The sequence below is a fragment of the Hyaena hyaena genome, unplaced genomic scaffold (assembly GCF_003009895.1).
Source record: "Hyaena hyaena isolate Hyena2069 unplaced genomic scaffold, ASM300989v1 scaffold_194, whole genome shotgun sequence".
NCBI lineage: Eukaryota > Metazoa > Chordata > Mammalia > Carnivora > Hyaenidae > Hyaena > Hyaena hyaena.
In genome coordinates, this window is record NW_024080826.1 from 1,324,453 (window position 1) to 1,396,541 (window position 72,089).

The following is a 72,089-nucleotide window of genomic DNA, read 5'->3' on the forward strand; positions in this document are numbered from 1 at the left end:
TGACTGTTCAGCAAGATTTTAATTCTGTCGTTAAGTATATTGTTTTGCAGTTATCTGATGGCAATGAACTCAAAGAAATTAAAGCTCATGTTTGATTGAATAATACCCAGTAATTGTATTTCTCAAGATGATGATGATGAGTTGCACAAACTCTTGGCTTATTGACCATCCACCATGGGGACCTTAGTGACCCCAGGGGAATGGTGAGTGGTAACATGGAGATCAGAAGGGTAGGAGTTATTACAAGGTTATGCCTGGAAGAGATGGCCAAACACATCTGCAGAAAATGAGTGTACGTGGCGCGCTGTGAAGGAAGACTTCGTTTAGATCAAATAACTATTTTCACTTTGAGTTTCAACTGTTTTTGCCATGTATGAGAAGTGAGGCTAGGGTGCCCGGGGGGCTCAGTCAGTTAAGCGTCTGACATTCGCTCAGGTCATGACCTCACAGTTGCTAAGTTTGGGACCCGCATGGGGCTCTGCTGACAGCTCCGAGCTCGGAGCCTGCTTCGGGTTCTGTGTCTCCCTCTCGCTCTCTGCCTGCCCCCTGCTCACCCTCTTGCCTCTCTCTCAAAAATAAATAAATAGTAAAAAAAATAAAAATAAAAAAAGAAGTGAGGCTAAAGTTAGTTGACAAAAGTTTGGCTTCAGTTAGCCAAGGAAAGTGGTTGATAATTAAGTGAAAACAGATTTATTTTTCAGTGCACCAAATCTTTTAAGCAGAAAATTACTTAATTCCAATACTGATGTCATCTTTTCATCTAATCCACGTAATCAAAGTAGAGATTTGGAAGTTGATTGTGTTGAAAGTGAGGCATTTAATATGATGTGGATGTTCTAGGATCTGAGTTTAAGAGGTCAACCGTGAGGATAAAACTATTTGTATTTGTGATAATAATAAGGAAAAATTTGGTGGCGACAAGTTTCGTGGCAAAAACAATGTCTCAAGTTAAAACGGCTGCAAGGGGAAGTAAGTATACCAGAATTTGATTGTGGGGCACATGTAAGTCATGATTTGGGAATTAAAATATAGCTCACAAAATTAAATATTTTACACATAGATAGCTGAGTAACTGAAGTATAAAATTTTGTGAAGAGCTTGTTTAAATTTGTAAAATTGCACAACAGAGTATTTTTCACTCCTTTTCCTCCATCTCAGATCATGTTTTAGATGTTGGAACTTCTGAAGGAAAAACCCATGAGAAGTAACTCGGGTAATCAACAATGACATTGATATTTTAGGAGTCTTTCAATACAGCTTTGCATTTTACTCCAAGTAAATGAGAAGTCTTAGAAACATGGGAATATCTAAAAAATGCTAAAAAAAGAAAAGTGATGGCAACTTTGCAGCATCTAAATTTAGCAAAACATTCCCAAAATTATAGAGACTGATAATTTGACAAGTTCTGTCTAGTTAAAATACAACAACAACATGTATTCTGAATGAAGGCAAAAAGGTGGTACCTGTGAAAATATTTTGGCTAAAATATTTATGATTTCTATGCAAAAAAATTAATATTGAAAACCATTTCTATCAAGCTTGGCACTTTCCAGGTACTTCAGCTCTAAAGAATTTTCTCACAATAAAAAAAATCATGATGTGAAGATTTATTGATTTATTTATTGTTACCATTTATATAAATTTAGTAATCATAAAATGCAAATTTGGGGGTGCCTGAGTGGCTCAGTCAGTTAAGCGGCTGACTCTTGATTTCGGCTCAGGTCATGAGTTCGAGCCCCAAGTCCTGTTCTGTGCTGACAGAACATGCTTGGGATTCTCTCTCTCTCCCTCTCTCTCTGCCCCTCCCCAGCTCTCGCTCTCCAGCTTTCTCAAAATAAATAAACTTTAAAAAATGCAACTTTGAAGAAGACTGGGAATCTTTAAATTGATAATAATAAGATCATATAAAGGTAAATTATCCCAAAAATTTTCTTAGAAAAATTTACACTTAAGAAGCTGAAGTAAGTAAACATTTACTGAGAATAATTATCCTTGCAATTTTAATGTTGGATGTTTATTTCTAACTATCTTTGTTTCTAAATTTGCTTTAGCAATTGTGTATATTTTTTCCGAAAAAAAAATCTTTTCAAGAGTTTTTAACCAATTATCCTGGTAAAAAACAAGATAATTAATTTTTAACATTTTGCTTGTCATATGTATCATGTCAACCATTTATTATACATTTTTTATCTCTCTATAATTGACTTTTGACTGTAAATTAAGCAGTCTAACCACTGTGATAGTTTATAGTCACAGATGCTTTGGGGGATTAATGTGATATCATGCTGTGCATCAAGTTCCTTGGGGAAAAAAATCTATTAAGAAATCATTGAATATTATTAATGGATAAATTTTGCAACTGGGTCTAGCACACTGTTCGTATACCAGTAAATAATAAAAAATAAACTAGTGCATCACAGTAATGTTTGCAAAGGTGTTTGAGAGGAAGTATGTAATAGATGAGTTTGGGAGCCTGGAGCTCATGAATGGGACTGGTGCCCTTGTAAGACAGGCCCTCAGCTGTCCACCACGGGCGGCAGAATACAATGAAACATGTGCACAGTGCGGTCTGGAAGAGGGCCCTCACCAGATCTCAACCACACTGGCCCCCTGACCTCAAGCTTCCAGCCTCCAAGACTCTGAGAAATGGGGTTTCATTGTTTCTAAGCCATTCAGTCTACGGTATGTCTGGTATTGCAGGCAGAAAAGACTAAGACCTTATATACCAACATTACAATTGTAAAGACATGTCTATTTATCTATATGTTTATTTTTCACAGGAAACTTTATATTTTTATATGCTTTCATGATGCTTACAAGCATGTTTTCCTTTCAACTGGAATGCCTCTCTGTAGCATTTCTTGTAAGGTAAGGCAAGTTTCATGGTGATGAACTCACTCAGCTTTTATATGGGAAAATGTTTATTTCTCCTTTAGTTTTGAAGAACATTTTTATCAAATACAATATTTTGGATTGGCAGGTTTTTTTTTTTAAATTAGCACTGAAATATATCATCTTAGTCCCTTCTGGCTGATGAAGTTTCTGCTGAGAAATTTACTCAGGATCTTAGTGTATTTGATGAACTTTGTACTTGAGATCCCTTGTATTTGATGACCTGCTTTTCACTTGCTGTGAAAAGATTTTGTCTTTGTCTGGGGCTTTTCACAGTTTTGTGATTCTCTGAGTTCTCCTAGATGGAGTACATTAAATGTGTACCTCCATTTCACTCCATGGATTTCAGAAATTTATGGTCATTATTTCTTCAAATAGTTTCTCTGATCCTCTAGGATTTCCATAAAGCACTATCAATCTTTTTAATGGTGTCCCAGAAATCCATTAGGCTTTCTGCATTTTTTTTTTCTTCTCAGATTTGGTTATTTCAGATGACCTGTCTTCAGGTTTTCTGATTGTTTCTTCTGATTGATCAGGTCTGTTGATAAATCTCTCTAGTGAGTTTTTCAGTTTGATTATTGTGCTCTTTAGTTCTTGATGTTTTGTTTTGTTCTTTCTTATAATTTCTATCTTTTTGTTGATATTCTCATGTTGTTTGTACATTGTTTTCATGATTTCATTTAGTTATCTATCTCTATTCTTTTTTTTTTTTAGCTCATCGATCAGCTTGAAGACAGATATTTAAATTCTTTGTTAGATAATTAATTTGTGTATCTCTATTTCTTTAATATCAGTTTCCAGAGATTTATTTTGTTCCTTTATTTATGTCTTGTTTGTTTGTTTGTATGACTTTTGAGATTTGGGCATTTGAAAAAATAGACATCTCTCCCTATCCTTACAGACTGGCCTCATACAGGAGAAGACCCCACCAATCAGCATGGCTAGAGATTCGGGAGCCTTCTTTAGCCTTTCCTGGGGATGTATCTTCTCGTTGTTAGTGCATATAAATCTCAGCTAAAGAGGTTTTCCTTAGTCTCAAGATCCTATAATCTCTTACTCCACCTGGTGTCTGTCTTTGGTACTGCAGTTTCTCTGGTATAGCTCAGGGCTACCTTTATTCTCAGAGTACCCCAACGTGGCACCTGAATGATACCTCTGTTCCCTTTGGTACTGCAAGTCAAGTGATGTGGAAACCAGTGCCTGTGCCAGGGCCCAAATATTCCTAATAATGGTGCACAGTCTAGTCTTCTCTCTTTCCCTCCCCACGTTGAAGCTAGGGTTTGGGGGTTTTCTCCAAATTCACCAAACTGGGTTAATACAATAAACTTTCTTACTCCAATGGGACTCTTCTTTGCCTTGTGCTTGCCTGGGATGCTGCAACCTCTTATCAGGTGTTTGAAGCTCTCACAAAGGAAATTTAGTCCATGCATGTTTTTTAAATTGGTGTATCCATGGAAGAATAGGGTTTCTTATGCCACCATCTTGCTGATGTCCAACTGCAAGATTTTATCTAGTTAATGTCTTTATATTTATTTTTAGTATACACTTTAATTTTTAATATTTCCTTTAAAGTAAATGTACTTTATATTTATTATAACTATTTATACTGGGACTTTTTGCCATCTTAGTTTATTCATTTTTTTAAGTTTATTTTCTCTCTTTCCTATTTGGCACTAGATATATCCATTGTCTTACACTTATGAAAACTATACATTCTAGTTTTGTTTTTCTGATAAATATCTAACTTACTCAGCTGGACTTATTTTTTTCCTAATTACTTCAAATGCTTATCAATATCTATAGTTTGACTTTAAATGAAATGATTACTTCGTTATGTCCATATTTCTTTTCTCTCTCCTGTCACCACCAGACTATTGCATTGCTATTTTTCAAGATTTTTAGCTCTAGATTGCTACAGATATATTTTTGAGTTTAGGATGACCTTTCCATTTTAGAATAATCATCTGTATCCATAAATCTGTTTGATTATAAACACCTAAAAATCATATTCATTGATTTTTAAATGTAAGCCATTGTCTTTAATATCATAATATGTAATATAATAATGCATTCACACAAAAAGTAGAATTAAAAATCAGACTATAATTATGAATTAAATATTTTTTTTCTAAATTCTATGGCTTTTTCTGTGTCACCCTAAGATGAATTGACACTACTTTAGAAAGCACTGTAAACTTCTTTAGGTTATTTATGTATCCTTATTCTTAATCATATTGTTCCTATCTACTATCTTTGAAAATGTATTTATCTTCTTCCTGAACTATTTCTCCCAAAGGTGTTTTAAATGACAGTCTATTTTCTCTTCATAAGCCATAACTGTTGAAAATTCTGAAGTCAATCTGAATCTTTCTCTCTATTCTTTTCCTTTATCTCAGGAAGCTTTCTGAATTCTGTTCATATTTCTACTAAAAAATGTTTCTGTATGTGTATTATTTTTTCATACTAATCTTATTTTAACAATCAAAGGTCTTGGAAAAAGTTAAAGAGAAGGCACAGAGGGAACAAAATATTAATATTCTGGTAGAAGTATGGGTAGAAGCTATCAATACAGAATCCTCAGAAAACTAAAAGGAAATGTCTAAAACAGTTGAAAATGTCTGACTCCTCTGTAATTAGCAAAATGCAAATTAAAACTAGACAAATTTTCTCACTCATCATGTTGGAATAATCTTTGAAGGAGAAATCGTCACACTGTAGACTGGGATGTGGTGGAACTTTTACTCTCATGCTTACGCTCTGTGATGATAAACTGATACAATTGCACTGAGAGATTACTTAGCAATATATTTCAAAATGGAAAAAAATCCACATGACCTTTGAGCCAGCAATTGTCCTTTCAGGAATCCAACCTAAAGAAACACTAAATTACACCAATTTCACTCAAAAATCTATATACATATTCTCACACTAACTCAAATGGACCATAGACCTACAGCTATAAAACTCATAGAAAAAAGTACAGGAGTGAATCTCCATAACCTTAGGTCAGGCAAAGCTTTCTTAGACATGACACCAAATGCACAAGCAAGAAAATGAAATATAAATTGGGCTCCATCAGAATTATTAAAAATTTAGTTCTGTAAAGGTTTCCATAAAGAAAATGAAAAGACAACCAAGAAAATGAAGAAAATATTTCAAAGTCATTTGTCTGCTAAGAGTTTCTAGAATTTTTTGTGTCTGGCATTTATAAATACCTCTTACAACTCCATAATATAAAAACATGTAGCCTAAATAAAAACAGAAAAAGAATCTGAATAGATGTTTCTCTGAAAAAAAGACACAAATGGCTAATAAGCCTGTGAAAATTTGTTTAACTGCATCCTAGAATGGCTATGGGATGGGAAGGGGAGGGGAGGGGAGGGGAGGGGAGGAGAGGAGAGAGGAGAGGAGAGGGAAGGGGAGGGAAGGGGAGAAGAGGAGAGGAGAGGAGAGACAACTGCCAGAAGAGAATGCAGTCGTGAGGGGAGGGGAGAAGAGGAGAGGAGAGGAGAGAAAAGGAGAGGAAAGGAAAGGAAAGGAAAGGAAAGGAAAGGAAAGGAAAGGAAAGGAAAGGAAAGGAAAGGAAAGGAAAGGAAAGGAAAAGGTAGGGTCAGTGTTGATGAGAATACTGAAAAATGAGAATTCTCATGCATTGGTGGTGGGAATACAAAATAGTTCAGCCATGTTAGAAAAACAGTTCAGGATTTCTTCAATAAATTAAACACAAGGTTACCATAAGACTCAGCAATCCCATCCCTTGGTTTGTACATAAGAGATTTGAAAACATAGGCGCTCACAAACACTTGTAATATATATGTTCATAGTACCGTGATTCATAGTAGTCAAAAAGTAGAAGCAAGCCAAATACCCATCACTGGATGAATCGATAAAATGTGGTCTCAGCATATGTTGGATTATCCAGCAATAGAAAGCAAGTACTGATACTTGCCCCACCACAAATGAACCTTGTAAGCATTATTCTAAGTGAAAGAATGCAGAGTAAAGAACGTGACATAGTATTTGATTCCATGTATATGAAATGTGCAAAGTAGGCAAATCTATAGAGAAATGGGATTAATGGTTGCTTAAGTCTGAAGGGCTTGAGGAAATAATGAGTGACTGCTAATTGGTTCATAGGTTTATTTGGGGGATGATTAAAATGTTCTATAATGTATTCCAGTGTTGATTCATAACTCTGTGCATATACTAAAAACTATTGAATTGATCCCTTTAAATGTGAAAATTACATTAATTATATATCAATACAATTATATGAAAAATTATGTACAAGAATATTCATAGAGGCATTGAGAAGAAAAGGGAAAAAAACTACGAATGTCGATCAGAGCACCTGGGTTAAACAGTGTCCTTCTAACGGCCTACTATGTGATCTTCCAAGAGCACTTGGTAGAGATCTCTGTGTCTTACAGATAAGAAGCAAACTCCAAAACACAATAGTTATGTGAACATTCAATTTTACATAAACATATGCATACCGTACTCCAATGTTACATTTAAAGTGTATATCGTTTTTTATTATTAACGGAAGAGCATTAAATATGTTACAGACATACTGAGCTGCTAAAGTTGTATTTGGAGAACACATGAGGGTTCTACTTCATGTCCCTGGCATTGCTGGAGTCTTCTAGAAAGAGAAAGTCCTTCTGTATTATTGAAGAATGAAAAAGAAATAAATAGGTAAACACATGGTTAATTTGAAGCACTAGGTGCCTGAGAATGAAGAGTTTTATAAAGAGACCTGACCTGTCTCCATCCAGAGCCCTCTTATCCAAAGAAGCATGAGCCCCTGATGTCTGGACAGTGGCTCCCACAGAAAACCTTACTGGCCTCGGTTGAACGTGTGGCTTCTGGGCAGAACGGTCAATTTAAGAAAGGGGAAAAAAGGGGGTAGATTCCAAGTCTTTCTATCCTTTCTCTTTGCTTTCTATTCAATTATTTTCCTCTTCTCTTTCATTCCTTTCTTGTGATTCATTTCTTTTTACCATTTTAATGACAAGTGATTTCTGTTTTTGTAATTCATTTCTATTTTTAACTATGTATACCTATTGGAAAAGATAACATACCGGCGCGTGTCAGTCAGGTCCCAAGGTAGGACTGAGGAGAGTTGGTCTGTGAAGAGACTCTGCCTGGTAATATACAGGATGCTTGCAGGGTTGCCATGGGGACAGCATTGCAGGCCGCCATTACCACCCTTCAGAAGCGCAGGCGATGCTGAGGACAGGTGTCCCATGGAGGGGCTGAGCCCTCCCAAGGTTGCCTCCCCTCGTGAATCCCAGTGAAGAAACACCCTCCCTCTGATCTCCCATCACGGCTCCCCTGCCGGAAAACCCACTGGGAAGCCCCTGGACAAGAGGCCTGGTTGGGGTGGCCTCTTAGGGCAGAGAGCCAAGGCAGAACATGGAATTTGGAATTTGGAAAATGGAGTAAAGAGCTGGAGAGAACAATTGTGACCCTATTTACTGTATAAAGTGCTAAACTGTCAAGTGAACTTGACACTTTCTTACAATTCTTCGGGCCTTTTATCTACTCTGATTGGCATTTTGTCATTTTTTTTTTTTCTGATTTGCTGTTACTGAAGTATCAAGAATAGCCTTAAAATGTGTTCAGCACAGTTGCTAAACAACAGAGTTCAGGGTCGAGTTTAGCCAAGATGCCTGGTGATTACAACTGGCGCAGCACTCTCTCGTCCAAAATGGCTTCTGACAGAGTGCTCGCAGGTTGCAGTTAACCTTTACCTCCACGGCTTTAGACATAGAGCCCCGCCCACGATTCATTTTTAATTGCTCTCTAAAAAGCAATACTTGAAAATCTTCCCGCAGCAAGAAACAAGTTATCTTTTGTTTTTGTTTAATTTCTGAGAGGGAGAGAGAGAGAGACAGAGAGACAGAGACAGTGTGAGCAGGGGAGGGGCAGAGAGAGGGAGACACAGAATCTGAAGCAGCTCCAGGCTCTGAGCTGTCAGCACAGAGCCCGACGTGGGGCTCGAACCCACGAACTGTGAGATCATGACCTGAGCTGAAGTCGGACGCTTAACCGACTGAGCCACCCAGGCGCCCCCTTTTTTTTTTCTTTTCATGGAAGAAAATGGGGCAACAGAAGAGATGTGGGGGCTGGGGGAGGAACACGTACTGGGTTTCGCTACATGACCTTGAGGATGTGGGGAGACGACCCAGTGGCCTGCTTCTCCCTGACGAGCAGGCTGTTTCTGGCTGGGGAACTGGGGCTGCCCTTCATCCCACACAGAAAAGAAACCTCGTCCTCACTGCGTGGCAACACTCCGGGCGGGAGCTGCCTATGATCCCTACTTCCTGCCACTCTAGAAAACACGTGCAGTTCTACCGGAACGAGAGTAAGCCCAGTTTTGTGCAGATTTGGGAAACCGCTTTAGTTACCCCCATTCACCAGTACCAACCGCACCTAAGTGACGGGAGCAAAGTTGCCTCACCCCAGAGACAATCTGGGGAAAATGCTGATCTTCCGGAACCAGCACCTTGATCTTCTGATCCGGACAAGCCATGCCTGAGATTCGAACCCCATGAGTCCCACACGATGAGCTCATGCTGACCCTAAGACGGTTTTCTTCCAAACGCAGAGTGCACGTCAGAACCACGCGAGAACCGCCCTTTGTTCCGGGAAGATGGAGTCAGATTGAACCCAGACTCTGTCTTTCTAACGACTTCCTCTTTTGATTCCAGTACCCCACCGTGTCTGGAAACTTGCGGTACCAAGTGATTTTTTTTTTAATTTTTTTTTTAATGTTTTATTTATTTCTGGGAAAGAGACAGGCAGCGTGAGCAGGGGAGGGGCAGAGAGAGAGGGAAACACAGAATCTGAAGCAGCTCCAGGCTCTGAGCTGTCAGCACAGAGCCCGACGTGCGGCTCGAACCCACGAACCGTGAGATCATGACCTGAGCCGAAGTCGGACGCTTAACCGACTGAGCCACCCAGGCGCCCCCCAAGTAATTTTTTTAAGTGTAAAAGTTTTATGGTTTCTAAGTAGCTAGTGAAGGAAGAGAGGGCGTGCGTGCGTGTACACATGCTGTGCATATGTTATGTTGGGGCAGGAGATCGAGGGACTTCTGTTGGGAAAACTTTTGAGGGTAATTGTCTAATATTTTTGGTGTTTCCTCACATCACGGTGGTGTCCTTTGTTATAGGACTAACTTTAATTCCAGGAAACGAAAGAAAATGTGTGGACCTGGGTTAGTCATTCCAAGTTCTCTCTGGGAGCTACTTTTCGGAACTTCCAATCTCACCGGAAAGCAATTTCCAACTTTGCCCTAGGATGGAGAGGACAGTGCCCAGAGAACATAGAACTGGCAGAGGGCAGGATGCCCGGTGACCTCAAGGTGTCACTAATTTCATTGGCTTTCAAGAGCGTAACTCGTTATGTGACAATGAGACACTCTACTTAAAACTGCAGTTAAAAGATTGTTCGTCTGGATGAAAAGTGCCTAATTATGTATAGCTGACGAAACGCATGAGGACGCCACACTGATATAATTAAGGACCATCTCTACACTCGCAGTAAAAGGATGGAAATGGGGCACCTGGGTGGCTCAGCCCCTTAAGTGTCTGACTCTTGATTTCTGCTCAGGTCACGAGCTCATGGTGTGTGGGTTCAAGCCCTGCTTTGGGCTCTGCACTGACTGTCCGGAGCCCACTTGGAATTTTCTAAATAAAGAAAGAAACTTAACAATTTTTTAAATGATGAAAATCAACATGCATTAGAGATAAGTTCTCTTAACCAAGTGGACGTCAGAGGAAACTTTCCCAGCCCACGAAGGAGACCTGAACCACAAACGACATGTAAAGCAAGCAGCATATACAAGGGCTTATTGAAAACTTTTCCTCTGAGATCAGAAACAAGATGAGATTGTCCGTGGTGTCCACCTATATTCAGGTCTGTAGTGGAGATTCCAGTCCCCACAAGAAGACATGGGGGGGGGGGGGGGGGGTGAAAGAAAATAAAAGTGAAAAGGGAAGAGGGAGAATAGTTATTATTCTGTATGTCCATGACTCTGTCTATTATAATTAATAAGCACATTTGCCAATGTAATTGGTTATAGTATCAATACATAAGAACCAATTGTATTTCCATGTGTTAGCCAAAAAAAAAAAAAAGATAGAAACAAAATTAATGGAAAGAGACCATTCATACGAGCATCGAAAATTCAAACGTGGGAGTAAGTCTCAACAAGGCTGTGATGGTGAACTCAACCGTGACAGCAGAACTCTGGGCTTCGAGCTCGGTCTGCACTGCCTCCAGAAACGGACGGCCCCACGCAGCCGGCCACCACACCGCCTCCGTGGTGGCTTCCTCGCTAGCACAGATTACTAACGCCCCTGGCACTTGGAATAGAGCCACCAGCCTGGTGAACCCATCCTCTTCCCGACTGCTATGCCCAAAACACCAGAGCCGATCGATTTTGCCAAGCCAGCCCCCTGCCCTTACCACATCGTCCTACATATGGATGGACATGTCTGTCGCCAGGCTGAGCCCTGACAGGAAATCACGGTGGGACCCCCAGAATGCCTAAACAGAACCTATTCGGTTTTGACTGTCTCCCTCTTGAGAAACAGTTCCTCGCTGTGGACTGAGCACTTAGCCATGAGATGCCAGGTGACCAAGGGACCCAGGGGACCGTGCACGTGTGGCTTTCTGTCTGATGTCCAGCGGCATTAAACCATCAGGTGGGGTGTGGGACACGGGCCCTGTCTCCTGGCGGCCCTAAAGCACTAGCAAGGTGCCCCACCCGCTGCCCCTCACACCCCGCCCAGATGTCATGAGGACTCCTCCTTGGCAGAGAAGTGTCAGCTTCAGGTCCCTGTTACAGCTGGCTCTGGTCACCGTCCTGGGGTGGGGGTGTGGGGGCCTGCGGGCCGCTGGCTCTCCCCCCCATTGGAAACCCAGCAGCACCTCCTCAGAGAGGACTTCATCCCTCAACCGTCTGTGCCTCTCTCCACCACACCACAGCAGGCCGCTCCCACTAGACCACTTAACAGTAGAGAAAATGGTCTTGCTTGTAGATGTTCCTTCGTCTTGGTCTGCTTCTTTCTTTGTCCCGGGATGTACGGAAGTACTTGGATCCTCGCGTTCAACCAAAATATAATGCTAGCCAGATGTGTAAATTTAATGTTTCTCCTAGACACATGACAAAAGTTAAAAAAAAAAAGATGAAATTTATTTTAATGATGTATTTTATTTAACTTAATATATTCAAGTACTGTCACTTAACATGTAATCAACATTACACTGTGTTTGCATTTCTCAGTTTGTGCAGCCCAGGACCGATACATTGTGTGTGATCAGTAAATACTAGCTGAATAAATGAATGCGTAAAGCCTGCAGTACTGTTTAAAGACAGAAGACCAATCAGAAGTCTTTAAAGACAGAAAACCGATACCCTAGATATTATTCGTTCCAAATGATTTATTATAACAATGTTATATTTTGTTTTTGTTTCCTTTTGTTCTTCTATTCTGTATCTCTCCTGCTTTCATCATCTTTCTGTTCCCTCCTCCTTTACACCTCAAGTCTGACCCTGCTTTTCAGTTCTAAAAATAGCTGTCTCCACTTTTAACAGTCAATTTCTTTATCGCCATGTGAAAATTAAATAATTATTAGGCGACTCACTAAGATGACAGATTACTCAATTCCCTCCTCACCAGAAAGTAGTATTTTGAACCCTGTTACGTTTTCTACTCTTCCCCACCCAGAGGAAATCCGATTATGACAACCCCCTTCTCCCACCACACACATTTGTAAATCTTGAGATTGACTGGAGAGATCTTTGCTGCCAAGCTGCTATGAAAGTTACCTTACAGTGTGCAATTGACCCTTGAACAACGCAGCGGTTAAGGGTGTCGACGCCCCCGCACTTTCAAATCTACATATAACTTTTGACTTCCCCAAATTTAACTCCAAATAACCTACTGCTGACCGGAAGCTTTACCAATAACATCAACGGCTGAGTAACATATATTTTGTATTTTATATATATTATGTACTGTATTCTTACAATAAAGTAAGCTAGAGAAAATAAAGTATTATTTAAAAATCATAAGGAAAATATATTTACAGCGTGTCCTGTATTTATTTAAAAATCTGAATATAAGTGGACTCACAGTGTGCAAACTCATATTGTTCAAGAGTCAACTGTAGTATACTTTTTTCAAAAGTGGTAGTGAAACCCTACCTCCTTATTCCTCATCACCATTGCCATCCACTCGCTGTCTACTGCAAAAGTCTTAGCCTACTGCTCTTGATCCAACTAATCATCTACCACTGTTTCAACATAGTTTTTCTGCTCCAGTTACCATTCAGGTAAAGATCTTCAAACAGCCTCCTCAGACCAGAATCATGGGCTGAGTTCTCTCTGAATCCCTGCTTCAGTAAAAATGCTTTCTCTGATCCAGAATTTTGAGAAGTTATACTTTTATTTTCACTTGGCTCAAAATACCTTTTTAAATTTCTTTTGACATTGCTTTGACTGATGTGTTATTTAAAACCATATTTTCATCTCCAAATATTTGGGGATTTTCATCTGTCTGTTAGCTTCTGGTTTCTCTTTCTGGTTGTGATCCGAAAGAGTACTTTGTGTGATCTATATTCTTTTAAAATTGTCATGATATATTTTGTAGCTCAGAGTGTGGTCTGTTCTGATGAAAAGAATGAGCTGGAAAAGAATGGGTAGTCTTCCGTTATTCAAGGAAGTATCCCATAAATGTCAATTATATGCCATGGATTGATGGCCCTGGTAAGTTTAAACACACTCACATTTGTGGATCTTCTTTTTAATTCATTTTATGATGCTCTGTTTTAAGTGGTGTATTTAGGCAGCACCTGGGTGGCTCAGTTGGTTGGGCGTCCAATTTTAGCTCAGGTCATGATTTCGTTGTTCATGGGTCCGAGCCCCGTGTTGGGCTCTGTGCTGACAACTCAGAGCCTGGAGCTACTTCGGATTCTGTGTCTCTCTATATATATGTTCCTCCCCTGCTCATGCTCTGTGTCTCTCTCTCTCAAAAATAAATACAGATTTAAAAAATTGTTTTAATGAGAAAATACATTTTATTTTACATCCTTTATTTCTCTCTAACAATCTTCCTTTCTTTATGTAGCTCTAAGTTCTGATGCATATCGCCCTTCTTTTCTCCAAAGAACTTATTTCACTATTTCTTGCAAGACAGGCCCACAGGTAACACATTCCCTCAGATTTTGTTCATCTGTAAGAGTCTTTACTTCCTCTTCACTCTTTAAAAATACTTAACATTTTTTTTCTAAATCTTTATTTATTTTTGAGACAGTCAGAGAGAGAGAGAGAGAGAGAAGCGGAGGAACAGGGAGAGAGGGAGACACAGAATCTGAAGCAGCTCCAGGCCCTGAGCTGTCAGCACAGAGCCCGATGTGGGGCTTGAACCCACGAACCCTGAGATCATGAGTGGAGCCGAAGTCAGATGCTTAACTGAATGAGCCCCCAGGTGCCTCTAAAAAGACTTTTTTTTTTTTTTTTAATTTATTTCTGAGAGAGAGAGAGAAGGAGAGTAAGCAGGGGAGGGTCAGAGAGAGAGATACACAGAATCTGAAACAGGCTCCAGGCTCTGAGCTGGCAGTCAGCACAGAGCCCGACATGGGGCTCAAACCCACGAACTGTGAGATCATGACCTGAGCTGAAGTCAGACACTCAACCAACTGAGCCACCCAGGTGCCCCTAAAAAGACTTTTTAAAAGCGGGTTTAGGTTTACAACAAAACTGCGAGGTAGGTCTCAAGCCGCCGCACGCCGCCTGCCCCAGGAACCCTGTGTGCCCTTGCCTGTCCTCTCCACGTTTACTTCTCCAGAATGCCCGCTCCTAGGGGTCGTTCAGATGTGGACCCCCGATGGGCTTCTTTTCCTCAGTCATTTGGAGGTCAGCTTCCCCTGGGGTCTTTCCCTGGCCTGGTAGCTCACTTTTAGTGCTGGGTCATATTCCTTTGTCTCCAAAGGATGCACCCAAGTTTCTCCTTCACTTTTGAGAGATGATCTTGTGGGATAAAAATTCTCAGCTGGCACCTCCTTCCCATCAAAATTTTAATCATCTCCTTCCACCCTTCGGGCTCTCGCACGGTTTCTGAAGAGAAGTCTGACAGGCCTCTTGTCCTGGGTCCTCCATAGGTAAGGTTTTCTTTCCTCTCTGGCTTTTTTTGAGGTTTTTCTATGTGCTCAGGTTTTGTGCACACTGAAGGCTCTGACAGGTGATTTGGGGGGATGCATCGTACTCGGTGTTCTCTGAACATCCTAGATCGTGTTTCGGGAGCTGTTATTGCTTTTGGAAGATTCCCAGACATCATCACTTCAAGACTTCTTCCTCTTCCTCCGCTTTTCTCCGTCTGGTGTTCGCGCTGTGTGACTGTCCCACATTCTGTGGTTGTCCCGCGGTGCTTGGACAGTCAAGTGTGGGGGTTTCCTTCGTCTTTCTGTCTTCTTGCATGTCGGTCTGGGGAGTTTCTATCTGACTAACCTTCAAGCCGATTGTTTCTTTGGCCTTTCTGACTCTCGTAATGAGTCCATCAAAGGCATTTTCCATTTCTTTTACAGTAATTTTGATTCCTCATATTTCCTTCTGATTTCCTCTTAACGCGCCCATCTGTCTGCTTCCATTCCCCATCTGTTCCTGCCTGTGCCTCCTGCCTTCCCTTAGACCTCTTAGCATATTCCTCACAGCTGTCCTGTGTCCCCGATCTTACCATTTCAACATCTCCCCCATGTTTGAGTTTGCTGTGATGCTTGCTTTGCATCTTTACTCGTGTGTCTCCCCGTCTCTTCTCATGCCTTCTGAGTTCTCGCTGAAGGCAGTAGGTGCGGTACACGGTAACGGGGGCCGAGGTTTTCACCTAGGAAGCAGCGGTAGGATTCGCTTCACGTTTGCTGTAGCTGTGGGTATGAGAGGCTTCTATTTCCTCTGGGTTTGTCCCCTTGGTCTCCCCGGCTGTCTGTGGGTTTCCCTAGACACTCCACCTTACGTGGGCTCCGTGTCCTGTGCTCTGTCTGTTGGAAGCCACCGTTAGGATGCGAGGGGTCTGCTGGGGTGGCGGTGAGATGTCGGAGAGAAGGAGAGTTCTAAAACCTTATCAATAAATCTCTTGTTTGCGTAGCCACCTTGAGTCCCTCAGCTGTGTCTTTTAGAGAGTTTTTCAGCCTTTTCTGTCCCCCCTTATGCGAGCTAGGAAGGCTGGGGGGGCCTCGAGCCAGCCATTGCCCAGGTCAGGGAGGGTTTCGGCAGATCCCTCCTGAGGACAAGCTCCCGCCGCGGAGAGCAGAGCGCCCCGGACGGAGTGCACCAGGGAGTTCACTTTCTGCTTCCCTTTCCAGGAGCACGGAGGGATTCCTGCGCCCTCTTTGCCATCGGGACTTGTCACGCTCGTGAAAGTCGGGGGCCTCTAGCAATGTTTAACGTCCAAGCCATTTCACAGGCAGCCTCCCCTAATTTGTCGATTGCCATTTAGATGTTCCTACTGGCGGCTTCCGTCTCAGGGCAGCGTCTGCTGTTCAGGTTTGCAGCGCACTTTGTTACTAGTTGATCTAAGAAGAATTATTGTTTTTCAATTGTTGATCCTATTTCTTCGTGTGAGAATGACAGTGATGACTCCCAGCTCATGCTGGAGCAGGAAGAGGGGGCAGATTCTAGACAATTGCGCTGCCTGATGCTCTAAGGCCAATGTATGGCGAAGCTGTAAATGCACTGATTGTACATATAAGTAAACTTCAAGTAACAGATTCTTAAATAAATACCTACTATATATATTTCTCCTCTGGCCCATGCTGTGTTGCATAAAGCACGTTGGGTGTTCAACCTTCATCATACTCTATTATTCCTTTCATTACTGCAGAGGACAGAATGCCAAAAATGCCATATTTCAGGCATCCTTACAGCTAAGGTGTTGCGTGCGGTTTCTATTCGACCAATAAGATGCCTTTTTTCAGGTCTGGGAGTAGAAAGTGAGTCCACATATCTACAGATTCGCCGTTTCTGCAATAAGTTTGGGCTTGGAAACATCTGGCTTGTGTGTGTGTGTGTGCGTGCGTGCGCGTGCGCGCATGCATACTTTCTGCTGTTAAGAGTAAATGAGTGCCAGTATCACTTACTTTGCAGATGTCAAGGCCCAGGAAACGTCTTCTGCAGGGCAGACCGTGCTGGTGCCAGCTGTGATGTCAGAGGTCGGGAACCGCGTGGTGCTGATCACCATGAACCATGGGGTTACAGAGCCAGGGTCTTCCGGATTACGGAGAAGGTGTAGCCTTGCCCCGGGGGCCGGATTCCATAGTGTGTGTGGTGCAAGGAATTCTGGATGCCCGGGCTATAGCAGTGGTACTCAGCCTGGCTGCACCCAATAGCCACCTACATAGACGGGCTGTAAAATTATGACCACCTGCATGCCAGGTAGTTATTTTGTCATCTCAGGGAGTGAATTCAGGACACGGATTTGTGAAAAACCCCCCACGGGCTTCCCACGCCGAGACGGCGTTGAGAATGTCTCATCTGGAGCCTGTCTCTCCAGCTCTCCCAGCACACATTCCAACCAGTTACTACTCTGCACTCAGCATCTCCTTGCTGAAAGGGGCTGGGCAGACCCCGCTGCCTGCGCCTGAACTTGGACGGATACACAGTGTCTCCGTGTTTGGCAGCCTTCCTGTTTTGGTCCGACGAGTGAGGAACACATGAGGTGTGTCAGCGACGGCGTTACCGGAGAGAGCTAGCTCGCTCGCCTTCTAGCTGGCATGAGTCAAGGGCACGGCGTGTTCAAGGGTCATTACCACTGTGTTCACCGCAGCTGTACTCTGCTGTGGCATAAGGGTGGCCCACAAAGTGCTACTAAATAGCGATGTTTTCAGTGCACACACACTGTTCCCAGCACAAGCACAAGTAATTAAATCTCGCCATCAGCCACAGTGAAGAATGGCCTCACCGACTCTGTTTTGTTCCTCCACGGGACTTTCCGAGGCCTGCCTTCCTTCAGGGTTTGCCGATCTCTCCACTCAGGCTCCAGCTAATCATGATCTGTTGGCCCTCAAGACATTGAGGGAACATTTCGAAATACAGTGAAGTCATAAAGGACTGGCTCTACTTAATAGAATGTCATACCTTGGCGAGCCAAAGAAGGGAACTGTTGTGTGTGATTTAGGGTGAGGAGAATAATGCTTCTGATTCCTTCCCAGAGTATGTTTTGACCAGAGCTGCTTACTCCAGGGAATGATAAATTGTCATCAATTGACCCTAGCGATCCCTAGAACAATAAGTATCAGTGGCTCTTATCACAGGCCCAGTGGAGGGGGGGTTGGGATATGTGACGTGAGTTTTCCAAAACTCTGTACGTAGAATGTGACCCTTTCGTATCATTCACAGCAGAAAGGAACCTACCCACCTGTCACCCGACTACATTTCCAGTGTCGATTCTGGACTTTATCTCACTCCAGTCATAATGAAAAAGGTAATGACTCACAGTTGCCCTGTTACCCCTTTGTGTCGCCCTTGCACGGTACAAAGGATCATAGCCTTTGCAGTACTTTTCCCTGCGTGACCACCCGGGACGTTCCGTGTGGTTCAAGTTGCAGCTCAGGTGTTACCGACATGGCTTGGCTCCAGGATTTTTATCTGTAGTGATGGCGGCTCCAAGTTGGGAGGTGGGGGTGGGGCTGGATACGGGCACGGGGAGGAAATAAGGACGGGGTCAGTGGAGATGCCAGGTGGCTGCGTCGCCCAGAAGCCTTCTCTCACTCCTCCAGGCTAAAGTCGTTCTGTCCTTGAAGCCAACATAATTCTTCACACCTGTATAATTACAGTAAAAAAATTTTGCATGATTTTTATTATTTGTGTATAGAAATACCTCCCATGCTAGGAAGGGAATCGTACACTGTCATTTTTGTAGCCCTGGCACTGTTTCTAATACAGATTTTTTTTTAAATATTTTATTTATTTTTGAGAGAGAGACAGACAGAGTGTGAGCAGGGGAGGGGCAGAGAGAGAGGGAGACAGAATCCGAAGCAGCTCTAGGCTCCAAAATGTCAGCACAGAGCCCGACGTGGGGCTCAAACCCACGAATCATGAGATCATGATCTGAGCCAAAGTCAGGCACTGAACCAACTGAGCCATAAATTTGAGAATATTTAATTTAACTGAGAAGTTAATATTTTTTGAGACAGAGAGAGGCTCTATGTTCATTAAGGGGCTTACTGCCTTCTGGGGAGGGTAGATAGTGGGACAGACAAGGAGCCGCGGGGGTAGGGTCTGCAGGTGCCGTTCACCTTGGGGGCAGAAGCCACAGTCCGCGCGATCCTCTGCCTGGACAGCTGGCTCCTGGATGTGCTCCGTCTCCCAGGGCAGGTTCACTCTGACATGGCTCTCAAGGGCAGATGAGAGAACCAGAAAGGACATTCCCCTCCAGTGGGGACTGCCCTTGTCCACAGATGCCGTGTGGAAAATACACTTCCAAAGTCTCTCTAGGTGATGCTGTTCTGAAGCCCTGTATCCCACGGACAGGTGGACCAGCTTGGTGGGGCTTCGTGTTTTGGGTGGGGTTTGCCTGCCCAAGACTCCTGGCTCTAGTGACTGTCTAGCATGTCAGGAACCATGTCCAGCTACGCAGAGCGGCATGAGCAAGGGCTGTCCAGATTCCTACAGAAGGGTCATGAACGTTATGGAATGACCTTGGACCTCATAACATGCAAGAACAGGGCTGTCTTGCCATCCTCCGCCATCCCCGCTGCACAATAACTCGTCTTCCTCATCTTCTGTAAACCGGCCCCACAGAGCTCCCAGAGACAAGAGACCGGATGGTTAGCGTGAGGCCGGACCCGGGTCTGGGAGAAGGTTGGTCTTTCAGCTGTGGCCCTTGGGCCCAGTCCTTGAAGGGCTACTGACCTGTGCCCTGCCCCTGAAGCTCACACACCTCCCCACCCTCCTGTGCAGTTAAGACACCCCTGTATCAGCCTTGACCCTAGAAAACAGCTTTCTCTTAGTGGCGCTCAGCCCTTTGAGATTGTTCACTTCTTTGTGGACCTTCTGAGCAGCCTGAATGCCAGACACCTGACAGCTTTGGGCACAACATATGGTCACGTCAGTGTATTGTCCAGAGCTGTGCCTGGCACAGAGGTGACAGATGACAAATATATGTCATTTGGATGAATATTTGCATGGGTATACAAAGAGATTCCTTCTTTTCGAGATATTATAGCCATACCCTTGGCTTTTCCAAGGTGTGAGTCTTCCACCTGGGGACCCTCGGCCACTCCTCTTCCTTCACAGCTGATTTCTGCAGCCCCTAAGAGACCCTGTTCTTTAGAGGGTGACTTCATAGTCCCTCTGTTCTTCAGCACAGTCTCTTCGCCCACTTTCCTTCACATATATCCACCCACAGAGAGATCCTAAAATATCAGAAGAGTTACATGTCCCTTCCTTTCAAACTTAAAACACATGTCGTCCGTGACAACGTGGTAAGTTCACACTTGGATGGGTGCCCCCGCATCACTAGCGATCGGCCCGGAAAGGCTCGGAACGCTCTCCTCTGCTTTATATTCCTGCAAAGAACCAAGCAAAAGCAAACACGAAAATCAGAACTTTTCTCTTTCTAGAACTGTGTTTTGTTGTTTCTGGATTCAAGATAGCAATGGCTTTTTCCTTTTTTTTTTAATGTTTAGTTATTTTCAAGAAAGAGAAAGACAGAGTGTGAGCAAGGGAGGGTCAGAGAGAGAGGGAGACACAGAATCTGAAGCAGGCTCCAGGCTCTGAGCTGGCTGTCAGCACAGAGCCCGATGTGGGGCTCAAACCCACGAACTGTGAGATCATGACCTGAGCCAAAGTCGGATGCCTAACCGACTGAGCCACCCAGGCACCCCAAGAAATTGTTTTTTTCAAAATACTATTTATTAATCTGTAGTTCAAGCCTTTATGTTCCTGCATGTGATTCTCAGAACAAAACAATAGTGTAATGTATTATCTATTTTTGGCAGGAAGGAAATTGTAGCTCACAGAAATGAAATAATTACCCCAAATCAGGGAACAGATGACAGGGGATTTGAAACCAAGCCCGTCCGAATCTCTGCCACACTAACCCTGGGCCACATACTCGAACCACAGGGAACCGTATTCTGGCCTCCAGTACTTGGGTTTCTGTGGTAATGGGTATTCACATGAACAACACTTAACAAATCCAAGCATATGGGTCTCCTACCCCATCCCTACATCCAAAGCTGGAAGGAGTTTATTGCTTTTGCCCTCTTAGTCTATTGCTTTCCTGTTTTTAATTTCATTGATATCCAACCTAACCTTAAAAATAGATTTTCCGGGCAGCTGGGTGGCTCAGTCGATTAAGCCTTCAACTCTTGATTTCGGCTCAGGTCATGATCTCAGAGTTCATGAGTTCAAGCACTGCATCCGTGCAGAGCATGCTTGGGATTCTTTCTCCCTCTTTCTCTCAAAAATTGACATTTAAAAAAATTGATTTTCTCTTCCTTGCTTTGGCTTAAATTGCTCTTTTTTTCTGTAGTTTATTTAGGTGACATCTCAGGCTATGGATTTCATGTCTTTCTTTTTTCCTAATGCTTGTGAGCTGTGCTCTGTGCTGCCCTTGGAAAGCTGTCTTCATGGCTCCCACACATTTTGACAAATTCTATTGTTATTTTCATCTAGTTCAAAATATGCTTAAATTTTTTTAGAGACTTCTTTGACCCACCTTTTATTTAGAAGTAGGGTTTTAACCTCCGGTTATTTTAGCTAGTTTCTGATTTTAATTGCGGTTTAATTCCTCTATGTTCCAAGAACATAATTTCTATGCTTTCAGGCATGTTGAGACGGGGTTTTATGGCCAGAAGGCGGTCCACAGCTATGGTTCGTGTTCCACGTGAACCTGAGAAGAATGCGTGTCCCACCTCGGTTGGGTGGACCATTTGGTCAACGAGATCACGTTAGTGACAGCGGCGTTCTGGTCACCTGGATCCTCACCAATGCTCTGCCAGCTTCATGCCTCCCTTAACAACAAGGGATATTTACAACCTCGACTCTGAGAGTGGATTTGCCCTTATCTCCTTCAATTCTGTCTGGGCTTGCCTTATGCATGCTGCTATTCTCTTGTTAGGCTCCTAAAAAATCATAACTTGTATGTTTTGTTTTTTTTTTTTTTTTGGAGAATCGACTCTTGATAATCTTCCTTGTTCTGAAAGTTTGCTTTACCTGAGTCAAGATCGTCACTCCCGTTCTTTCTCTGCCTCCGCCCCTTTACATTGAAAACGGAGTCTAGATATTTAAAGTTGGTGCCTTGCAGAAAACACAGTTGGGCCTTGTTTTCTTGGTTTGTTGATTTTGCTGTTGTTGTCTTGTTTCTAGTCCACTCAGCCAACCTGTGTCTCTTGATGGTGTATTTACACCATTAACATCGAAAGTGACACCTGGCGTACTTGGGTTAATGTTCACCGTTGCTGGAATTATCTCCTATTTGCTGTACTTACTTTTTGTTTCTCCCTGGATCTGCCTTTTCTGACTCTAACAGAGATTTCATAGGATTCCACCCCCACCCCCGCTTACTATACCAAATATACTTCTGTAAAATTAATATTAATGGTTTTGCCTCAGAACATAGGAAATTGCATTTTTAAGTAATTTAAATCACCTTCAAATAACACTACACCGCTACACATGCATGAGGTACCTCGTGAAGGACCCACTCACTCCTCGTCTCCAGTGGCCTATGTCACTCATCTCTGTGCTGTCACCACCTAATACATTGCTACTGTGGGGACTTTAACCAAACGACTTCGTTTCAGATCAATTAATCAAGGTAAATGAAACATCATATTTGGCCTTCATTTATTCATGCTCTGATGCCTGCCTTTACAGAGAGCTGAGTTTCCGAACTAGATTATTTTCCTTCTGTCTGAATTTCTTGAAAAAAGAGGTTAAATTCATTGAAGTTCCTAAATTATTGTTTGTCTGAGAAAGTCTTTATTTCTCCTTCATGTTGGAAGGGAAATTTGGGAGGACATAGAATTGTACGTTGGTGACATTTTAAGATTTTGAATATTTCATTCTACTCTCTCATTTGCATGGTTTCTGATGAAAAGCATGATGTAATTATTTTCCTTTCTTCTCTACAAGTTAAGCTTTCTTTTTTCCATCTGGCTTTCTTCGACTCTTGCTGTTTATATCTGATTCTGTGCAATTGGAGTGGGATGGACCTACGTATAAACTTTAAATAAATATTTAACATATATATCTCCGTATATATGTATTTGCTTATTTGTATAAATATATTTTTATTCACCTACTCTGCTCAGTGCTCTTGGAACTTGCTGGATCTGTGTTGTGATGCCTGTCTTTAATTTTGGGAAGTTGCTGTCCATATTACTTCAAATACGTTTATTTTTTTCTTTCCTGCTCTGTTCTCTCCTTGTTTCTGGAACTGAAATTATATTATAACTTTAGAATTTTTTTTATCATACTTAGAAGACTTAAACATAAATTGCCTCTTCATTGTTACCGAAGGGCCACTTGGCAATTGAAAGCAGAGTGAGATTTTAGCATTTGTCACCCTCAGATGCCTTCCTGAAGGTCCCGACTGGCCGACAGCCCGGTCCTCTGCCCCTGCTGGTTCACCAGCTCTCAGGAGACACGTGTGCCCAGAGCACCTCCCGTCCTTCCCTGATGCTCACTGTCTCCGCACCCCCCCCCACCCCTGTGGCTCCCATTCTCCCCACACGCTGACATTCCTCTCCTCTGGTTAAGAGTGATGCCCATGTTGCTGAGCACAGAAGCCCCTGCCCCATTCTCATTTTGACTCTCAATGACATTTGTCATATTGACTATTTCGTCATTTTCGTTTCGGAGCTATCCTACTCCATCAACACACCACCTTGCAAACGTCTTCGATTTTCTCTTTCCTTACTATGTAAAACTAGGTCATTAGAAGTACGTATGAGAAATCAAGAAATTTCTCCATGCTTCTTTTTAAAAAGCTTCTTTTTAATGTGTATTTATCTTGAGACGGGGTCGGGGGAGAGAATCTCAAGCAGGCTCCATACTGTTAGCACAGAGGCCAACTTGGGGCTCAATCACGATCCATGAGATCATGACATGAGCTGAAATCAAGAGTTGGATAATTAACCAACTGATCCCCCCAGGTGCCCTTCCATGCTTCTTAAAAGAGAGATTTTTCTTTTCTTTTTAAATCTTATCACGTTGACTGTGCCACTCAGTTGAGACGCCTTTGGTCACGAACATGTATTTCTTGGCCATCTTGGGGAAAACCTTTTGCACATCCATCCACAGAGCCAGGACTCCCCTCTGGGGTCAGGTCCCATCTCCTCCCCTTCCTGGTTTTATGACCTTGGCTCTCCATCACTTTTTCCTGACATGAAAAATAATAAAAATAATAGGATCTAACTTCTAAGGTTATCTGGAAAAAAAAAAAAGAGGTCTTACTTATAAGAAAGGTAATGTGTATGAGCAAATGTAAGCTCTACTGTTATTCTGTTTTTCTGGGCAATTTTATCACGGTAACCAATTTGTGCCAAAGTCTCTTCATCTCATTAAACCATCAACTGGTGATTATATGGGGCTGCACAATCATGGTTTTCTCTATTGAAGCCTGATTCTTACACTCTAGTAAAATAATAGAAGACCATGGCAGACTTGAGTTTCCTTTAAGTGATCTTCAGTGTTCATAAAGGGCTATCAAAAATCATCTTTGTTTATGCACATTTATTGCCAGGCAGTGTCAAGTTCCAGGAACTTAAAAAAATGTCCAGATGAACCAGCACAGGCATCACGACCATTGAGGACTCTTTTCCATTCCGGGAATGAAATTGAGTTGATATATGATTATATGGTGCACTGAGTGTGTGGCCACATTAAAGGGAAAATCAAATAGCTGCATATATAAGGTCTTAACATATTTATTACCATTTGATGGTAACTAACCAATAAAACAATGAATGTTGTCTACATAAATAATATGGATACGCACTAGCTGACAGAAATTCAGTGCAGGTGAAGCATATAATACATGACCGTGGTTTATTTACAGGCAGCATCAAGTTAAGAATTCTGAGGGTGTCTCCAGGACATACACTTTAAGAGCTCACTGTACTTTTTCTGATGGGAAGTCTGACTGTTAACTTCCGATGTACATACATCGGAATGTGCCTGATCTCCCCCAACCCTGATTTTCACGGTCTCACTGTGATCTGCTTGTCAGCGTGATTCTGTCAAACAAATGAAGTCATGGAAACACATAGAATATGATTTCATGCTTGACCTTGAGAAAGCAATCTTCTTTATGATTAAAGAATGAAGGTTTAATTATGAATTAATTGAGAAGAATAATAACTCTTGGGTAAGAAAACCCAAAGTGTTGTGCTTGAATTTAAAGAAGCCAGATTTGGGGGTGCCTGGGGGGCTCAGCCGGTTAAGCATCCAACTCTTAATTTTGGCTCAGGTCATGGTCTCACAGCTGGTGGGTTTGAACCCCGAATCGGGATCCACAGCATCAGTCTGGAGCCTGCTTGGGATTATCTCTCTCTCTCTTGCTCTCTGCTCCTCCTCTGCCCACAATCTCTCTCAATATAAGTAAACTTAAAAAACGAAAGGTCACCAGATTTAAGATGCAAAATATTTCAAATCACAGTTTTAAAATGAGTGCTAAACATCCACCTTAAATGAGAGGGAGAATTTTGTTTCATACCCTCAGAAGTCATGTGTGTGAGTGACTGTGACCTGAATGTCCGAAATAGCAGCAATATAGATAGCAATGTGACAAGTGGCCATACAGTTCCTGCGTGATACCCTTTGAGGAAGGAAGTCATGGTTAAGTAAGGCAGATTGATTTCAGGGCTGGCTGAGACTGCGGATGCTGGTAAATTCGGACCCCCCAAAATAGAGAAACTTGTACTAGAAACAGACCTCTTGACAGCCACATGGAATCCCTAAGGACTGTGTCAAGAGACACTGAAATAGATTTGCTATTGAAGACAGTGACTTTCCACTTAGGAAGTGAGCCCCTTGCCTATAGTACATTTAAGTTTTGTTTGTATAAAATAACAGAAATAATAATGATGATGTCTAATCTATGGGAATAGAACAATATAGAACTTAAAATAGTATGTACATGTGGAAGGAGTTGGAGTCAATTTTCTCTAATGTTCTTCTAATTTAGAAAAAGGGTTAAGATGCCGATTAGTTTTTAATTTTATTATTTTATAATTATTTTTATTATCTTAATTATAATTGATTACTTGTTAAGTATAATTTCAAAGATGAGCACCAAAGAACATAAATACAGGTGTTATAGCTTACAAAGGAGAAGGAAAAAGGAAAAGACAAAAAAAAAAAGAAAAGCCACAATTCTAGTTGTTAAAGACTCATTTGGTAAAATATTTAAAAAGGAACATTTAGTAAAAACTATAAGGGAAATACCTTAGTGATATCAGAGTAAGAAAGAATGTCTTAAGCAAGATACTGATAATAAGCTATTTATGCAGTTGATTAAATCTGATTCAAAACTTATGTTCTTAGCATAACACAATAAAGAATATGAAAAGGAAAAGTCACAACAGGGTAGGAGATGTTTGGGACTCTGTAACCCAAAAATAAATAAATCAGAGCTTATATGAATCGGTAACGAAAAGAGAAACAGTCCCAAAAGAGTTGCACAAACCTGAACAAAGGTTTCACTTAAAGTAAACATGAATGACCTAGAAAGAAATCAAAAGACTCCTAACCCCATTTTTACTCAGTCGGGCCAATAAAAACCACAGTGAGATGCCAGTTTACACCCATCAGAGCAGGTAGACTACAAGGCCAGCCAGGAAGTGTGGGGACGCCCCCACCCTCACCCCCACCCCGGAGCAGGGGAAACACTAGCACCCGGTTGGCGGATGGTGAAAGATACGGCCATCTGGGAGACCAGGTGTACTGCGTGACCACCCCCTCCTGAATATTAAACTTGGCAAAGCCCTGCACGGTCACACCCAGGTGACATACAAAAATACTCAGACACCTGCATATAGTTTGCAGCGAAACAAAATCTGCTCTGGGTAATGTTAGCCCAAAGGGGGTAAATCCAAGGATGTTACAGACTCAGTGACCTCATGGAAAACCTTGGGAAGCTGACTAGGGTCAAAGTTCCAGAAAAGTCAGGGACAGACATGGTGCAGAGTTCATGAGAGGGCAGCAAACCCGGCCGAAACGGACCGCAGGCGGGGGCAGGGGCCGCTGAGCTGGTCCGCCAGCCGAGGGGCCTGGGAAGGGCTGCTGCTGAATGCAGGAGGAGAGAAAAAGCGTGTGTGTGCGTGTGTGCGTGTGTGTGTGTGTGTGTGCGTGCGCGCGCACGGTAATTATATATGCTAATCTATTCTCATCTAGACTTAAGAGCCTGCCCCTCAGGCTGGTCCGCTGCGCCCCCCACGTGCAGCAATGCTTTCTCATCACTGAGTCCCCACTGTCTTTACTGCCATCTCACCCCTTCTCCCGGAAGCCGGCCTCGCATCCCACCCGCACTGGGCCCCCAGCTCTGTCTCCCTGGTGCCCCGCCACTAATTTTCTTCCTACACCCACAGCCGTTCCTCAGCCTCCTTTGCCAGATCCAGTTTCTCCCAGCCCTTAAATGATAGTGTCGCCCGGGGTCCAGCCCTTCCCGTCTCTTCTGCATCCGCTCTTACCTTTGGGTGATTCCACCAGGCCCTTTGCAATCGAGCCCGAGCAGAACTACACTCTCAGAAACATCTGGGTTCTCCCTCTGAACTGCCTTTTCTGATGGCTTCATCTAAAGTAAGACCCTCCATGGAGGGCCCTTGGAGGCTCAGTTAGTTGAGCGTTACTTCCACTCAGGTCATGATCTCATGGTTTGTGAGTTCAGGCTCCACATCCGGCTCTGTGCTGATAGCATGGAGCCTGCTTGTAATTCTCTCTCTCTCCCTCTCTCTCTACTCCTCCCACACTCATGCTCCCACTCTTGCTCTCTCTCTGTCAAAAATTAATAAACTTTAAAAAATAAAAATAAGGGGCGCCTGGGTGGCTTAGTCGGTTAAGCGTCCGACTTTCGCTTAGGTCATGATCTCGCGGTTCGTGGGTTCGAGCCCCTCATCGGGCTCTGTGCTGACTGCCAGCTCGGAGCCTGGAGCCTGTTTCGGTCCGTGACTCCCTCTCTCTCTGACCCTCCCTTGCTCATGCTGTATCTCTCTCTCTCTCTCTCTCCTAGAAATAAATTTTTAAAAAACATTTAAAAAATAAAAAAATAAAAAAAAAACAAGACCCTCCATGACTCTTTCCCCTCTTCCCCTCTTTATGCTTTAATTTTCATCATAGCTCTTGTCACTTCGAGATATTTTAGACTTTGTGTGTGCATAAGGATTTAGTATGTACTGCCCTGACCTGTCGGTGCGTGCTGTGTGGGTTCACCGATATACCCCCCATGCCCAACACAGTAACAGGCACATACTAAACGCACATTAATACATACTGACTGAGTGGACAAGTGAATGATCATATTCATAAATGCCCTGGGAAATGATCTGGACACAGAGCCCACAGAAGAGTCATTCTATCTGACAAACGGAAGTAACCTAATCAGCATGGGTTACAGCGAGAATTGAGGAAAGATCAGTAAGGACAGGAGTAGAATTTTTATACAACGATTGTATTCTCATGTTGCTCTTATACTACAAAAAAATGAATTTCTAAAAGAAGAGGTAATGAAAACTCTTCAAAGTTCTGGCAGTAAATATTTTGGAAGTTAGATTTTCTGAGCAGTGAAGCCATCTTTCAGGACAAAGAACAATAGCAATTCCTCAGGATGTACAGTAAATCCAAGTCTTAGGAACCAATTTGTAAACTGCATGCTAGTGAAACTAAAAAGGGATCTCAAAATTAGATGTGAAATATGAGTAACAGCAGGAAAGAAAACAAGCAATTATTTTATAATTTACTTAAATTACTTATAATTTAAGTAAACATGCATTTAAATGCTGATGAATAATTCAGTGGTGTGCCTGGGTGGCTCAGTTGGTTAAGCATCCAACTTTGGCTTAGGTCATAATCTCACAGTTCGTGGGTTCAAGCCCTGCGTCGGGCTCTGTGCTGACAGCTCAGAGCCTGGAGCCTGCCTCAGATTCTAGTCTCCCTCTCTCTCTGACGCTCTAATGCAGAATATTCGTGTTCATGAATTGTGACTCTCAGTGTCTGTGTGCGGTGGCTACAGTATCTTCAACATCAAGACATGAGGGCTGTTGTATTTGCATCTCCTCAAAACACACAGAGACAAGGGTGTGGATGACAGGGCCAACTTCTATACACTGATCTGGGGTAAGGTCAGAATCTCAGAAGGTACAGAAGAGAACTGAATGTATCAGAAGGGTTCACATCAGACGACAGATCAAAATCAAATAAAAGGCAGGTCTCAGGTGTGTTACATTCCTTACTGAGATGCTTGTTTACAGGGTGGGGAAACAGTTGGCTAACTCTAGACAACAGCTAAACAGCGAAAGCTTGGGAAGACCACAGAGAGACAAGTAATAACCTGTGAGGTTGGGAAGGAGAGCGTGGACCCACGCTGAGTCACACATAGAATATAAATTATGATCTGACTTATGTGTGGATGATGCTCTCATTAAAACACACACAAAGGTGGAACCTCTCCAGGAAACAGCCACACTGATTGAAGCACTCAAGTCCTCCTTTTTTAAATTTTTAATGTTTATTTATTTTTGAGAGGCAGAGACACAGAGAGAGACACACACAGAGTGTGAGTGAGGGAAGGTTGAGAGAGACAGAATCCAAAGTAGGCACGGGGCTCTGAGTTGTCAGCCCAACGTGGGGCTCGAACTCACAAACTGTGAGATCATGACCTGAGCCGAAGTCAGATGCTTAATTGACTGATCCACCCAGGAGCCCCAACCCTACCTTAATAAACTACTCAAAGCACTAAAAACCTAGGGGAATATGTATTATATACAAAATATAAGAGAGTATAATGCTATGAGAAATAAGTTAGTCAGGGAAACACAAATACCATATGATCTCACTTATATGTGGAATTTAAGAAACAAAACAAATGAGAAATGAAAAATAAAAAAGAAAGTTAGCAAACCAAGAAAAGGATTCTTTTTTTTTTTTAATTTTTTTAGTGTTTTATTTATTTTTGAGAGAGAGATAGAGACAGCATGAGCAGGGGAGGGGAGGGTCAGAGAGAGAGGGAGACACAGAATCCGAAGACAGGCTCCAGGCTTTGAGATAGCTGTCAGCAAAGAGCCTGACATGGGGCTCGAACCCACTAACCATGAGGTCATGACCCGAGCCAAAGTCAGATGCTTAACTGACTGAGCCACCCAGGCACCCCAAGAAAGGGATTCTTAACTACAGAGGTCAAACTGATGGTCACCAGAGGGGCGGTGGGTGGAGGATAGGGAAGTACAGGATGGGGATTAAAGAGTGCACTGATCACGATGAAAAAAAGATAAAATGAAAAAATATACATAAAATTAAAAGTATAAGTGGGATGCAATCATATTCCAATCAACACAAACCAAGATAAATCCCTACATTGAGATTCTTAAAAGCCTGGACATGACAGAGCTGAGAATCTAGTGAGGTTAAGGAGAATGCCATTGGCTGGGGAAATGACAGACTTCTACTGCACTTGAATAATGGGAACATCTGTCACATGGAAAGTGGCCTTGTGAGACAGAGTAACAGGCCACACACAAGGAGACCAGCCACAGATAAGGGCCACACCAAACAGCCTCCAAAATGCAAACAGAAGGGGGTAAAGGAAGAGACTCTATCCACCAAAGGAAAACAAAAAATGGCCAGACTAGTGATTATGAAAAACTGAGACTTTTTTTATTCATTAAAAAATTTTAAAAAAAATTTAAGTTTATTTATTTATTTTGAGAGGTAGAGAACACGAGAGGGGCAGAGAGAGGGAGAGAGAATCTCAAGCAGGCTCCATACTGTCAGCACAGAGCCTGATGCAAGGCTCAAACTCACAAACCATGAGATCATGACCTGAGCCGAAATCAAGAGTCAGATGCTTAACCCACTGAGCCACCCAGGTGCCCTGAAAAAACAAGACCTTTACTGGGCACAGAGACAATAGATATTCCCGATGGACTGAAGGAGACAGGCAAATCAACCAAGTTTAAAAAAAAATTAATAAAGAAATATAATATGCAGAAAAGTCACAAAAATGTACCCATAATTGTTCTGATAAATACTATTCAGTGGTCTAACAGCGTGGTCCTCAAACTTAATCCTTAATAAATATCTCAAACTAAAGAGACTTAGAGGAGATGACCATGTATTGCAGTTACAAATTTTTTTTTAATTTTTAATGTTTATTTTTTTAATGTTTTTTATTTATTTCTAGGAGAGAGAGAGAGAGAGATACAGTGTGAGCAGGGGAGGGTCAGAGAGAGAGGGAGTCACAGACTGAAACAGGCTCCAGGCTCTGAGCTGGCAGTCAGCACAGAGCCCGACGCGGGGCTCGAACCCACAAACCACGAGATCATGACCCAAGCAAAAGTCAGACGCTTAACCGACTAAGCCACCCAGGCGCCCCTAGTTACAAATTTTTAACAACCATTTTAATTTATGATGACCCAATCTTATTGTAAATTGAGTGTAAAAATAAAGAGAGAGACAACAAAACATAATACAGCCGGGATGTTTAATGGGATGAGCCACTATCTTGACAACAGAGGACAAAGCGTGGACTAGCTGGAGATCAAGCTATCCTGACATGGCAGGACACTGCACTGACAGTAGACCCAATGGAAATCATGACACCATTTAACCTCACAAGGATATAGAAGTACCGCTAAAGGAACATCACTGAAGGATACCTCGGACTGTTTTGAAGTAGAAGAAACAAAAGAGCAAACATAACAAAGGACATCTAAATCTTCATAGTCATTGATCATGGTCTTATCAAACATAGTCTTATCAAAAGAGACACTGGAATCAATTAAAATAGAGATTTAATATATAAAATTAATGTCTCCTTCAGGGTTGGAAAGTGTATTGGGCATGTATGAGAATCTTACTAGGAATTGAGCCCTTGGACATGTTAGAACATTTGATGCTTTAAAACTATGTGATGGAGATCATACGGATTTGGATCGAGGGTAAGACATGGTATACATGGTGACATCAAAACAGGGACAGATTTTAGAGTGTGTGAATGCTGGGGCACCTGGATGGCACAGTCGTGTAAGCGTCTGACTCTTTATTTTGCTTCAGGTCACGATCTCAGGGTATGTGAGCTCGAGCCCTGCATCAGGCTCTGCACTGGTGGTTTGGAGCCTGTATGGGATTCTCTTTCCTTTTCTCTGCCCCTCTCCCACTTGAGTGCTCGCTCTCTCTCATTCTCTCTCTCTCTCTCTCTCAGAAATAAATAAGCATAAAAGATTTTTTAAAGTATATGAATTCCATAATCATGAGTCTAAGTCCCTACAACATGGTAGCCACAATACTTTCTCACATCAACATATAGGAGGTGCCCAATTTTGTCTGTGTGATGTCTCCAGCTGGTTGGGTGAGAGAAGCAGAGCCAGCATCTCTTCCCTGATCCTATCAACACCGTAGGCTTACGAGGCTACACATTGCCACCCCAGAGAGAGTGAAAAGCAACATGCCTGGGGAACCAACCCCAGCAAGAGAGTCCAGTGAGTGGCTTATGAGGATCTAAGCTTCCATAACTCAGAACTGCCTGCCCAACTTCAAGGGTGAACATAGCCCCTCTGCTCTCCTTATACCTGAAGGTTGACCCTATGGCCAGAAGTTGTCCATGTGTGGTTCTGATGAGTTTCCTTATATAGAATCAGACCCAGAGTGAAGCCCTAGGCAGACCACCAGGAGGGAAGGGACCAGTCAACGATAATACTCACGGTCTAGAAATTAAGGTTCTGTGGTCCACAGGGATACACGTGTGTGGCATGGATTCGTAGTCCTGGCTCAAACCATCTTTATTCCTTTTGGCTCATTTTGGATTTAGGTATAGGTACTTTAGAGTGTAAATTCTGGTGAAGACATGATCTATTATTCACAGCCCACTTCAGCCCCTACTGCTCTGCATTTCATGGCTTATCTAGTGAAAGCTGATGTGGGCCACCATTCGAAAATGAAGTAAAACTCACATAGTTTCCTACAGTAACAGGAAGCTTGTGAAGTCTTGGCAGAGTGGGAGTTAAATATGAAAAGAAATTATCAAAAAGTAGAACATTAGCCAGACCAAAAAATTCCATCCATCTTTAACCACGCTCCTCTAGAGTATTTCTCAGGATTGGCTCTCACATTTCTGAAACATTTAATAAATATGGAAGTTTTTCTGGAAGCCACCTGATGGCAGCTGATTGCCTTATATTTATAGAAGAGCCAGATTTCTAAGTGGAGGAAAATGAACCTTTAATTTTTATTCACATTTCATCAAACTCAGTGAGGAGTTCTAAAATCTTTTCAAGTCTGTTGCCAGTAGGAATTACTTTTTATGCCAGAAATATCTTCTTAATAGAAGTTACAGGCTACAGAAAAATTAAAGGCATGGACATAAATCAAAGGAAGAGTGTTAGGGGAAAAATGCTTCATCAAAAGCCTGAACATCACTTTGAAAAAGATGAAAGAAATTGAAAATATATAGACCACAGCCAGGAAAGAAAGATAAATAAGAAAATCAAGAAAGAGGCTTAGCCTCTTCAGATGCCCATTGAAAGAGCAGAGTGTGGGTGGGAATGTGTGTGCACCCAAGTATACATGGAGTTTGTCATGCTTTGGTATCCAGTGGAGAGACAATGCTGGAAACCCCTACTTTGAATTTTGAGTGTATCCATGTTGGGTACACTTGCATTATTTACTGATTGTCCCAAAGGGAAAATTATCTGGGTCAGAAGAGTGAGAAACGACAGGCAGTCACAAGGTGCAAACCCTTGGAAGCTTTGAGGTCAAAGGCAGCATGTGCAGTTAGGTTATATGACATCACAGGACCTTCTTTATGGAGGAGGATATACCAGGGACAGTGGGTTATACTTGGAAGGAGGACAGAAACATCATGTATCTTCTAATCCGAGCCATGACCAAATCCACTAACCCAGGTCATTCTCATGCTGCTCGAGGTCTGTTTCTGTAACAATAGATACAAATTCCGGGTTGACTTGGCTACTAACTCAAGTTCTCATTCAGGAAGAAACGAGAGTTACACCAGAAAGTCTGGTGGCAAATGACTGAACTCCCAGTATTTTTCATACTTCGATGTTATGAATGCTTCTTGTTTTGTTGGGTTTCTTACACTGGACAACGTACTACCCTGGGCGAATCCATCTCCGGTGGTGTGATAATGGGATCAGTCCAGTAGCTGTCTTTTCCTGTGAGTGGCATGAGCATCACGCCTGCCTCTCCATCTTCCCGTAAGAATAGCAGTGATGGCCAGGGCATATGTGTGCTTCCACACAGAAGAGCCCTTAAATTCCAAGTCTTTGATTTGCCCTGGGCAACGCTTCTCAAACTCCACTCAGGGGGCCCTGCCCATTGAGTCCTGCCACTTGTTTTTGTGAAATATTTGAAACTTGTTTCATTAAGATTTACAATACGTAAGCAGAATGTGGCGTGAAGATATTCCTCACTACTATTCAGATCTTCTTAAACATGAGACTTAAGTACAAGATTGAAATTTCCTTCATTTCTCAATTACTGTATGTGAAAAAGATGGTCACCACAGAGGGTAAGCAGTTCAACAGGGTTTTCTGCCAAATAATATTCTATAATTATTCCTGCTTCAAGTTCCCCTCTCCCCATTAATGAATCTTGTTTCTGGGCCAGATTTTCATCTGTAAACAAGGCATCTCCATTCGCCCGCTGGCCAAGAAGCCAGATTCTTGTTCTTTGCTCTAATAACTTCTCTTTCTTTCTACCCTCAAAAGTGGGCCTAAAGAAAACGGATTGCATTCCAAATATATAGTACTACTTCTAATCACCTTATGTTGGAAATGTACTTTTGGTTGTTTAAATTCCCATTGTAATCTTCAATCTGGGCCCAATTTTATCAGATATCAGAGATCCCCTTACATTTTATTCACTTGTCTGAGTTAGCATGTTGTTGCCATTTTATTACTACACACTTTGCACTGGTACATAGAGACCTCAACCTGAAATGAAGATGTTTGGTCCACATCCTTGTGATTTTTCTTTCTTTTATTTTTAAAGTTTATTTATTTATTTTGGAAGATGGGGGTGGGACAAAGAGAGAGGGAGAGAGAGAATCCCTAGCAGGGTCCACACCGTCAGCCCAGAGCCTGATGCAGGGCTGGATCACATGAACCCTAGGATCATGACCCATTGGGAGTCAAGAGACAGGTGCTAAACCGACTAAGCCACCTCCTGTGATTTTCCTGTTGATGGTTACTAGCAAGCTAAATGAGAAAAGAAAGAAAGAGTTGATGACTTTGAGCAAGAAAAATTTTTTTTTATTGACTTGTCACAAATGTCCCTGGTGAAGTCCCCCAAGAGCACCAACTTCAGGACACTGTGTTCTTTCTGGTTTTTGTGATGTGTTGTGCTCCCTCCGAGACCCCATTGTTCTGGGCTGGTAACATGCAAATCAGAAAAGAGAACCTCTACCGTACACTCTTGGTAGACGGCCAGTTGCTTCCTACAGCATCCTTTCAGTAATCCAGAAACAAGACTTCCTATTTTAAAAGTGATTTTAAAAATGGCAACCCTTCAGTTTCTAATGAGTTTCTGAAATCTCTAGAAACATACTTCATAGTTTTAGTCTTGTGCGTATTCCCAGAGAAGTCCTCACAAATGGGTCATGATAACTTTGTCCCTGTTTAACGAGGAGAATTTGGAGACTTTTGCTGAAAATTTTGGGGGAAACCTAATCGAGACTCTGGTTGTACTTATCAAGAAATGATTATAGAACAAGAGGTGGAGAAATATATCAAGGCTGAGAGAGTAACGGGGGAGTAATCACACCTTTGATCCAAGAACCAAGAATTGGGCCTCCAATTAGGTTTTAGAAGTTTTAGATGCTTACTATAATTTAAATGCCCATTTTCTTATGGCAGCACATAAATGTGTTATATTTAAATTTACTAGGAGGATGTCGTCTGTAAAAGAGGCTCAGAAAAGGGGATGAATACGTTCAAAATATTTTGTGGGAGGACAAGACAATTAAAACTTAGAAAGTGTGGTGTTCAAATGGAAACATGAGTGTGAACTCCTGTCCTTTTAAAAATATGCCATTTCTAGCTTTCCCTCTATAATGACTGAGGAGGGATGCCAGTCACTACCTGCATGCGAGTAAAGTAATCTGATGTTTGTTTCCACTAAAAAAAGAAAAACTATAGCTTTCTGGAAAGGACTTTTGCCATTTCAATATGCAGAAAAGTTGAGACTAGACCTCTTTTTATTGCCAAGATTAAGAGTGGCTTGAAAGACATCTGATATAACGCTGGCATGGGCAAAGGACCTACTTACTCCTTCTCCAAGGTCAAACCATTGAAGCAATACAGAGAAAATACTAATGTCATGAAAATCACCAGCTTGTAATGAGATTATAAAACATAACAATTACCAGCTACCCTAAAGAGCAGGTGTATGGGATTTCTCATTTGTAGAAATACTGCCTACTGGTCAACCCAAGCCATGTGTACACTGCATTAAAGTCTTGGTGAATGCCTAAACCTGTCAGTGCAAATCTAGTCGAACTCTGTTCTGCATGTGCCTGTTAGCTAGAGCAGACTCTGTTGCAGGGAGAGATAACCCCCCAGGCATTGGTGGGTTCAAATAAACTACAGAAAGTGTCTTTCTTTCTCACATATCAGTCACAGTAGTGGGTGTCAGGTGGACAAGGCAGCTCTGTCCCCACAATCACGAAAGGAGTCAGGCTGACACTGATTTGCCACCTTCTGTGTGGCATTCCCTTGCAGCCAAGGAAAGGGGAGCTGGATGTAGACTCATCCATTTCACTGGCACCCGGGGTGGGAGGGGCTCACGTGGCCACACCTGATGCCTGGCTGCAAGAGAATGAAGGAATGTGGGTGTAATGAGAGAACAGGAAGTGGATTTTGGAGACAAGCCAGCCAGACACTGCCACAGTGAGGAGCAGCATCAGCTTAAGAAACAGCATTAAGAAAGGGGTTATGGAGACACCTGGGTGGCTCAATTGGTTAAGTGTCCAGCTTCAGCTCAGCTCATGATCTCATGGTTTGTGAATTTGAGCCCCACTTCAGGCTCTGTGATGACAGCTCAGAGCTTGCTTCAGATCCTCCGCCCTCTTCTCTGTCTGCCCCCTCTCACTCCTGTGCATGCACGTGTTCTCTCTCTCTCTCTCTCGCCCTCTCAAAAATAAATAAAACCATTTAATTAAAAAAGAAAGAGGTTAGGATAAGATGTTTGTAAGTGCTTTCAGAAAAAAAGGGAAAAAATTGAAGAAGATAATTGTTAGAAGTGTAAGTCTAGGTACGTGATTGAAGGTATTAGAGAATCAGATGTGTTAACTTTGTGGGTTTAGGTTTGTTTATGTCGCAGTAAAGTGAAAGTTTTAATAGTGTTTTTTGTTTGTTTTTTGTTTATGTTTTACTAGATTGTAAAATGAACTGTTAGTTGAAGGGCAATGTTAATTTGGACATTAAAACGTTCTTTACCCAAAATTTAACAAATTCAGTATTAGTTGAATCACTAATAGCAGTAAGTGTAATTTTCCTCAGACCAAAGTTTCCCTCGGACGTGAAAAATTCCAGTTGGGATAAGATCCAAGACCCATCACAAAGGTTTCACGTACCCCCAAATGTTCTCTCCAACGGCCAAGTCCCTCCACTATGGGAGCCCATTGTGAGAGTGCATGACCAATGAAAGGGAAGGCAAATACTCTGAAGATAGCGAGGGTTCTAGAATTATCTGTGATGTGCCAGAGGACAGGGTCGTGACTGGATGGAAAGAGGCAGAACCAGTATTGCATAAAGTCAGAAGATCCAAGTCTCGCCCTGGGCCACAATCCCTCTGCCCTCCCTGAGCACAGGAGTGTGGCTTCCAGGCACCTAGGCATCTTGTCGCTGAGAGCAGGTGGAGAGAGCCCCAGCCAGGGAGAAGGAGGGCTTGGAGCTTCACGACTCATCACATACAGCTGAGCTCCTATAAAAATATCAGAGGATTGCTCAGCAGACCAGGCATGGGCTAATATAGACAAAGTGAAGACCGGGGTGGGCTAATATAGTCAAAGTGCAGAAAGAAAAGCTGCCCAAACTGAAGACAATACCTGACAGAATTATCCTTCAAAAATGAAGGTGAAATTAAGATATTTCCAGATAAACAAGCATTGAAGTAGTTCAGAGTTAAATCTGCTTACAAGAAATGCTGAAGATTCCCTCTTGAGGTAAAATTGAAGGATATTAGACAGTTTTAATATACAAAGCTTTCTGGTGAAGGTAAGTACTTGGACAAATACAGAATCCTGTAGAATTGTTGTGTTGATTTACAGGTCACTCTTAGTTCTGGAATGGAATGTGAAGGAGAATGGCACAAAAAATATCTGGAAATCTGTGTTAGATCCACAATACAAACTGATGTAATTTGTGTCACTAACAACTTAAAGTGGAAAGATGAAGATATGAAAAGGAGTAGAATTTTTGTTTATGACTGAAATTGTCATCAGTTTAAAATAGAGGCCTATTTCCTTCCCCAGATTAGGGAAGTTCTCAGCCATAATTTGTTCAAATACACCTTCTGCCCCTTTCTCTCATTCTCCTTCTTCCGGGACTCCTATGTTACAGATATTGTTTCATTTCATGGAATCACTTAGTTCTCTAAGTCTCCGCTCATGATCCAGTAGTTTCCTTTCCCTTTTGTTGGTGATTATGCAGAGAAACTGGATCTCTCATACATTGTTAGTGGGAGTAGAAAATGGTACAACCACTCTGCAATGTAATTTACTAGTTTCCTAAAAATCTAAACACATATTTACCATATGGTCTAGCAATAACATTCCTGAGCATTTATGTTGAAGAGTGCAAACTCACATAAATACAAAAATCTGTATATGAATGTTCATAGCAGCTTTATTTGTTATAGTCAAAAACCGGAAATAACCCAAACGCTCTTCAATTGATGTGTGTAGAGGCAAAATGTGATAAATCAATACAATAGAATGTTACTCTGCAATAAAAAGTAATGAACTACTGATATACCTAACACCAAAAATGGGTCTCAAGGGCATTATGTTGAGTGAAAGAAGCCAAATTCATAATATCAAATATTGTATGATACAATTTGTACACTATTCTCAACATGATAAAATTATAGAGATGGAAAAATAAGTGAAAGAAAATAAAATAAAATAGATTGCTAGGGCTTTAAGATGTTTGATGTAATCCCCATCATAACCATGAAGAAAATAGCTACAGAAGGTACACAAAGGAAATGAGAGGGGGATCAAAGCATGACACCATTAAAAATTAGTGAAACACAAAGGAAGCTAGGAAGAAAGGAAAACAGGGACAAAATAGTGAGGAACCTTAGGAAACCAGCAATGGTAAACCTTGTCTCTCATTAGTTACTTTAAATGTAAATGGATTAAATTTCCTAATAAAAAGGAAAATTTATGTCTTTTTTAATCCACTCATCAACCTAGGGGGATGGATTTTAAAAAAGGAGAAAAGATCCTAGTACACACTGTGTACAGCAGCCTCTCCTTAGGTCCAAGGACACATATGGGCTGAAAGGGAAAGAATGCAAAAAGATAACCTTTGCAAACAAAAACCAAACAAGAGCAGGGATGGCCAGATTTCCATCAGACCAAATAGACCTTAAGTCAAAGATTGTCACAAGAGACAAAGAAGAACATTATAATGATAAAACACTCAGGTCACTAGAAAGATCTAACAAGTGTAAATACATGTGCACCTAATGCCAGAGCTCCCTGATACATGGAAAAAAATATTAGCAGAGTGAAAGAAATTCTTACATGTTTTATTGATATATAGTTCACATAACATAATTTTGCCATTTAAAGTGTTCAGCTCAATGATTTTCAGTATATTCAAAGTTGTACACCATCACCACAGTCAGTCTTAGAGCATTTTCATCAAGCCAAAAATAGACCTTGTAATCTATTAGGGGTCACTCCTCATTCTCCCAAGCCCTTTAAACCTAGGCAAACATCGGTCCACTTTCTATTTCTATCAGTTTTCCTATTCTGGACATTTCATATAAATGGGATTATACATTATGTGGCTTTTTTTTTTTTTTTTGGTCTGAATTCCTTCACTTAGCATGTTTTTAAGGTTCATCCTTCACAGTATTCCTTTTTTTAACATATACTTTTTATGAAGTCCAATTTATTTTTCCTATCATTACTTGTGCTTTTGGTGTTCTTTCTGAGAAGCTTTGCCTAAACAAAGGTCACAAAGATTTATTCTTCTATGTTTTCTTTAAGTTTTATATTTTTATTTTATTTTTTACTGTTTTATTTATTTTTGAGAGAGAGAGAGAGAATGAGTGAGGGAAGGGCAGAGAGAGAGGGAGACCTAGAATCTGAAACAGGCTGCAGGCGCTGACAGCTCAGAGCTGTCAGAGCAGGGCTCGAACTCATGAACCATGAGATTATGACCTGAGCCAAAGTTGGACGCTTAACTGACTCAGCCACCCAGGCGCCCCATCTGTGACTTTTATAGTTTTAGATCTATAATCCATTTGAGCTGGGGGGAGGGGAATATGCATTTACATTGCTAGTGTAATTTGATTTTTATAAGATGGGTATAAAACTATAATTGCTTGTTCAAAGGTTATATGGATTACTTTCACTTTATACTGCCAAGTAATCTTCTAATACAACCTCCTCAGTTTATCCTCACACGAAAACAAAGCACAGAGCAAAAGCTGCACCACATCCGAGCCAATAGAACTTTTCCATTTTAAAGATTCTTGCCATTAGGATGGAAAAAGTTTATCTTTTTAATTACAGGGGAGTCAAAATAAAGTTTCAACTGCTTTAGATGTTTGCTTTTATTCTTCTGAGAATTGTCTGTTCATATTCTTTACTCACTTTTCTACCAGAAAATTAGTATTTTGTCCCTCCAGTGGCTTATCTTTTCTCTTTTTATAAAACATCCTGTTAAAAACACACAATGACTTAAAAAAATACTATATAGCACAGGAAATTTTAAAAGTACAGCTATGAAAAGAATTCAGAAAGCTTCCTGACATTAAAAAAAAGGAAAAAAAGAAAAATTCAGGTTGACATCAAAATTCTTAGCAGCAATATGACATGCAAAAATGCAAATGGAGTCAATTTCTTTCTAAATGAAAACGTGAACACATAATTTATATCTAGTTAAGCTACCAGCTAAATTTGGAGGTAGAATAAAACATTTTCAGTCATGCAGACTAAAGGTGTGGGAATTTGCAGTTGAAACTGTCATTGAAAACACCCTTAAAAGGGGCGCCTGGGTGGCTCATTGGGTTAAGTGTCCCACTTCGGCTCAGGTCATGATCTCATCGTTTGTGGGTTCAAGACCCACGTGAGCTGTGCTGACAGCTGAGAGTCTGGAGCCTGCTTCGGATTCTGCATCTCCCTCTGTCTCTGCCCCTCCCCCACTTGTGCGTGCTCTCTCTCAAAAATAAATAAACATTAAAAGAAACCACAAATATTTCAAGAAACTGATGAATACATTTTCAAAGAAGCAATGCAATATGATTCATGTAATTAAGAAAGTGATCCACAAATAACCTGGGAAAATTTACTGAACTTTCCAAAATGGACCCTCTGCATCCCAGGTTGGCAGGAAAGAAACACACTTAATCCATAGCTATAACCTGATTTTTATTTCTACTATTTTGTGAATGGTTTTTCTAGTTATTGTACGTATAAGAAGCATTAATATGTATATTTTATAAATTAATGAATGTGATCTTTTAATTGAGAGCTATTTATAATCAAACTAGTTTATAGATGACTTCTAAATGGCAAAGTCACTTCAAAATAAAAAATAAATAGTAAATAAAATAAAATTTTGAAAAATAGCAAAATAGTAACCTGGTGAGTACCAGGAGATAGAAGAAAGAGGTATGAGCATAATGAAGTAATCCTTTCATTCACGGTGAAACTATAGATATTTATAAGCTTTTGAAGTTATTGGGAAAAATTGCATCTAAGTTGGAGATATATTCAGAATAATACAAATAAGATATATTGCTTTCCTAAGTGTAGAAAATGAAATATATGAAGTGCAATTTAAAAAAGAAAAAAATAAACGTATCAGAATTTAGGTTGAGACCATCATGATAGCAGAGCGGGAAGTCCCAGGCCTTCATTCTCCTGTAAAGATAGTAGCTTACAAACAGTCTAGGGACTAAACGATCTTTGTGAGAGCTTCGGACACCAGACGAGCGGCTAAAGTGCTCCAGGGGAGCACAAAGCAAACAAGCAGGTGAGAAAGTCCTTTCCTCTGCCCACCCTGGTCTCTACTACTTCCCAGAATCATGAAGCACAGTTGGGAGAAAGCTCTAAACACCTGGCCTTCTCTCAGGAGGAAGATAGGATGGAATGTGCATCAATGTTTGGAATATTTGAGCCCTGACGCAGGCACTGGTTTCCACCTCACTGACTTGCTGTGCTGAGGGGAACACGGGTACCACACAGATGCCAGGTGGGGTCCTCCGAGAATAAAGGTGGCCCCGCGCTGAACCAGGGAAACTGCAGTACCAACAATAGACACCAGGTGGAGGAAGAGCTCATAGGATCTTGAGGACAGGGAATTATACAGGCACACGTAATCAGATTCTGTCTCCCTCTCTCTCTGTCCCTCCCCTGCTCATGCTGTGTGTGTGTCTCTCTCTCTTTCAAAAATAAATAAACATTTAAAAAAGAACTATAGGATCATCTCAACTGATGGGGAAAAAGCACTGGAAAAATCTCAACATTCTTTCATCGAAAGAAAGAAAGAAAGAAAGAAAGAAAGAAAGAAAGAAAGAAAGAAAGAAAGAAAGAAAGAAAGAAAGAAAGAAAAAGAAAGAAAGAAAGAAAGAAAGAAAGAAAGAAAGAAAGAAAGAAACCACTCAAGAACTAGGAATAGAAACCACCTCAACATTAAAAAAAAAAAAAGCCATATATGAAAGGATCACAGCTAACATCTTACTCAGTGGTGAAAGCTTGAAAGATTTTCCTCTAAGATCGGGAAGAAGTCGAGGATACTCCCTCTCACCAATTCTATTCAAGACAGCACTGGAAGTCCTAGCCACAGCAATTGGTCAATAAAAAGAAATGGAAAGCATCCAAATTGAAAATTAAAAAGCAAGATTATCTCTGTTCATCAATGACACAGTCTCATATATGGAGAACTCTAAAGTTTACCAAAAATATCTGTTAGAGGTAACAAACGGCTTCAGCAAAGTTGAGATAAACACAAATATCCTACAATTTATAAAGAATCTCAAAGATCCTGAATAGCCAAATAATCTTGAAAAAGATGAACCAGGTGGGAAGCCTCACAGTTCTTGATTTCAGAACATACCACCAAATTGCAATAATCAGAACAGCATGGTTTTGGCATAAAGAAAGACATGGAGACCAACAGAACAGAAGAGTCCAGAAAGAAACACTGTTTATACAACTTGTTTATACAGCAAATTATGGCAACATCTATATTGAACTACAGTTCAATAATACCAACCCAGATCATTGACATCGATGTAGTCAAGATACAGGCTATTTCCATCCCCACCAGAACCCTCCATGTTGCTTGTTTTAGCCACATCCACTTGCCTCTGGTCCCTCGCCACCCTCTCAGCCATTGGCAGCCACGAATCTGTTCTCCATTTCTGTATCTTTCTCATTTCACAATGTTACGTCTTTTCTCCGTTCAGAATCACACAGGATGCAACCCTTTGGGATTGGCTTTTTTCCACGTCAGAGCCTGACGCGGGGCCAGAACTCACAAATCATGAGATCTTGACCTGAGCTGGTCAGACATCCAACCTACTGAACCTCCCAGGCGCCCCTCCAACAAATTTTTAAAGAACAAAGAGGTGGCAATATTGCATTGAATTTGATCTGTTGTCTGCGCTTGAAGTACTCCTCAGAGGTGGGGTTGATAGACGACAGGCAGCTGTAAGGTGGGAGGAGATAGGAGAGAAATCCAGGACGTAGGAATGTGACCATGAGCCAACTACAGAGAAGTAGATCCATGTCTCCAATGAAAGAGGGGCCATGAATGGGGGGGGGAGGGGGTGAGAGTTCTCCCACCTGCATACAAGGTGCCTGGGGCAATTAGGCATTATAGGCAGCTGGGAATGGCTCCCGCCTAGGGTGTCTATAAAAGGAAGTTTGATTGGAGATAAATTTCCGTAAAGGAAGAGTAAAGGGGGAGGAGGCAGCAAAAACATAGTGCTTTGTGGGAAATGTATGTTTGCCTCCAATCCCAGCAACATCACAGCACAGTTGCTGGCTCTTTTCTTCCATGGTGTCTAGCAGCCCTCACTGCCACTTAGCCCTTGGAATTGGTAAAGCATCCGTTTAGAGGTTGCACACTGCCATCACCTGGCAGGTGGCGATCGATGGTAGATTTGCGTGCAGACCGGTTGCAATAAAAGAAAGGGAACAGTAAACAAAGGAGAATGTTTATTTAGACATAAAAGCACTTTAATAAAAGGATCAAGGCAGGTGCCCAGAAATACGAGGAAGTAGGAGTCGTTGGCACTAGCATTTTTAGAAGGAGGCGTACTCTGAGCCAAACAGGAAACCATAGCTATTTCCTGTCTGGTATGGGCCACTCAAATATGTTAACCGGTTCAAAGGGCACAGGAGACACGGGTCTGGAGGCGGATTTGCATGGCCCGCCCTGCATCCTCGAATGCACTGTTTTATTGGTACCATAATTTTAGTATCCTGGACATGGGTCTACTTCACGGTGGTTAATGAATGCAGTTGGCCATCACACACCAGCTCCTTTGCCGCACATGCCTCTTGGCTTGTTTAACTGGCAGGTGACACCAGGCTGGATGGTCCCAAAGGAGCTTCCTGGAATGGCTGCGGATGCGCTGAACGCCGGGCACCCCCAAGTCTACACTGCCTGCAGCACAGCTGTGTTAGTTTATAAAAGAGACACAAAACACAGTTTGTTCTACAGGGAAAACAAATAGATAAATATCAGCAAAACTACTCCCCTCCCGGCTGCCCTCCCCTCGGACCCTGCTACTGTTGATTCGAGGAATCCCCCCCCCCCCCACCCGCTGCGGAAGGCCTGGGGGTCTGGCTGCGGCTCCCCGGGGACGCGCCCTGGCTTTCCGAGAACCCGGTTTCCGCTGCAGAGCGTCGCAGCAGAGCTTGGCCGCCGTTTCCTCCCGTGGAGACGATGCCCGGGTCACTTAGTGCCGAGCGTCTCCCCAGGTTGGGCCAGGGCCGTCCCACTGCGTTCCTCTGCGTCGGTCTTCGGCGGCCCGAAGCCGGAGCGGGCCTGGGGGGCCGCGAGCTTGGGGGGCCGGAGGGGCTGGCCCCGAGGCCGCGGCCGCGAGTCCCGGTTCTGGGCTCCGGGGACCAGGTCTCCACCCTAGGTCGGGGCGATGACTGGACTCGGAGGCTGCGGCTTCCTGTTAGCAGTGGACACAGAGCACAAACACCCACACGGGAGAACTCGAAGGGCGAGCCTGGTTCAGCCCCTTCTCTCCCGGACGGCCTGCGTGGCCACGGGTAGGTGGCCTTTGGCCCGGGGGAGCCCGCGGGCTTGTCTGGGGTGGAGGGACGCCTACGGAGGCCGCCCTGGCCCCGGGCAGAGGCCCCCAGCGGGACGGCGGCCCTTGGAGCCTCTCGGGATGCGTTTCAGCTTTGATCTGCATCAAAATCCACTTAGAAACTCATTCACAGGCAAATGCCCGGGATTCTATGTGACCTGCCCCACGCGGAGCCCCCAGGGCCTGCGGGAGGGGTGCTTCCCCGCCACCCTCACGTCTGCAAACAACTGAGCCACATGTAGGTGCTGCTCTTGGCCTGACACCCAGTTGGCTGTTGACCTTGCGCTGCTCGTGCACCTCAGGAGTCCCACAGGGATGACCCTTTAGTTTCTGACTATTGGGTACAATAAAGGCAATTCCTTCTAGAACAAGGAAGTCCTACCCAGAGGTCACCAAGGCGAGGGCCCCTCCGGCCCCCAGCTGTCATCCCCATCCATGTTCTTGTGTGTCTAGATGCCGTATTGAAAAGAGTCCTTCCGAGGCCGTCGGGTCCTTTTCCCCAGCAACCTGGCACCACCAAGGGCTACCAGCAAGGCACCGTGTCAGGTGCTGTGCAGGGTGAGTGTGTTGAACAAAAAACATTTCTCCAGACTCTCGAAGAGCACACATCCCAGAGGGCGAGAGAGGGGGCATGTTCACTGACATAAATCCGTTTGGATAAGACCATACAGGGAGAGTTCCCTCCAGACCGGGGGAGGGGGGCGGGGGGGGGGCTTCACGAGAGAGCTGCTGGGCAGGGCCCAAACGTGAAGTGCACGAGGCACCCTGCACGGGGCAGCGTGTAGGGCCGGCAGGTGGGAATGACCCTCGAGGCCCATGGGACCGTTGTAAGTGCAGGGCAGCTGAAGGCTGAGAGCAGGGGGGAATGGAGGAGAGGCCTGGAGCCAGACTGTTTTTACACGCATAAAAAAACAGAAGTTTATGTTTCTTAGTAACATTTGTTTAATGGAAAATGAGCACACCATACACTTTTACAACCCCAAACGGTTTTATGTTAGATAATAGCTGAGTTTACGAAGTCGAAATAAAATAAGCCAAAAGATAACACAGAAGCAATGTCGGTCCTTCTTGCGCATCTGGAGAGTCAGAGCAGCTATCTGTGGCTTCGGGTCTCCACACGGAAGCAGCCACATTCCTGGGAGTTCCGTGCACTGGCCCCCACTGCAGCCACCTCCACCACCAACAGAACATGCTCGGTGCACATGACACACAACTGTGCCGGAGAATGAGCAGGTGACCATGGCAAAGCAGAACCAGAGTTCACAGCCGCTCTGGGGCCACGGCAAGCCCGGCAGGGGCTGCTTCTCCCAGCCGGCCTCGCTGGGACAGATGCCCTTCTTCACACAACCAGAGAAGTCCCAGACCGACCCCAGGAACCAACGGCAGTGGACGCCCTTCTGACCCCAGCTACATGTTTCAGGACTTGGAACTTAAGGCAAGTTTTTCCAAAAATAGGAGTCAAATCACACTCATCAGTCACACACTTATTTTTTCCTATAGAAGTGTCCATGACAACATGCAATTGACTTCAGCCACTTTAAAAATAGCGTCAAACAACTCAGTGGGGAATTAACATTATACATGTTTTGTGTAACAGACTTTTTGTGTGCCCTTTAGGATCCTGAAAAGGGAAGAGAGAGGAGAGAAGGAGGTAGAAACTCTGTAGAAGTCTAGAACTGACACTCAGCAGTGAACCTAAACTTTTTCATCCCAGTAAGTGTGAATTGTCGTTTTGGGGTCAGGTGATATAGTTCAGGTTCACAGAAGTAGAACCAGGAAGGCCAACTGGGCGAGCCATCCTGTGGACCGGACTTGGGCACCAGGACGGTGGTAGAGGGGCCAGCAGTGGCCACACCCCAGATGTGTTTTGCAGTTGGAATGAGAACGTATTCCCACAGGGGATGCTCACCATCACATAGTTATTAACCCTTTATTGACACACACGTAGCTTGTTGCCATTATTTTATTCCTGTGAACAATGAGTACACAGTCTTGCACATTGTTGAGTGAGTCACACGATTATCAGTGGAACTGCTGAGTTCAAATACGTCCACTTTGAGTTGTATGTGTGCTGTCAAATCGTCCTGTGTAATGGTTGCGTTATTTTCTGCCCACCACAGATCACTTAACCTTCATTGGCCCTAAGAGTTAGCTTGCTTCTAAATCTCAACCAAATTAGTAAATGAAAGACAATGTCTCATAATGGATTTAATTTGTATGTCATTAACCACGATGATAGTCAAGTGTTTATTCATGCGTTGACTGACCATTTTGAACTCTGTTTTCAGTGTCTGCTCACCTACTTTATTTGTGCTCCTATTGGCTTGTTGTGTCTATTTTTTCTTTACCAGTTTTTATACGTTTTGGAACTTATACCACTGTCGTCTGCCTTTGGACTTGGGCCACCTTCCAGCTGCACCCTGGTTCAGACAATACCTACTCAGAACAGGAAATGATTTAGCCAGAACCGTCTAAATGATTTAGCCAGCACTCTGGGAGCATTCAGTGTAATGTCATTTGGTTTCCCTCCTCCTGAGCAAGACTGTTTTCTAGTCTGTGATAAGTACCTTCCATTTAGTAATTACAGGAACACAATCTCACCAACTTAGATGATCATTATTTATAACGGGGATTTCAAGCCTACTTCTCACCAGTGAGTTTGGCTAAAATCAAATGTTGTATTCAATAACTCCTAGAGCATTTTGTTTTCGTAACAATCATATTCAACTTGTGAATAGGTTTACATATTAGAATAGGGCAGGGGCGCCTGGGTGGCTCAGTCGGTTAAGCATCCAACTTCGGTTCAGGTCATGATCTCATGGTTTGTGGGTTCAAGCCTGCATCAGGCTCTGTGCTGACAGCCAGCTCAGAGCCTGGAGCCTGCTTTGGATTCTGTGTCTCCCTCTCTCTCTGACCCTCCCCTGCTCACGCTGTCTCTCTCTCTCTCTCTCAGAGATAAATAAAAAAAAACATTTAAAAATTTTGAGGAAAAAAAAGAATAGGGCAAATACACTAGAAAGAATAGTTTGTAAGAACAAGTATTAGGCGCAGAGCAACGTCTGGCAGCCAAGAGGATTAACAAAGGAAATGTTGGCCAAAGTTGCCAAGAACAGAATACTGTACACGCTCGCGTTAACAATGCATTTGTAGCAGAAAGAGAGTTGTGCATGATCCTCAGTCACTGGCTATTAGAACTCTCTTTGGAGCTATAGCTGGTCTAGACGCTGGGCATCCACCATGAGCCCTGGAGTCATTGCATCACTTGGCCAATCTTATACGGGGGCTCGGAGTTTGGAGAAACCTCCGTCTCCAAATGCAGACACAGCCACTCCAAGCCTTCCTGGGGGAGGTGAGCCCTAGTGCTCGAGGGGAAAGCCCTGTTCTGATCACCCAAAAAGAGGTGCTCTAATGAAGCCTTAGCTTTCATAAAAATAGCATTAGCTTTGAGCGTCTGGTCAACAAAGACAGCTGACAGGAAAATAGAAGGTTATGTGCTTAATGAAGTGATATTACATCAGTAGCAGATTTCAGCTGCTCCTCTCGGCCAGCCACCACCATGCTCTATGCAGCCAGTGCGGGATAAAAGTCCTTGCAAACCCGGAGTCATAAACATGGGCCAGCACGCCGCTGCATTCACAGGACCTCGGTCCGACGATGTTGAATGCAGGCTCTGTTCACTTTCTTTTGGTTGTCGAGCAATTCCAGAAAGAAATAAGAGCTCATGCTGCCAACTGCATCAATGTTCTTACGTCCTGAAAACAGTCAGATTAGTGTCCACTGGGCTGAAGAATTCACCTCCAGGCAAACGTTCTAGTTGGTAAAACTAAAACACGAGATGCGTAAACACTATCTCATTTCTTCTAGGAATTGAATTACCACCTTTACAAGCTTCCCTTAGAATATGTGTTTAAAAGAGTTACGTAGAAAAGACAACAAAATGCCACCAACCCACCCTTACATGCTGCTCCCCGCCCACAGAGCCAGGGGCCCTGGAAGCCAGCCCCGTGGCCACGTTGAATCCCCCAAGTACGCATGAGGGTGCGCTGACGTGTCCTCATTCCACATCTACATCATAAGAGACACAAGCCTCTCAAGGCGCGTAAAGGACACGTTTCTAAGGGAATCCTAGAATCCATTGGCGAACGGGAAGAAAATAGCAAAGAAAAGCATTCCTTTTGCAGAAGTGGTCAAAGCTTTGGCTCCAATATGGACAGTTTCATAAAAACCTGCCTGTTTTTACTATTTTCCTCTTAGGATCCGATTTCAGATGCTTCCCTTCCTCTTTGAAAGCATTTCTCTATGAAAGAAAGTCTTACAGGCCAGTAGCCAAGATTGAACCTTTCAAAGTAACCAACACTTGTGTGACTTAGCAGCTTCTGGACTGTCTAGGTGAGCCTTTCAGAGAGCAACCTGGCAGCTAGAACTTGAGGTCAGGTCTCTGCTCACACATGCTGTGCACACCGGGGCAGGTCAGGTTGTTCGGAGAGCCTGGAGGACTCTAGGAAAGTACGCACCTTCCAAACAGAACTTGTAATCCAGTACTTGTTTAAGGTTAGGTCAGGAAATCTGGACTAGACACTTCTTCTCAGTTAAATTTTTGCCCTTTTCATACAGAGAAAAAATAATTTTAAGGCTAATTTTTTTCAAGAAAAAGACTGATGTTCTAAGAATAACATAATTAAAGTACATCAGGGTCATTAGACTAGGTATATTTTGGTCGTGTTATTCTTTTCCCTTTTTCTAAAATCCCAGAGCCAGGTGAAAAGAAGTGCTGTGGTTTCAGTGTCATTGTCAACTGGGACACTGCCCAGTGCTGGGCACATGTGGCTCTCAGTACACTTATTGTCTGACTTGGTGAAGTTAAACCTGTCTCCAAGGAGCCACACCCCACAGCCATCAGGAAACTGGGAACAAAACCCACAAATGGTTTCACCTTCCCTCTGCTGGGAAGGTTCATTTAAAGATCCCTGACCCAGCCTCATAGCCTGGGGACCTTCCTGGGTCTGGGATGCCCCTCCCAACTTTGACTCAGTATGGATGTGTATTGATCATATGAGTAAATCATACCACTCTACTGATTCATCAAAGTAATTACTTTCCAAGTGTTATTCCTTTTTAAAAATTTTCATTTAAGAACGAACCACTATGTTTAAAAAAAAAAAAAAAAAAAAAACCTCTGCTGTTATATTTGAAGAGTATCTTAACAGTTTTTATCTGCACCAGAATATTGTCACCAAGTCGGTCAGCATCCATGGTTCACTCTCCTTCAAAGCACAAGAATGTGTCCGTTCTTTCTCCAGCCCACCAAGGAATTGAGAAATATGTCACCCTAACAAAGACAGCCTTTTCCATTATGTCACATGTGGGAGCAGAATGATTCCTGGAAATCTGAAGTTTTGGGTACCAAGAATAGCCAAGCAGTCCTTTCTCATTTCTTCTGAGTTCCTTTTTTCCTTTTATACACAAACAGTAACACAATATACTCAGTTTGGTACCTTACTGTTCTCTCTTAGAAATGCGGTTTGAATATCTCACTTATCATTAAATAAACAAATTTCTCATTTTGAGGATGGCTTAATATTCTACTGTATGGATATGTTATTGCTCATTAAGCCAGTTCCGTGTTCATGTCTCCAATTTTTTGCTAATGTTAATTTCAAATCTCAATTATTTGACACATATTCAATTAAAGATGTAGGATGGATTCTTCAAAAGGGAAATAGTTGAGTCAAAGGATGTGTATGTTTTGAACGTGACAGTTTTTTTCCTAATTACTTTCCCTAGATGCCATTCCAGCCTTCCCCTCTCAAGGAAAGCTAGATAACACCTTTCATCCATGCATCATCAACCCAATGTATGCTATAACTTCTTTTTTTTTTTTTTTTTAATGTCTTTTATCTATTTCTAGGAGAGAGAGAGAGACAGCGTGGGCAGGGGAGGGTCAGAGAGAGGGAGACACAGACTCTGAAATAGGCTCCAGGCTCCGAGCTGGCAGTCAGCACAGAGCCCGACGCGGGGCCCAAACCCACGAACCGCGAGATCATGACCCAAGCGAAAGTCGGACGCCCAACCGACTAAGCCACCCAGGCGCCCCCTTGGTCTTTCCAAACCAGGTGAGATAATCGCAAAAGGCTGTGTGTCTTTTCTTCCTTTTAAAATGCAATTGTTTTCATTTTTATTCATTTGCAGGAGCTCTTTATGTATTAGGGGAAATCAGTTCTGTTAAAAGAGTTAACATGTGTTCCTAGTTTTTAATTTGTCTTTGGACTTTGCTCTTGGTGATTTTATAAGCATGCAGTGCTTAAATCCAGCTAAATCTTCTGTCCTAAGGTAAGGTGTTTGATGCACATCGTATCTCTGTTCCTGAGAAACCCTCTAAAATGATCGTAATGGATACAAAATCACAAAACTGTGAGGATGCAAAGAAAAGGGGAGAATTTGGTGGAAAACTAGAAGACTTAAGGAGACTGATAGTGAGCAGAGGAGGGGGCAGGCTGACTCCACAGTGCATATGCAGAACCCTCAGGAGCAAGCCTTCCCCAGGAGAGCTCGGGAGTCAGGGTCACAACTGTGTCCAAAAGAGAAGCTGAGAAGTGTGATAAAACACAGGATGATTGGTTGAAAAGAGCTATTTATCCTCAAAAGAAACTGAGCTGGAGGAATTCTGGTCACAGAACTTCTAAGGATACAGACAAGGCAAGCACAGAAGATGGAAATTACTGTGTTCTGTCAGCACGGACATGGACGTTTTCACATCTTTCGAATCAGAATATTCCTGACTCTCATTTGCTCCTTAGAATTTTAGTTGGAAGCATTGTCTCGTCTTCCTTAACTTCTTGTCCTCTTCGTTTCTAGATGCTAGTGGATGGACTTGGCATCACCTTGACCTCCCTGTCCCGACACATGCACACCCAGACATGTGATCTAGCAGCTCAGACACAGACCCCTGCAGATTGGAACATCCAGCCTGTCCTACAACCCCTGTGCCCTGGAGCTCGGAGGTTGGCAAACCAATAAACACGCATGAAGCTAACAACCAATATTTTAGTGCCTTCCTCTTAAATAAAAACCAATATGTAAGAGTAACCAGACTTAAGGAGAACCTCTAACAAAGCATACAAAAAAAAAAAAAAAATTGGAACAAAGGCAAGTAGGAAAAAGACGAAATAGAAAATTCACAAGAAGGGAGAGATGGTGGGGAGCTAAAGAAACGTTCCAATTAACCATAACTAACACTTTGAAGAATAACAGAAGACGTTGTATTCTTGAAAAAAGAAAGACAAAGACACAGGTCAGGAACCAGGATCCAGTGTAGGAGGACAGGATGCAGAAACCCCAGGAACAAAGCAGAACAATGCCAGGATCCCATGTGAGCATCAGGCCCACGCCAGTGACCCCGAGGAGGGGACAGAGGCTTTCAAAGGCATGTCTCCAAGGGAAAACTCACCTGAGAGCTCAGTGTTCTTGACTCTACTTGAAGGAACTTTCCCATTCAGTCAGAGGGTTTGAGAATGATAGACGCTTCCGGACTGAGAGGCCTTGTAGCTACTGCCGTGTGATGAACCCAACAGCTTCATGGCTGAATGTAACTTGCTGCTGTCACCCAAGGTTTCGTGGGTCAACAAGGCTCAGCAGGGCTCTCCTGGGGCCCTCGCACGTGGTTACTGTCAGGCGGTGGCTCAGACGCGAGTCACCTGAAGCCTTGGTGGATGGCCATACATGAGGCCATTTCCCTCATACCTCTGTGCCTGGCTGGGAGGGAAACAGCCTGAGAGTGGCCAGACACCTCTTTCTGTCCACACAGCTGCTCCGCATGTGGACTTGGGCTTCTTCTCAGCAGAGCATCAGCTTTTCCCAGAGCAGGTGTCAAGAGACTCAAGTGGAAGTGGAAAGACTCCTTATGGCCCAGCTTCAGAAAACCCAGAGTGTCACTTCTACCACACCCTTGGGCAAGGGCTAGCCCAACTCAAGAGGAGAGGACTGTGCAAAGTCCTGAAAACTGAGAGGCTTAGTTCACTGGGCACCATCTTCGTAATGAGCTCCCACATCAACCCAATGAAGTAACGCAAGAAAAATGTAGGGTTGGGTAAGAAGGAATATGTAAACATAACTGCATGGCAGAGAACAATATTGGTGTGATAATGACCAAGTGAACATTAAACACTGATTTAACTTTTTTAAAAAATGCTTATTTTTGAGTGGGGGGAAATGCAAACAGGGGAGGCAGAGATAGAGGGAGACAGAGAATCCCAAGCAGGCTCCTCGCTGTCAGTGCAGAGTCTGATGTGGTGCTCGATCTCACAAACTGAATCATGACCGAGCCGAAGCCAGATGCTTAACCAACTGAGCCACCCAGGCATCCCAGACATAGATTTAACTTTATATGCCAGGCTGAGAGGATAGGGAGGGGCTGCGTGGGGGGCCTTATGAGGGGCACAGCACGGAGGTCAGGAAGACGTGATGAGGGGAGGCAGCTCGAGCCCGCACGGGGGCAGGGGCAGTATCTGAGAGCAGCATTCTACAAGTCTGCACCCTCCAAGGCTTTTCTTGCTTCCTGTTCATCCCTGCTCAGGTGACAAGGGAAGAGTTTCCTTCTGATTTTCACTGTTCATGCAAAAAAAAAAAAAAATTAATAGACAATAATTACATTTAAAAATTGAGGAATACAAGGGAACCTTGGGTGACTCAGTCAGTTAAGTGTCTCTTGATTTAGGCTCAGGTCATGATCTCACGGTTCATGAGTTGGAGCCCCGTATTGGGCTCTGCACTGACAGCGTGGAATCTGCCTGGGATTCTCTCTCTCCCTCTGTCTCTGCCCCCCTTCCCCCTCCCTCTCAAAAATAAATAAACAAACTTAAAAAAAATCAAGGACTATGGGTACATAGTTTCCATTTTAGAAGGGGAAAATGTGCTGAAGGTGGTGGTGATGTACCTAACAAGGTGAATACACTTAATGTCACTGTCCTCAAAATGTTTAACCACTGAACACAGGTTAAAATGGTAAGTTTTGTTATGCATATTTTATACACACATACATATAATATGTAAACATGATTTTCAATGCAGCCGACAGCAATGAAAATATAATGAAGGGGGAAATTCAGGAATAAATAGTTAAAATAAATTAAAGTTAAATAGTTATTTAAAAGTGATGAAAGTAAACAGTGAAATAGTTAAAAGCAGGTTTCTCTCAAGAAAGGCAGTCAGGACTGGGGCAGGAGATTATGGTTTCCTATTATAAAACTCATTGCACTTTTTAACTTTGTAAACCGTTATCAAGTATTAATCTGATAAAAATACAGATGGGCCCTAAAAGGTAAAATCTATGCCATTTTGAATAGTAATGAAATAACCTGGTTTATGAACATTATCTCTAAGGAAAGCAAATGTCCTGGATGTTCTAGAACAAGACTAGTTTCAAATATGTGGCTCCATTTTCTTCAAAGATGTGTGTTTACTCACATGGCCACCACTCCAAGAACCTATCGCAGAACGGGAGGATGGGGGCCTTCTTTCTGGAAGCATCTCTGTAGCTGGATGACAATGCATAGAAATAGGCAGATGTGAATGTGTGAGCACAGTAAGCGATTCATAAGAGCAGTAGGCAGCATTTAGAAAAGGACAAATCCTTCATGGTGAAATGAGATGCTTTTGTTCATAAATTCCAAGTTAAATCTGCTCCTTCAAATAGCGGTTATGGTGGATGCCTGCATTTTGCCAAGAAGAGAGGATAACTCTTCATAAACTTGCAGGAGGAGCCACCGTCGCGGTCAGTTGCACCCCATAAATCAATTCCCAACACACAGTATACTCAATAAAACAGAGTTTCCTCTAATATACTTGAACTTTACAACATGTACTTGGCTTTGTGAATTACACCCAAAAGACTCGGGGAGAGTTTTATTGCTAACAGTGTTATTAAGTGTCACGCTGAGGGAAGAATGGATTCTTTCCAGATTGATTTACCTCCTAAAAAGTAGCACCTTGCAGGGGATTACCAATCATAAGTTGCCCTTCATAAATAACTTAGTCAAATTGAAACTTTCTCTATTCACTTAGTAGAGTCATAAAAACATATTCCTGCCATGAGCTGGAGGACTTGACACATAACATCCCCAGTGTACAAATTCCACAGTAGCCCAGCGCTAGTTATTTTTATTGTCATAAGAATGTATTTCCAGGGAGACATATAAACAAAGGGTGTAACAGGAAGCTGTATTTAGCTGGTCTGAGCATCAGTATAATCTGTTAACAAACCTGGGAATTTTCTCAGTTCTAAGGACAATGTGGTTTTGATCAGTAAGTGGAAATCCTACTCTTCTTTTGCGAGCTGTAATCACTACAGCCCAGCACTGCTCTGCTCTTGGGACCTGCACACTCCAATCTGTGTCTTTCATTGAACTCAGCTCTAAAACCAAAACAGAATTCGTGATGCGGCTTCTTGAGGACATTTAAAAGTCAATGGTGTCACCTCACACCAGTTAGGATGGCCAACCATCAAAGGAACAGAAAATGACCAATGTTGGCAAAGATGTGTAGAAATTGGCATCCTCCTCCACTGTGGTGTGGTCATTATGGAAAACAGTATGGAAGTTGCTAGAAAAAATTGAACATGGAACTACCACATCCTTCAGCAATGCCACTTCTGGGTACATATCAAGTCAAAGCAGGAGCTCAAGGAACTATTTGTACATTTGTTTACTGAAGCATTATTCACAATAACCAAGAGGTGGAACCAATCTGGATGTCTACTTATTGATTACCAGATAAGCAAAATAAGGCATATACATAAAATAGAATATTATTAAAAGAAGGAAATCCCAACACATGCTACGACATACATGAACCTTGAGAACATTATGCTACATATGTCACAAAAAGACAAATGCTCTATGCTTCCAATTATATGAAGTATCTAAAGCAGTCAGATTCACAGACACAAAGTGGTGGCTACCAGGGGCTGGGGCTGGGGGAAGGGAAAGCTCATGGTTAATGGCTAAGAGTTTATGTTTTATAAGATAAGAAGGGTTCTGAAGTCAGTTGCCCAGAGATGTCAAATATACTAAGCCCTACGGACCTCCATAATGAACGTAGTAATGGCTAAGATGGTGAATTTAATGTCATATATCTTTTAACCACAAAACAAAATACAACTAACTAACTAAATAATGGTAGTTGGCAGACTGGAGAAGAAGACCATAATGTAGAGCACCGCCACGCTGATGGGAGAAAACAAATGGGACAGTTTCCGTTTTTCCTCTAATGTCCCCAGCTTGAAGTCAGCGCCTCCTGATGCCTGGACTTGGGCACCCGGACACAGAAGCAGATGCAGACTACACAAGAGAGTACACTGACTACAGTCTCATATGTCTGGCCAGGGGACACAAAGGGGAATCAGAAAGTACCAGAAGGACTGAGGAAGGAAAGGAGTGTGATAAAGAGACCCCATAAAGTTGTTTATGGACTTTTGATTCACCTCACGCCCAGAGTGCACGTGTATGGATCCGATCTGATGGTGAAACAAAGACTTTGAGACTCCATGAAGGGACTGACCGCCACACTGGCTCCAGACTGGCTCCCAGTTGGTGCACGCATAGGACATGTCTGAATAGAGACATGGTCTTTCAGAACTCAGCTGACAGGAGAACCGAGACCCGCACAGGCTCTTAAGCAGCATGGAGCCTGCTTAAGATCCCCTCTCCTCCATCTGCCTCTCCCCTGCATGCATTCTCTTCCTCTCTAAAATAAAATTTTAAATAAAAAACAAAAACAAAAAAGCAAGGAGGCTTACGAATCCATTATTGTGCTACCATGGAAATGAATCCAATTGGATCTCACAGTCACTCTCAAAGAGTAAAAGTACGGAATGCTTGAAATTCACATTTTTCATTTTTACTTTTCTTTTACTGAGCAGCCAAGTGATTATAGATTCTAAAAAACTCAGACATGTGCACTCTGCTCTTGTCACAGCCTGCAGCACTGAGGAACCTGAGTCTCTGAGGATAGAACCAGATACAAATATAAGGATACGGGGATGGACACATGGACAAAGGTAGATAGGTAGATGAGAGAGAGAGAGAAGAGAGAGAGATGATAGAGAGATAGAAAGCAGATAGATGATAGATGGATAGAGAGATGATAGATAGATAGATACACAGGTAGATAATAGATGGATAGATGATAGAAAGATGATAGAGAGATAGATAGTAGACAGATAGAAAACGGACAGATGACAGATAGATAGATTGATAGGCTCCCAGGGGCCATCTTTACGATGTTCCTAAATGGGAGACAACGTAAGCAGCCACCGACCCTGGGATGACCAAGCAACTTTCACACCCTCGTAATGGAGAGGGCAAGTGCGGGGCGGTGGCCAGCACGGGGGGTCCTGGCCACGAAACATGGTGCAAAGCAAAAGCAAAAGCAAAATGACTGATGAAATAAATCGTTCAGTGTATCTGATGCTCCCGAACAGGCAAAACCCGTCTCGGGGGCTGAAGGTCAGGGTGCGCGGCTCGGGCGTGAGAGGGCGCGGCAGGTGTGAAGCGACGGCTCACGCGGCCCCGGGGACTGGCCCAGCTCCGTTCGCTGAGATGGTTCGCAGGTCGGTGCCTTCACATCCGTGCGCCAGTGTAACCTACTGATCCTCCGGATTACTAAGCGCCCAGCACCACCCATTCTGTACCGCAGGAGGAGCCGCCCCGTGCTAGGCGGGTACACACTCTGCTGTAGTAAACGCCGGGCTGCGCGATGATGTGTCCTGTTTAAGGACCCAGTGCGCAACATTTTTCTGAGCACATAAACTAAACGTGTAAATCTAAACCCTCAAATGCAAAGGTTCATAAGCCAGATTCATTACTATAGAGATTGACCGGTTTCTTGAGGCGTACCACTTCTTTGGGCTCTGGTAGAAAACTTGTATTTGCATTGGTTTCAATAACCACTTATTTAAAATTTTATTTATTTATTTATTTTGAGAGAGGTAGTGGAGGGGCAGAGAGAGAGAGAGAGAGAGAGAGAGAATCTCAAGCAGGCTCTGCACCGTCAGCACAGAGCCTGATGCGGAGCTCGAAATCACAAACTGTGAGATCATGACCTGAGCTAAAATCAAGAGTCAGATGCTTAAGCCACTGAGCAGCCCGGCGCCCCAAGAAACACTGTTAAATGTACTTTGTGAAATCGCACTTCTGTCCCAGGCACAGGCCATGACAGATACCCTGTGACCTGTGGGTTTTCTATCACCTTCGAGTTTTAGGGCTGTCTTAGCTCAGGACCCTCCCTGCGATTCCGTTCTCTCCTTTCCATGCAGCCTCATGGGCTGGCCTGGCCCGGGGCTCAGGGGAGGGGGTCCTGCCTAGAATACGTGTAAGTCATGGGGTCGTGGTGGGAGAGGGCACAGCTTCCCGAGACAGAGAAAAATGAAAAGTGAAGACCGTGATTCATTGTTGTTCTTGGGTCTCTAGTAAAAGTATTGAAATTGCTCAGTGAGCTGGCAAACCCAAATACAGCACAGCCGAGTGTTAGATTTTGGAAATTATCAGCTTCTTTTTTTAAATTTTTCATGTTTATTTATTTTTTGAGAGAGAGCGAGACAGTGTGTGTATGTGTGTGTGAGCAGGAAAGCGTCAGAGAGAGAGGGAGACACAGAATCTGAAGCAGCTCCAGGCTCCAAGTTGTCAATGCAGAGCCCGGGGCTCAAACTCACAAACCATGAGATCATGACCTGAGCCGAAGTCAGACACTTAACCACTGAGCCCCCCAGGCGCCCCAAGGACATCATCAACGTCCCAGACTCACACAGATTCCTGCTAAGCCCCTGAATGTTGCATTTTCACAACTTCATAGATTTGTTTCATTCATGCTTAACATCCCTTCCTTACAGAATACTGAGCTCAAAACCAATCCTTTCTTAGAAACTGGCAAGAAAAATAGTCCCTTTTTTTTCATTTGCCTTTTTTTAAATTCTAGGGCGCCATCTGCTGACCATTATATTTCTTACTATATTTTAGCATTCAAGTTGATGGTATTGAATGAATCATAATCAAGTATTCATTTGATTATACACATCAGCTCCCTCTGGGGATCTGACCAACCCAGTTTACCATTACAGCTTTGGAAATGGAATCATGAATATAACACTTCTAAATTTTTTTAAGTTTATTTATTTATTTTTTGGGGGGAGAGAGAGAGAGCAAGCACAAGCAGGGGAGGGTCATAGAGAAGGAGAGAGAGAATTCCAAGCAGGTTCAGCACCATCAGCACTGAGTCTGATGTGGGGCTTGAACTCACAAGCTGTGAGATCATGACCAGAGCTGAAGAGTCAGAGGTTTTATTTAAATGTTTATTTTTGAGAGAGAGCGCGCGCAAGTCATTGGGGAGCCAGAGAGAGAGGGAGACACAGAATCTGAAGCAGGTTCCAGGCTCTAAGCTGGCAGCACAGAGCCCGACGTGGGGCTCGAACTTGGGAATGGTGAGATCATGACCTGAGCCGAAGTTGGATGCTTAACTGACTGAGCCACCCAGGCGCCCCATGACTCAGAGGTTTAACTGACCTTGCCACCCAGGCCCCCTGAGAATAATACTTTTTAACTTTAAAAGAACACTCATGTCAAATTGGCAAAAGGGACACTGGTGGCCTGCTCAGATACAGGTGTGAGCAGCCCCAGGTAAGCCAGATGCAGGTAGCTGTGTAGATCAAGGGCCTTAAAAATGTCTGTTCCTTTTAACCATAGAATTTAAACTCTGCAAACCACCTGCGGAAGGACCAGAGATGTGGGCAAATATCATGCGTACAGCTGCTTCCACTGGCTTTTTAGTAATGCACTTTGCTACACCTGTAGAGAGACATAAACATACAGACAACATGCAACTGCTATGGTTTTCAGTTAAAACTAAAACATTGCAGGTGATGTGGGAAAATGTTTATAATGCAGTGTAAGTGAAATAAATCCAGAAACAGAACGGAATTTGCAGTATAATCCCTATTAAGTGCAAAACAGATTTACACACTAACTTAAACAATTTAAAAGCCATAGAAGCAGCACAAAGATTGTAATATGATTAGAGTTTCTTGTTATCATTTTTTTCATATTCCCTAAAATATCTATCTTTCACTTTTGTAATTGGATAACGTAGGTAAGTAATGAAGCACATGATTTTTATTGAAAACAAAAGTTGCAGGTGGAAAAAATAAAATTGCATACTTTGCTTCCGCCTACTGGATGTGGGAGAAATTGCACTTAGAATCTAACTTTCATGAAAGATAAAACCCTTCAAAACAAAACCCAGAAGAAGGCGAAGGCCAAGCAGAGGGAAGAAAAGACAACACAGTGTTCAAATACAGTAAACCTCAAATCGTTATTTTAGGCAGTGCTGTACTGGTAGTATTTATGCAGATTACACAATGTCTGTTCAAATAACTAACGTCGATACAGTTTCCTTGATTTGACCCCGGATCCCCTCTACTTTTTCTTCCAGGACCACCGGCTCCCCACACCCCTGCAGCAGCACCCCTAGACCCCCACGGCCGCCCCCAGGCCGCCCCGACCTCAGCAGGTATTAGCTGATCCTGGAGGGTCACAGCGATCTTGCAGCTGAAGCACCTGACCGCCTCTGGTCTCCCGGACGCCTGCCCGGGTTTTCTTCTGAGTTCTCTGAGCCGCTTCCAAAGCCCAAGTCCGCCTTCCAACACGAATCTTTCCAAATCCGTCCATTGCTGACGAGTCAAGTGCTTTGTGACATACAGCCCGTATCTCTTCCAGTTTTGTCCATACTTGCTGTATGCGTGATGTGTCCTGTGAGGTGCCTGGCTGTCTACACTCGTTAGGTCTCGGTGGGCTGGCCCCTTGTCGTTATATAAAGGTCTCCTTTGTCTCTGTTTAATGTTTTTAGTTTAAAGTCCATTTTGTCTGACGTAAGCATGGCTACCCTGTTTGCCTGTTTTGTTTCTTTGTTTGTTTGGTTGGCTGGTTACCATTGGCTTAAAATATCTTTTTCCACCCCCTTCGATCCCAGTCCACTGTGTCTTCAGAGCTAAAGCAAGTCTCTAATAGGCTGCACATCACTGGATCTTGTTTTCTTATCCATTCAAATAACAGATTCCTCACAATGGCGAGGGGAGGCCCGCAGGACTGAGTCTCTGTCTCCTGTTGCAGAGCGGTTCTCCTTCATTCCAGCGCCCACCCACAGCCCCCGCAGGCTTCTGGGGCTTGCCACGGCCATTTTCTACCTGGAATACCTTCCCACGTTACCCGCCTCGGACATCCTGCGCACAGCTGCCTTCTCCTCTGCGAAGACCAGGCACCTAGAGGAGTGTAGGTTTTTATCATGGTGGAGCCTCAGGAACGATCTTTCCAATTACTTAGTACTTGGGCAAATTTACGTGCATCTCTGTATCTCGATAAAGGTCTCTGTCTAGGTGTGAGCATGTATCTCAGCCTGGCGATAAGACAATGGAAGCTAAGAGAAATTAAGTGACTTGAAGGAGCTCAAGGCTTGATTGGAAGCCTTACCACAGAGAGTCTACACAGGCAGGTATTTTTGGAAGGCTCTTTTCCAGTTAGTGCTACACACGATCTCAGATCTCTAGCAGAGAAGTGGTTTGCATTTACACCTGCAGTTTATACAGGTGGGTAGGACTTGAGAGCCAAGGACAGAAGTTTGAAGAGTGTGCACCTGTCAGGAAGTGTTTGGAGAAGAAGGAGCATCCAGAGGGTGAATCTCAGGGGGGCGGGTGGCCCACACCAAAGCCAGGGGCCGGGAGGGAAGGACGGGGCAACAGAGAGAGGGCGCCTGGCGGCTGGGATGGAGTGAGGGAGCGAGGGGCCGGCCACTCCCGTGGGACCCCCATGAAGCACCGCGATAGAACACTAGCTCCCTTCCAGCCTGACCGCATGCAAATGAGCAGGTGGCCGCGGGGGGGCTCTGACCTCCTGCTCCCTGGTGTGGGGGCTCTGGGTCTCCAGCCTCATTGGCAGGACCGAGGCTGCGCCCAGGCCCAGGCCAGAGGGATCGCGAGGCAGCCCGAATGTTCCAGCCTGGCTGGGCCTGGCGCACAACCTCCTTGAGGCTTGCAAGGAAGCAAAAGACATTTCAGAAGCACCCAAAGCCTGAGAAGCGAGGTCCTTCTGAATGATGTCTTACAGCCCCCACAAAGGAAGACGATGAAAATAAATCAAACAGAGTTAAAGCTCACCCTCTTCACCCAAGCTCCCGTCCTTGCTCCGTGCCCCAGTCTCCTGTCCGCAGAAACAAGGAAGGGGCCCCAGCCTCGTGCGAGGAGTGCAGCGGGGCCCAGGCGGACGTGGGCCCGGACCGTGACTGCACCCTACCATTCACTTCCGCGTCCCCTCTGTCAAATTGCTCTTGTGGATTCTTTCATCCACAGTTGGGGAAGGAGACCTGCGTCGTCGCAGAGGGCCCCACACTCGGCAGACACCGCCCCTGGCTTCATGCTCTGCCAGTGGCAGAGGGGAATGCCCATAACCTGGTGGATGGCATCTCTATGTCTCTATACGAAATATCAATCATAAAAAATTGAAATCTTACCCTTTTAGCTCCAAAAGAAACAAGGCTCACATCAATTTGACATGACCCTTGGAGATCTGACCACTGCAATGCGACAAAGAAAAGAAATAAAATGTTTTTACAAATAAAAATATATTTATGAGTAAAATCTATCTTATAAAATAAAATAATGGAAAAAGAAAGCATTTTTTGTTTGTTATTTTTCTTAGAGAGAGAGTATGAGCAGGAGAGGGGCCTCGGTGGTAAGGGAGGGAGAGAGAGGGAGAGAGAGAGAGAGAGAGAATCTTAAGCAAGAGCCCCCATGTTCTGTGCAGAACCCGACACGGGGCTCCATCCCACCACCCTGGGATCATGACCTGAGCCAAGAGTCAGACGCTCAACTGACTGAGCCACCCAGGCGCCCCCAAGAGAAGAAATATTTTATTTGCAGACAACATGCTTGGGTATGTAGAAATTAGAGGTAAGTGTGCAAATAAATTGTTAGAATTTATAAGTGTACTTAGCAAGAATGCTGAATATAAGGTCAGTGAAAATAATGGCATTACTATAAATTAACAAGAAATTAGAAAGTAGCATTATAAGCCATCATCTCCCAGCAAATAGGTAAAATGAAGCATGGCTGTGTCACAACAAGCTACCAAGTCAGGCTTTTTTTAATTTTTAATTTTTTTAACGTTTATTTTTGAGAGGGAGAGACCATGTGTGAGGGGCGGAGGGGCAGAGAGAGAGGGAGACAGAGTCCGGAGCAGGCTCCAGGCTCCCAGCTGTCAGCACGGAGCTGCCAGGAAGCCAACCATCAGTGAAAGCAGGGACGGGGCGAGGGGGGAGGCCACTGGAGTTGCTTTTCTGTTAGATTGATTGAGCAGAGAGGGGACGAACACTGAGCCAGGTTTCAGCCGTGAGGACACCCGAGGGCGCCAGCGACCCCGGGAACCCCCCCTCCCCCAGCCTTTGCAGCAACGCTTGGAGGGCGGTCAGACAAGCCAGAGGCCAGCGGGCCACATGTTCCCTTTCCTACCTGTTTGCGTCCACCGGCCTGCGTCCACCGGGTCGGCACCGGTCCTTTGGGCCTGGCCATCCCCGCCCTCATGGTGTCCTGAACGAAATGTTAAAAGCAACAGAGACAGCAGGGAGACTAGCGGGGACGGGAACTGAGACTTCCAGGCAGGAGGCGTGAGGCTGGTGTGGACGCGGGAGTCGAGGTGGGCGGGAGAGCCGGGCACCCTTTGGAGAAGGAGCTGAAATACCTGCCCATGAGTTGAACAGGGGGTGGGGCTGAGGCAAACGTAGGAAGCAAGGGTGGCATCCAGCTTCTGGCAGTGTCGAGGGGCCGTCCGGGGCACCGTGGGCAAGGCTGGGAAGGAAATGGGGGGGGGGGGGTCTCTGCCCTTTGCAGACACCCCCGGGTGGGCACGTAGACACACCCAACAGGCGTTTGGCAGTGACTGCAGAGAAGGATCCCGAGAGAGCTTGTCCTTGGGAGGAGCGATATTTAACCAGCAGAAGACGGGCTCCATGATGTGGGGAAGAGGAAGCGATTGCTTGAGCAAAGCCCCGGGCGAGAAGCTGAAGGTTCAGAGCCACCCACTCACAGGTGCGCTGGGGCGACCGGAACCGAGGTGCGCAGGGCAGTCTCAGCCTGGGGGGCCATCGGCCACCACAGCCAGTGGGTGAGGGGCCAGGAAGCGGGGCTCGGTGGTGCTAGCTGATGGGGTTCTGCCCCGGGCAGGAAGGCAGAGGCGCACAGGTGAGGCCGAGAGCCCGGGAGGAGGAGGGGACGCGCCGGCGGGTGGCAAGGCCAGGGTGCGGCATCCTGCGCGACCGCAGAGGGCAAGCGCGCTAGCGTGTGGGGGAATGGCCCGAGGACGCACGCGAGAGGCCGTCAGGAAGGTCCCAGTGCCCGGCTAACTGAATGCATACTTGGAACCGTCGGATGGCCCAGCAACCGCTAGGACCAGAGTGGAGAGAGGGGTTCAAGGTCATTTTCGGGAGGGATTTAAAGACAGCGTCTTCAGCACTTCAGTTAAAAACCCGACCCGGGGAGGAGCGGCCTGTGTTCTCTGCTGGGCATTTGAAAGTCCCCTGCATTAGCACGTGTGTGAGCGAGGATTGTGTCGATAAGTGTAGCTACCCTTCTCCACTGTAGGCTCTTAGAACCGCGGAAGGAACTCCGCCCAGGTCCTAACCGGCTTGTAGGTGCAGGTTTGAAAGGTGGTCAACATCTCCAGATGATCAATCCCAAAGAATGAGCAAATGCAGGCCCCCCCCTGGCCCGGCAAGGCCCCCGGCTGCAGGGGAAGGGCCACACCGGGCGAGGCCACACGATGCTGGTGTGGAAAGGCGATTGCAAGGCAGACCCCTGGAATTGGGCCAGGGCGACAGAACAGCTGGATTGTGGGTGGATATTCAAACACAGATAAAGAAGAAGAAGCTTCTAACCTGACATAAATAGCAACTGATAACAGACAAGTGATATCAACTTCAGTTTCCCGGGAAACATCCGCCTTTTTCGGTGTTGTTTATTGTTTGCTCCAAAATGCACACCTGATGACATTTTAAAGGGGATGTTTTTAGAGCATTCAGAACAATTTAAAACTGAATGCGTTCTATTTTTGAATCCCTAAATCTCTCTGCAACAGGAAAAATCTTCCACGTTAACCGGCAGGAACCTTCCATATTAAGCAACACAACCTCTTTTTACGCAAACTGCTTTTATAGCTCTCGGCTTAGTAGTTACATGGATGATGACAACAGTGCCCCACATCAGGGACAAAGCACCCTGTCACCAGCAGCAAAGACTCACGTTCCACTTTCGTCTTCACTTGTGTGGCAGGACGGTGATCAGAGCTGTTTCTCAGTTTGTTGAGGTTGGGGTTGGGGTTAGGGTTGGGTCTGGGGTTGGCATTAGGGTTGGGAATAATGTTGAGTTTGGGGTTAGGATTAGGGTTGGGGTTGAGGTTAGAGTTAAGGTTAGGGCTGAGATTCAGTTGTGGACAGGGTTGGGGTTGGGGTGGGGGTTGGGATTGGGGTGGGGGTTGGGTGGGACACCCTCTGTGCGTGGGAGGACTAGAGCCAGGCTAACTGCACACACATGGCCTGGAAGTAGGCTCGGCGGGTGGTGGACATGTGTTTCTTCATGGCCTGTCCCAGCACACAGCCTTAAAAACTTGGTTTTAGATGAAACGATGATATCACTACAGGGATGGAATCCAAGCTGAGCCTGCCACTTGTTAGGGCCTGGGTGTTGGGCGGTGAGATTAACAGTAAATTCGGCCAAACAGCCATGACAGAGAAAGAATGAAGCCTTCCTACCCAATATGCATTTGCAAACCAAATTTTCTAGACCCACAGCCGAATTGAAGATTAACCAGGAACACCCAGCAATTTAGAGTTCCCTCCTCACCTTGAAGTCCTAGGATGGCTATCACATATATACGTTCATATCTCTGGAGAGAGTAAACAAAGTTGGGTGTGCACTACAAAAGTAAGTAATTATGAAGGAAAGTGCTAGATACACGTGTGCATAAAAAATAACCACTTTGAAATACTAGAAATAGCAAAGATAGTCAGTGGAATTTTTAAAACCTCTTACTGTGTGGGAACAAGATATCTAAGTCAGAAAGAAGGAAAGTGGTTATATGATCAGGAAAATGGAGGCATGTTGGTGAATGCTTCAGAGGGCTTCATGGAGTAAGTCATTTTGCAGTGGCCCAACTACAGGAAGTGGTCTAGAACACCAGCAAGTTCTGGTCAGAGAGTAAGATGTTCATAGCTGAGATTTTGAAGGAAACATTGCTGTTGTTATAGATCTAGATTCTATATCTAGAATATAATGGTGGAAGGGCATTTCTGAGGAGACATGGCAGGAACGAGTATTGCCAGGTTGAGGAGGAAAGGAGGGGCTCGGGCACATGTGCTAAGGTTTGCATGAGCCCTGAGGTCATCAACTGTGGTAACAGATGGATGGATAGAAGACAGAAAGCCAGACGCACACCTCAAAGGAATAATGGGGAACACACAAATAATTACATGAAGAAGAGCAGAAAGGAGCTATGGTCTTGGAAATGGGCTTCAAAGTCGGGGGGTTAGTGAGGAAGGAGAGTTGGTGGTCATGAAGTCATAATGAAGAACAAAAAGACACGCTGTCCACATTCAAGCCCGGGGTAAAGGACGATGGGGAAAAAATGGCACCACTTAAGTTGACCAAAGGGAAAGTGTGTCCTTAAGGGAGAAGCTGCTTGCAGTTGGAGTGTAAGTACAGGACCCACTGAAAGGAGAGGTTGAGGATGTGAATCTGACCATGATCTCTCGGAGGCACAGCTGGGAGTTTGTAGAGTTGCTGAGGCCGCCAACCACCAGAAGGTCGACCCAGGTGATAGCATAGGTCACCAGGTTGCAGATCATCTGGAATGCACATCACTGACCTGTTAGGAGTATGTGGGTCAGCATTCAGATGATGGCTTCTTTTCGGAAACCAGGCTGTGTTGTGGCCAGAGGAAGGCCTTGAGTGAGCAAGTGTGAACTTGGGTGGAGCCCATATGGGAGGCAAAGGTGGGGTGCGAGGTCATGCTTCCAGACTGAGTCCTCAGCTCCTCCATCGGCGGCCCCAAGGTCCCCGGGAACGCCAGCCCAGCTGACTGGGTGAGCAGAAATGATCAGCTCATGCTTCAAGGCCTGCCTTTCCCTACTGTGTTCTCTGTGAGGTATATTCCTCAGAATCCAGTACCGTGGTACATTGCAGGCCAGATATTTGGTGTTTGTGATGTGCCAATCTTTCTTTCCACTGGGAGGCATGGCCAGCCCTGGTCTTCTGTCCTCAGTTCTTCCTTAAAAAACAGCGTCAGGGTATGAGTCATGGCTAGCACCAAAGTCACCTTCACCCTGTCACTAGCTATGGCCCCTTACCTCCTCTTAGTCACTGCTGGGATATGGTGGATGGACAGAATGAATGGGAGCCCCAGAACAGCCCAGGCTGAACGGATAGGCAGGTAGAATCCTAAGGCCAACAAATGGCTGATTCATGGAATGAATAAGGGGTACATTTCACCATGCTTCAAACACCCAGGATATGACAAACTCATTTCTAGAATACTCTGGGCCACTCTTATACTTCAGACCACATCTTGAGCCACTGACTTGAGCTGCCCTTGCAAAGAAACAATGCATGCGTATTCTGTTCCAGAAAATTGGTGAGTGAAAGAATGCAACATACGTGGGTCATGACTTCCAGGACTTTCTGTAGTCAAGTAGGGGGATCAGTGTCCAACCTCCTTTGCAGTGTGGCAAAGCAAGTAGGCTGGAGGCTTTGCAGCAACACAGGGTTGGCTGGAGACAGTAAATCAATGTAAATTTTTCATTGTAAAGGCTTCTTATCCTCATTTCCAGTTGACACCATCTCAAGCGTCTTCTTATTTTCTCTACGCTGATTAAGTGATGTGACAGGTGATTTAGAAGCCATGTTCCCTGCACCCGGCGGAACGCTGTGGCTGTGCCTGCTGGCCTCACTGCCGAGCATGTGATTCTCTGGACTACAAGACAAGAAGCAAAAGTCATACTCAGTGATTTCCAGTTCATCATGTTGTTCATTCCCTAGAGGAACTGTGTTTATCAAATCAAGAAAGACGCTTAAGATCTGCTGGGTGTCTTCCAGTGACATCTTTATTCAATGAGACGTGTGTCACTTTCTTACAATGAGCTCTCCCATTGCTCTTACATTTCCTTGTCCAGCCCTTTCACTGGATTGAGGGAGGTGTCACTTGCTTGGTTGAAACACAACTAACAGGTAATAATTACCTGGGATGATGCAGATTTAGGGATGTGTTACGTTTTCTCTTTGATCTGTCAACATCTCTGCCTATTTTGGCATCAGCGGCCATGGGAGGTATATAGTGAAAGTGTATGCAGAAATTTCTCTCTGTCTCTGTCTCTCCTTGCCCCTCTCTTTCTGTCTCTCACATGTTCATATGATGCATGCGTGCATCCAGACTCACAGAAGCCTGGACACACTTGGGGTGATAGATGGTCAGTGCTGGAAACCATTCAAGTCTCTGTCTGCACCAGGTGACAAAGGAAACAATGGATAGAGTGTCAGAGAAAAGGGGGTTTACTATTGGTGTCTATTACAGTCTCGACAGGAAAGGAGGAGACATCCTCAAACAGTAATTAAAGACAGTTTCCTAAAGTGCTTTCAACAGCATGGAAGGGTGGCGTCCCAGGCTTGCAGCTCCAGTCTGATGAGGCAGCAGCAGGGAGTAGTCAACATCACCCGGTACGCAGTGAGGGCAGCTATTAGAAGCAGCCTGCCTGATCTGCTGCTGGCCCTCAAGAGTGGGACATGGCCAGCCCACAGCAACAAAGCAGCTAGGAACTCGGCTCTGGCCACCAGAGCACAGTCCCTCCCCTCACCTGCACCTGACAGGGCACCAGACAGTGTGGGAGCCTCCTAATACTCAGAGAGCAAAGGGTCCACGGCGGCAGGTGAGGCTCAGCACATTTTCTTTGAGTTCTCTCTTATTGGTCAGTTGTGTGCCATGTGCCTCCTATCTGCCTCTAAGAATATTACACTGTCCTGGTAATACTTGACATAACACTCAAGACTATCGTCCTCTGCAGAAGGAAGTTTAGAAAAGAGAACTCCTGGGGTGCCTGGGTGGCTTAGTCGGTTAAGCGTCTGACATTCGCTTAGGTCATGATCTCATGGTTCGTGGGTTCGAGCCCCATGTCGGGCTCTGTGCTGACTGCCAGCTCAGAGCCTGGAGCCTGTTTCAGAGTCTGTATCTCCCTCTCTCTCTGACCCTCCCCTGTTCACGCTGTCTCTCTCTCTCTCCTAGAAATAAATAAAACATTAGAAAAAAAGAAAGAAAGAAACGAGAACTCCTGCCTCTCTCTGCTGTCAGGAGGCCAGACCCGTTAGTGCAAGGTGTCCCAGTAGCACGAAACCCCTTAGAGCCAAACAGAGCACATTCGTCTCTTGGTCTCCCACTTGTCGCCTCCAGACTTGAGGTAGAAACAGACATTGTCATCATCAAGTCCTCTCGTTTCCAGCTGCAGGGCTTGCCACGAAGGCCTTCCATCCGGCCGCCCATGCACACCCTCAAGGTCGTGTCACCTGCGCTATTTGTGCGGGCTCTAAGACCCAGGGCGTTGGATACTCTACAAAGGCTGGGAGAATCCTGAATCTGTACTGAAAATCTGCCTCACCTTTATAAAGAATAGAAAGCCTGAGAGCAACCTTCACTTGCCTTCGGAAATTATTCCAAATCCTGGGAAGACCCTAAAAGTGCTCTCTGTGGTCGTAACTAGAAGTAACCTTCCCCTTCCCTACAGGTGGTGCATAGGAAAAGGGAGCCCTGGCCAGGCAGGTCTGAGAAACGCCAGTCCTTGGAGCTAAAGCAGGTTGCTTTAGCAGGAACATTGTGAATCGAATTCATTGAACGATGGAGCTCTATCCTTTAATTTTTTAACAAAATGTCTAGAAGGAAATAATACTACCTGAAACTTAATTTGAAGAACCATAATCTGAACATTTTTACAGACTTGGATAAGTGGGCCCTGCAGATACAAGGAAGAGAAAGGAACCGCACAGTTTGTAGAGCTAAAGATACTTTTACCGGAATCAGCTTCTCAGAATATCCAAGACACAGGCGTCTTGAAAGATGTTACTCACAAAACAAGGCCAAAAATATGGGCATTGTGTGTAAACTTTATAAATGAATGGATTAAAATATTGGCAACTAGACAGCTCCATTCTAGAACAAACGCACATCAGCCTGAGTTGTCAGGAGGCGCCTCTGTGCGGGGCAGCCCTGCGTGGTCCTGGGTGAGCAACCTCCGTTCCCACTGGGCTCTTCCCAGGCACAGCTGGGACCTCCGCACCTACCCCCAAAGGAAGGATCCTCAGGCCAGACTGTGGCTTCTGCATCAGCAGCTGGCAGCCCACACCTCTCGGAGCCCTGTGCCCACATGCCAGCCCAGGTGGCCGCAGGCCAGACTTGGTGAGCAGGGGCCCTGTATCACATGCTTCTGGTCTTCCATCCTCCTAAATCCATGGTCCATCCAGACACAAGGAGGAAGTTTGGGACACTAAGTTGTATTCTTTTATTCTTTTTAATGTTTATTTATTTTGAGAGAGAGAGACAGAGCATGAATAGGGAAGGGGCAGAGAAAGGGAGACAGTATCCAAAGCAGGCTCCAGGCTCTGAGCTGTCAGCACAGAGCCTAATGAGGGGCTCAAACCCATGAACCCCAGATCATGACCTGAGCCGAAGTCGGACATTTAACTGACTTAGCTACCCAGGAGCCCCTAAAAGATTTTAAGTGTACCGTTGTATGCTATTAAATATATGCCCATTGTACACAAATGGCTACCTTCCAGTTGAGAATGTTTAACCAACTGAGCCACCCAGACGCCCCGCTGAGTTGTATTTTTAATTCTAGAAGATTGGGAAATTTACAGAAAGCTTTCATTGTTTATAAGGATCTGGGGACTGGCGGTAAATGAACGTGATAGGAATATCTTCAGAATACTCTTCCCGATACCCCGGAGCCTTCTGTGCCTGGAAGGCTCTCGCCGACATTTCCTTTACAGGAATGGAAGGCGGTCTGTCCTCTTCAGCACTTGGGATTGAGCAGCCGGTAATGGACAAGGGACTTCAAATGTCTGGGTCCCACACGGGCAACAGGTGCAAGACCATGGGATGTTTTTAAATCCTTCACCAGAAACCTCGATTTCACCTGAAATTATACTTGCCTACTTTATGGATTTCTGTAAAGCTGACCCTGAGGGTCCTGAGCCCAGCTAGAGTCTGAGACCATTCAGAGTCTCACCCACCTCGACAGTGGTGAGGGGGCAGCTAGGGCCGGTGCCACTGGGCAACGGAAGACCCTCATCTCCATCAAGGGCTGTGACATCTA

General features: G+C 44.0%; 2 long non-coding RNA genes across 5 annotated transcripts in view; one reads left to right on the forward strand and one right to left on the reverse strand.

Annotated features, from left to right (window-relative positions):
- The first annotated feature begins 18,043 nt into the window (after positions 1-18,043).
- LOC120237972 lies at positions 18,044-46,202 on the forward strand. 2 transcript variants are annotated; one of them, XR_005530099.1, is made up of 3 exons: positions 18,044-18,076; positions 18,300-18,381; positions 46,104-46,202. It is a non-coding gene; the product is annotated as an uncharacterized LOC120237972 (long non-coding RNA). The 2 variants fall into 2 exon arrangements; XR_005530098.1 differs by having other exon boundaries at positions 18,053-18,076; positions 18,297-18,381.
- Positions 46,203-65,561: 19,359 nt separating this feature from the next.
- Positions 65,562-72,089, reverse strand: part of LOC120237946 — a 10,430-nt gene continuing 3,902 nt past the window's right edge. For 2 of the 3 annotated variants that reach the window (XR_005530087.1, XR_005530086.1), the window contains exons 3-4: positions 72,007-72,089; positions 65,562-68,704 (exon numbers count right to left, since the gene is read on the reverse strand). The exon at positions 72,007-72,089 is cut by the window's right edge. This is a non-coding gene — a long non-coding RNA (uncharacterized LOC120237946). The remainder of the gene's footprint in view (positions 68,705-72,006) is intronic. The other variant, XR_005530088.1, reaches the window with a different exon arrangement.